The sequence below is a fragment of the Ochotona princeps genome, chromosome 24, assembly GCF_030435755.1.
Source record: "Ochotona princeps isolate mOchPri1 chromosome 24, mOchPri1.hap1, whole genome shotgun sequence".
Classification (NCBI taxonomy): domain Eukaryota; kingdom Metazoa; phylum Chordata; class Mammalia; order Lagomorpha; family Ochotonidae; genus Ochotona; species Ochotona princeps.
The window spans coordinates 21130752-21186000 of NC_080855.1; the positions used below are offsets into that span (position 1 = coordinate 21130752).

The following is a 55249-nucleotide window of genomic DNA, read 5'->3' on the forward strand; positions in this document are numbered from 1 at the left end:
GAGCAGTCAGCCATACCCTATCAGGACAGGCCCCCACAGGGTCTGCCGCGGCCTACAGGGCTGAAGGGAAGCTGCTTCTCTGCCCTGACACCGGACCCACACGCTTCGGGGGATCTCCACAGCCATGTAGCCTTCCACACCGCATTTCAGAAAAACCCAGAACAGGGGTCTGGCTCCACCCTCAAGCAGCCAGGTCCCAGCAGGAGAGACCAGGTAGGTCTGTTAGCAAAATGGGATAAAATAGACATATGTGCTATGGAGTGGAGTTCAAAATTTCTTGCACCCTGTAGATATTGAATTCCCCTTTTCCATGAACTTGAAGTTCTCTTGTACTTTAGCTTTTCCATGATTACTAGTCAGGGCTTTTCCCTCCAACCTTAAAGTAATCTTCCCGCATATGCCCAAATGCCCACAACAGCGGGGCATAAGCCACGGGCCAGAGGCTCCAGCCTGGTCTCCCGCGTTTGCAGCAGGAACCCGGTGGTGACTTGAGCCGAAGGAGGGGATTAAATACAAGCATTCTGCTTTGGGGTGATGTCAGTGAGCTTGCCTCCCCCACGCTGGGTTTTTGACTTTTCACTCTTATGCCCTTTCTGAGTCATGTTCTCTTAAACTTCAGGGCCTCTGCAGGCCCAGGAGCGGCAGTGACTCAGGAGACGTGGTCAGGGGAACTGACACCCAGAGGACAGGGCCCCGTGACCACTTAGCCCTCTGGCTCCCCTCCCGCATCTATGTCAGCCTCTTACAGGCTCCAGGTGTCTGACCCACAACTCAGAACTGAATATACAGGACGTAGGCAAAGGAGTTCAGCCTATGCAGGTGCCCAGGGCCAGCCATGGCATGTAATTCTGGGCTCTGAGACTCAGCCCAAGGAGGGAAGAAACCCGCCCTCCCCATGACGGTTCCAGTGAAAGCACTAGAGGAGGCTTCCATTACCTTACCTCCAGTGCCTTCCACCGGCGTGCTAGCCGTGGGCATCTGAGGCACACCAGGTGCTTCCCGCTTGGCATGAGCCACAAGCTTTAAGATTGTTTTTATTGGAAAGGCAGATTTATAGAAAGATCTGTCATCCACTGGTTCAGTCCCCAAATGGCTGTCGGAGCTGCTTCTGGTCTCCCACGTGGGTGCAGGGTCCCAAGGCATTGGGCCGTCCTCCACTGCTTTCCCAATCCACAGAAGGGAGCTGGATGGGAAGCGATACTACCGGGACATGAAGCAGCACCCATATGCTCCCATCTGGCTTAGCTTGAGCCCTGGCTCATTACCTGCTGCTTGCTTGCTTCAGGTGTCCCAGGAAGACCCCAGGTTCACCGTATCCCAACTATTCTTCCATTCTGAACTGCTTCTAGTCTGTTGCAAACCATGCTTACCAAGCACCAAAGCCTTGAACTTGGGCGAGCTCCTAGACAGGTTCTTCATTTGACCAAGTAGTTTCCAGTCTTCCTTTTCATCTCAACCTCAACATTTCCATTCTGCTCATGGGTTCTTCTGGCACCAGCAAGGGCATCCCTTTCAGACCAATCTTTGTGGAACTACTAGTGACTGAAACACCCATCTTCCTGCACAGAATCCTCGGGTTGCACCCACAGCTAACAGCTTCCCCTGTGGGCCAGTTCTGCTCTAGTGTCCCACCTGCTACAGTGGCCTGGCATCTGGGTCTCTTGCCCTGGCTTCACATGGCTGACACTGCCCTGGCAGCTTGAGAGCTGATGAGAGAAATGGCCCAGCAAGGCCTTCCCTGGTGTCCATGCCACAGCATCTGAGCCACTGGCATGCTCTTCCCACACCTCTAAATGGTACTTAGTTAAAATTTAGAAAACACTGATGAGCAGAAATAAGTTACATATATCTGGCAAAATAATTTTTTTCGTAGGAATGGAATCCATGCTGTTTATTTTCACTTGAAATGCCAATCTCTGTCCTGTAAACTCTTTGGATTGAACCAGTCTTATTGGACATCCAGTTGTTACTGGTATACTCCTACTGTATGTGGTAGATTCCAGATGAACACACGTGCCACCTAGGCAGCAGTAGGACTTCTGCTGCGTGTTTAGGCGAATCATTTCAAAGCTGCAGACATGCATATTATTTTTGAAGATTGACTTTATTTGAAGGGCAGTTACATAAGACACACAGAAAGCTTCCATCCACTGGTTTACTCCCCACGTGGCTGCAAAGCCAGGGCTGGGCCAGTCTGAAGCCAGGAGCTTCCCATGTGTGTTCTGGGCCCAGGAGACCACGTGTAGCCCTGTTGTCAAACAGCTCTCAGTTAAGTAAGAGAACTTGTTAGAATTAGGAAGCTTCCTATGCCACAGTTTGGCAGTATGCTGAGCGGCTTTAAAAAAAAATTCAAAAAACAAAATTGTGTCTTTCATCCACAGGCCAGGCAGAAGCCAGGAGCTTTCTCCAGGTCTCCCACATGAGTGCAGGGGCTCCAACATTTGGGCCATCCTCCACTGTCTTCTAGGTGGATCAGAAGTGGTGTAGCCGGGAACTCAAAAGTGATGCTTACATGGGATGCTGGCACAGCAGGTGGAAGTTTAAGCTGTTATACCACAGCACCAGCCATCCCAGGATGCTTAAGTATTGCAAAAAGCAGATAGGGATGGACATTTGGGCTCAGGAATTAACATGCCACAATCAAGTCCTAAGTGTGCTTCCAGTTGCTGATGCTACACCCTGGGGGCAACAAGGGGTGAATTCTGGGCTCTTGCGTCTGCCTGGCCCAACCCCAGGTATCCCAGGCTTTTGGGGAATAAACTACAGATGGAAGATTTCTGCATGCCTCAGACCAAGGCGCAGTTTAACAGTGGGAAGGCAGATGTCTGGTAACGCCTGGCCCCTCCAGGAAGGGAACAAGCTGAGGGCAGACCCAACCCCAGGGATGACTTCTGTCCTACCTCCTAGTCCCTCAGTCGCAAAATTCTTGGTCCCCTACTGGGTGACACTAGCACTGCTGGCCCTGGGTCCCCTCCCTCTTCATAGATTAGACCCTCAGCAACAGAGCAAGCAGCTGTAGGATAGGAATCTCATTCCGAGCTAGACCAGCCCTGAGGAGCAGTCATTGGTGGTGACAGAGGAATGCAATGTCATGCCAACCTTGCGCCAGGAAAGACAGCCTCTCAGCCTCCAAACTACTACATGCTAACACTCTGGAAAGAGCCTTCGGGATAAAGAAGTTAGTCCCAGGTGCTGTTACCTGCTAACACTTCTGATAGCTGATGCAAGAAAAGGTTTTTTATTTTTTTAAAGCCGAAAGTCCTTTCGTTCATCACGCTGCAGGCAGGGGCAAGGTATTGCAGGCACACTGCTGGAAAAGCCACGCGTGTTTGACAGGCATGAACACCAAGGACAAAGGAGATGAACCCTGAGAGATACTCTGAAATGTCAACACACAAGGGCGCTTCACAGACCTCATGAAAAGATACCAGAGTGGTGGCTTTACAGATTTATTTTCAAAGGGCAAAACAAACAGTTTAAATACAAGTCCGACAGAATCACTCTGTCAAAGCCAGCGAGATGCCAGAATGCCTTCTCACTTGCAGACCTCTACCACAATCTTCCAGGTCCTTCCTTGGTGAGAAAAGGCGCCTAGCAAAGACAAGAGGAGATGAGCAGTTGGCACTGACCCAAGTGACATGCTTAACATGCTAAATTCAGGGAACCTAAAGGCGCTGATGCTGCTTGCCCAGTGTTTTCAGCCAGAGCTGCCTTCCCTGACCCCAGCCCTCTTGAAGAGGTTTCTTTGTATCGGGTGTTGCACTCGGGGTGAGCTCACCCTATTAAGTCTGCAATCACAAGATCTCACATAGGGCCCTTCGCCATCCGCCCAATACCTAAGGCCACTTGCAGAGCCAGGCTGCCTGGCTGTGCGTGTGGTTGGCAGACTGGCACAGTGAGGATAAACCTGGTGCTCTGTGATGCCTGAGCACGCCCCATGTCCTTGCCCACGAGCCCCTCCCTGGTGATGGAAGAGCCGGGCCACTCCAGCTCCCCGGGCACGTCAGCAGGCAGATGGGGGGACTGGTGATGGAGGGAGCTGGCCTAGGAAGGAACTGCTCTCAGCCCCTCCGGAGGGTGCACAGTGGCAGCTGGGCTGGGCACCTGTGAAAGCAGCTACCTGGGCAGGCTTGCATTGTAAGGCAGTGAAAATTTGTGTCTTTCTAATTTCTTCTTGGGTCTTGCTTTATTGAAGAGCCATCAAAAGATGAATTATATGGAAGGGAATTCTGTAAGTCACTTACCTGCAAATTTTATTCATAAACATCCTTCTTATCGGCAATGTAATCTACAATTTCTTGTGGACACATTAACTTTTCTGCATCTATATCAGGAATCTCAAACCCTAAAGGACAAATGCACAACAGTAAACGAGTGTTGAGAAAGCAAACCCTTTAGAACCACAAGCACCTGCTCCTTCTGCTTAGTTCCCAGAGACTCGATCCCATTTAGCTTTGGTTCTAGACTACCCGTGTATCGCGTTGGGCATGGCAGCTGTCTGGTGGGATATTGTTCTCAACGTAGAAAACTCCCTCCTTTCACAGAACCCAGGCCGGTGGCTTCCGATACAGCCCAAGGCTGTGCTCCCATCACTCCAGCACAGCTGCACAGCTGCTGCTGGTCAGCGGTCGCTCCCAGCTGTCCTCACCACTGCCCCTCAGGAATCCAGGCTCTCGCCAGATGGTCACCCCTGTAAGGCTTCCTTCACTCAGCTGGGCCTCCATGCCCACCCGTGCTCTATTCACCTGGCAGGACGTCACAGCGGGCGCCTGGCTTCAGCCATGGGCCTTTATGCAGATCTCACACGCATGACAGATGCCCCTCCCAACAGAGCATGTGGTGTGGGCGTAGGACGTCTACGAAACCAAGGCTGCAGGGCTGTGAGACGTGTGTCTCACTCCCTCCACCTTGCTCATGAAGGGGGCTGAGGAGGTGTCACCATCACTACCTAGAGGGGAACTTCTGACCTTTCCTCTTGGAACCCTATCTTAAGAATCCAAGTCCTCGGCCCAGCACAATAGCCTAGTGGTTAAATCCTCACTTTGCGTGCACTGGGAACCCAAGTGGGTGCCAGTTCGTGTCCTGGCTGCTCCACTTCCCATGCAGCTATGTTTGTGGCCTGGGAAAGCATGGAGGATGGGTCAAAGCTGTGGGACCCTGCACCTGCTAAGGAGACATGGAGGAAGCTCCTGGTTTCATATCAGCTCAGCTACGGCCATTGTGGCCATTTGGAGAGTGAAGCAGCAAATGGAAGATCTTTCTGTCTTTGCTTCTCCCTGTAAATTTGCACACCTTTCTAATAAAAATAAATCAATCTTAATAATAATCCAAGTCCTGGGGCTGGCACCGTGGTGCAGCAGGCTAAGAAGGTAAGTGCTGCTCTCGCCCAGGCCCTCTGGCTGCCATTCAGCACCAGGCACCACCCTGGGTACACAGCCAGGCCCACACCAGAGGCACTGTGAACGCATGCAGTCGACCTGGGGTTTATTTTACCTAAGGGTCAGCAGACAGAGCAGGGCAGGTGGCTGCTGTTCTGCTGTTTGTTAGTATTTGATTCCACTCCCAGCATTGCTTTCCATCTAATCCACCCAAATCAAAAGCCACAATGTGCAGATCCAGGACCAAGCCTGATGTATTACCAAACTCATCTTCCATGGCCATGATAATCTCCACTTGGTCCAAACTGTCTAAGCCCAGGTCTTTCATAAAATGGGAATTTACCGAGAGCTGCAAAGGAAACCAGACAAAATTCAGTACAGACAGGTACAGTGCCACTTCATCATTATACAAAAGATTATTCTTGTATATACAGGCCATAACCAACACACATATATGTGTATATAACAATGCTAGCACATACATGGTATATGTTTGGTACTTTGGCAGTCTGGAAGTACCTAACGGCAGGGAAAGGACTTCATTTGACACATTTTGTTAAGCTCCTTAATAACTGCTCTGAAGCACACGTGCTGGAGCTGGCCCCGCACCCTGGCAGTGGCGCCCCATCCCCCCACAGCCATCTGCAGAGCATGTGTTCAGCCTTGTGGTCCCACGTCACAGCACCTGCCTTTGATTCCCGACTCTGGCTTTTGATTCCAGCGTCCTGGCAAATGCTGGGAGGCAGGTCATCAAGTCACTGGCTTTCTGCCTCCAGAGAGAGACCCGGACCTGAGCCCCAGCTCACAGCTTCAGCCCTGGCTGCTGCAGACACACAGCGGGGAGTAAGCCGGCAAGTACGAATCCCTCTCTGCCTCTCAGAACAAAAATAAAACCAAACACAGACCCCACATCAAGAACACACTATCATAGATAGCCACACAACATAAATAAGAAGAAAAATTTTTAAAACCTTATTTTTTTTCATTTGTATCTGGAAAGTAGAGAGGAAAATACCTTCTAACCATCGCTTCACTCCCTAGATGATTAAAACAGCTGCAGCTGGGCCAGTTAGAAGCCAGGCTTCTTCCGGGTCTCTCTTGTGGGTTCAGAGGCCCAAGCACTTGGACCATCCTCCTCCACTGCTTTCTCAGGCACATTAGTAGGGAGGCAAATCAGAAGTGAAGCAGCCAGGCCTGTATGGCATGCTGGCGTTGCAGGTGGAGGACTGACCTGCTATGCCACAGCACCAGCCCCAGCACTCATGTGCTTGAGTGACTGTCTTCTGCCTTCCTGCACGTGCATCGGGCAGGAAGCTGCAGGGGAGGTAGAACAGCTGGGATTTGGAAGCCAGGTGTTCCAGGCAGCACCCCAGTTGCTGTGTCATGTGTTTGTCTCAAGAGGAATTTTTAACCAGAAAGAGCTATCTTGGTGATTCACCTTCCAAATGCCTGCAACAGCTGAGGCCAGCCCAAGCCACAGCCAGAGCCCAGAACTCAATTTGAATCTCTGACGTGGGTGACAGGGATTCAAGTTCTAGTGCTACCACCTGCTACCTCCCCCATGCAACTCAGCAGGCAGCAGAGCCAGGCCTCGAACCCAGGCCCTCCGAGAGGAAATACAGAATCTCAAGTGGCATCTTCCCCACTGCATCAAACACCTACCCCCAGGGATTTCCATTTTTAAAATGGACAAGAGGACAAGGGACAGAGTTCCCACCTACTCCCTGTGACACCTACAACCAAGCTCCGCCTCATGTCGGGGGCCACATCAGCAGGACGCTGCAGTCAGCCGCTGGAGCCGGCTAGCAAACTCATGCACTCAGGTGGTTCAAGGGCAGCTTGATCAGCGGCTGAACCATGGACCTAATGCCTGCCCCCCAAAGGCTTTTTTTTTAATTACCTCTGTGGAGGAAAAAAAAAACAAATAAAACACAACTCTGAGAGGCACTGTCAAGCTACAAAAGCACAGCTGAGCAGCGTCTGTAGGCCATGAGGAGCATCTATATCCCCGAGGAAGGGTGGGAGACACGCATGGACCCACTGTGACTGCACCCTCACACTGTGCCGAGATGTGCAAGCTGCTTCCCAGCAGGGCAACCTGGACCAGGGACTGGGAGCGCCCTCTTGGACACTGTGCCTTTCATGCCACCTGCTAAAGTACTCCAAGGCAGTAGGGGAAGGAAACCGCCATCAATTCACCTTTTCAGGGTCAATCTTGTCATAGAGTTTCAAGACGTAAAGAACACGGTCCTTGATTCCTTCCAGGGTCAAAGGGGGCGCGTCGCTGTACTGGCGGCACAGCTGCGTGATGCTCCCAGGAACCTGCAGCATGGACAGCGAGGAGACATGGTCCATGAGTCTAACATGCCTCCGCAGAAGTGCACAGCCTACTCATGCCTTTGACAAAGCTTTCAGGACTTCCTACAGCCGACTTCCTCAGTCCCAGCTGGCCAGCAGGACACCCCGAGGCGCTGGCCAGGGTGGTCTCAGAAGCCCTCCCTGTTGAGCGGCACCACCCTGGGGCCTGCACAAAGCACTGCCCCCACTCTTGGGCTGGCCCCAGGCACAGCAGTCCCCATGGAGTGAGCTCAAGGTTCACAGTCTGGCTTCAGCAGTAAGCAGTGTGACCCAGGCCATGCAAATGAAGTTGGTCTTCAACTCGAAGGGGGGAGACAGAGGGCCCAACAGCCCTCACCCTGCAATGGCTCTTTCTGCAGTGCTGGGTGGCCTCATGTCCCCAGCTGGAAGCCTTTTCATTAGCCTTTTTCTTCCCAACCGCGAAGGAGGAATACTGTGAATGTCTACTAACGTTTGCCTACTGAACAATCACCACCTAGCTATTGGAGTTTGGACCAGATTTTATTTGCCAGATGTGTGATGAGCCCCAACACACAGGGTGAACATACTGTTTTTGTGTTGTGTTTCCAGTGTGAACCGTCCTTCCCCATGAAGTGAGAGGATGCCCTTTGGGCTGCTGACTCACACCTGCTAGTACCCCACAGAAGGCTCCTTTCGGCACTGGGGTCCATGTGGGCCTGAGGGAAGTCAAGGCGAAGCTCCCCAAGGCCATCTGGTCAGAGCACCTACTGCCTAGCTCCACCCTGACAGCTCGGACAGCACCCCTGGCCTGCTCACTCCAGCTCCCAGATCCTGATCCTTCTGCACCCCTGGGGCTCTCCAGCCAACCTTTACTCCTGCCATGTTCTATCATGCAGTATGTGCTCAGCCACCCTGCTGGCTGCCCTGCTGGGTACAAAGGCATCAGTCTTTCCTTCCAAGACCTTAACGTTTACTTCCTGAGTGGCAGAGAACCCCCGGGGTGCCCGACATCCTGGACACAAGCCTGCCTTCCACAGAGCCCTGACAGGCTCTGCAGAGTACATCCAGCCCCAACCCACTGGGAGGCAGCTTCCCCTGCCCGGTCCGGTACAGCTCTCACCTCTGCCGGCCTCGGGCCACCATCTAATCACTCACATGGCTGTCTCAGCAGCCTGCATGCGGGCCACCTAACTGAAAAGACCAAACACCTCATCTCCGTGGCAAGCACCCTGCCACCAGCTGTCATCCAGTCCCTGATGAGATGCCAGCCTCAGGAGTTAGCCACGAAAGGGACATGGAGAAGAATGAACCAACAAATAAATAGATGAATGAATAAATAAGGGGGTGAAGGAGCTTGGTGGGTGAGGAGAGCAAGCTGGAGTGGAGGGTAACAGTTTACACTGTTGGAGATTAAAAAGCAAGGTGGTACACACATGGATGTCTGTCCCTGAGGCTAAGAGGTGGGGCCTGGGACTGTTACTGGGGAACGCACAAGGACCAACCACAGCCCTGACTGCATCTGTCACCCCCTCAGTCCGGTCCTAGCTGAATGAGCATCTCTCATCCAGTCTTTGGGACCAGACATGTTTCCGGTTTGGGTTCCTCAGTGTTTGAAACATCTGCAGAGAAATGACCAGTTGGGCATTTCTCATCTGAACATTCGCCAAAACTCAAACCTCAAAGAGCTTCAGACTCGAGTTCAGATTTCTGCATCAGAGATGCCCAACTTGCAGGTGGCACGGCTCAGCCTAGTCCTGCTAGGTTCTGCCGTCACATACTGTGCCCAGCGGAACTGCTGGAGCTCTGCCCTCTGGTGGCCAGGAGTTCTGTAACGGTGGCTGGTCTGGATCCAGTGCAAGGCCCCCAGGGGAAGCCACTCCCCTGGATTCTGCTCTTACCTTTTCTGGCATCTTGTATTTAAAACCCAAGAAAACTGCCTTAGTGAATTTTTTCAAGTGAAAGGGCAAAGTTAGGATGAAAGCCGCTGTTAGCTGCTCTGGGATTAGCATACTGGAAGCCTTAAAGAGGGAAAATGTTGACAGCAGGAAATGGATGGAATGAGCAATTGGTCCATACAGATGAACTATGGCTGGAGACTTGGGCTGTCGTTAACAGAACCAAGAGAGCAGACAGCACTCCATGGAGTGGTGTGTGCAGTAAATGAAGTCTGGGACACAGTGAGATTTGATAGAGAGTCAAGGGGTTGGCGCTTTGGCATGGGATGCTAAGCCTCTGCCTATTGTGCCATGTGGGCACTGGTTCAAATCCGACTGCCCATCTAGCTCCCTGCTAGTGTTGCAAAGAAAGCAGCTGGGTTCCTGCAGCCCTATGAGACCCGTTAAGAGCTGGGGGCTCCTGGCTGTGCCCAGCACTGCCTGAGCATCTCTGAAGGAACCATGACTCCCTTCGTAAACACACACGACAGGCCTTCTGCATCCGCCACACCAGCCGAAGTGGGGGACCATCTGCATGCACCCCAGTGCTCCACACACGGCCCAGGGCCCCCTGCAGCAGGACATTGGGGGAGCCCACTGAAAACGAACTCTTGGGGCCTGCCCTTTCAGACCTGTGGAACTCAAATTGACGTTTTAACCCAAGTGTCTGGCAGGCACGATCCATGGGTGGGAGAGCAGCGACATTTATTCACTGGGCACTCCAGCCTCACCTTGCCATCGTCTCAGGGCCCACCCAGGAACGGGATTCGCTGCTCTCTGAACCTTTCCCATCAAGGTGGCCCTGAGCCACCAACCACCAGATCAGCAACGCTCTACATGAATCCCAACACTGCCTGCACCCAGGAGTGACCGGAGAGCTTTAACAAGCAGCCCCTAGCGTGCCACCTCTGCATCCCAGCCCTGGGCATCCCTGTATCTTACTCAAACCACTACTGTATTAAGTCAGTGAGCGCGAAGAGGCTTTTCGTTGTTGTTTTTCTAACTTGACCTTGGGAGTTAAGGCAACAAGAGCACCATTTCCGAAGAGCTGGAACGAATAGCGGGAACCCCAGAGAGGGTGGGAGTCGGTGCCTCGGGAGCTGCACACTCGCACGAGCTTCATCGGACAAGCAAGCTGCCGTTCCTCCTCTCCCAGTCCTCCTGGAACAGGTCAAAGGTGCCGCGGGGAGAAATGAAGGCAGAATATTCGAGAAGGCCGCAGCCCATCGTGGCTTCTTGCTCTCTCTCACCCCGGCCTGTCGCTCATCCGCTCACCCCACAAGGGAGAGACGGGGACCCCGGGTGAGCGGGTGCGGACCGAAGCCTTAGGGGACCGGCCCTCCCCGCCACGTCGGGGAGTCGGCCTCCTCCTGGTCGTGGCCAGCGGCTCACGCGGCCAGCCGAGTGTCCTCCGAGTCACCCCCGGCCTGCCCCGGAGCCGCCTGGCCCTCTTCCCGTCGCGCTCCTGCCAAGCCCCTCCACCCTCACCGCGCGTCACCTGCACGAGCACCGCGGCCGGCTGCGGGGCCCCGAGCCTCGTCCGCGACGCAGCAGAACACAAGGCAGTGCCGAGAGGCCGGGCAGAGGCCAGCGTGGGGACGCGGGGCAGCGGGGCGAAGGCCACGGCCAGGCGGCGGACACAGGAGGAAAGGACACGAGCCGCCATGGTTACGCCGACCCAGCATGCACTGCGCGGCGCCCCGGCCCCGCGTCCTCTCGCGGCCGGCGCCCAGAGCGGCGCTGCCGGGCGCTGGCGGGCGCTGGCGGCCCCTGGCGGCCCCTGGCGGCACTGCGCCCAGGCCCTCCCTCACTGCTTGGTCAGAACAGATGGACACTGCTGGAATGGACCGCTTCTTTGACAATTCTGGGGGCCCGGGGCGGTAGCTTAGTCACAAAAACCCTCACTTTACATGCTCCGGGATCCCAAATGGAAGCCTGTGGCTTGGGACAGCAGTCCAGGACGACCCAAAGCCTTGGGACTCTGCACCTGTGTGGGAGACCCGGAAGAGGCTTCTGGCTCCTGGCTTCGGCTCAGCGCAGCTCCAGCCATTGCGGCCGCTGGGGGAGTGAATCCGCGTTTGGAAGATGTTTCTGTCTCTCCTCTCTGTGAGTCTAACTTTCCAATAAAAATAAATGTTAAAAAAAGAAGTTTCTGAAATAAAGGGGTTGATGCCGTGACTCTGTAAAGATTTATTTGTATTTTGCTTTTTTTAAAAACTGTTTCTTTTTACTTTCATTAAATGCAAATAAATTGTAGTGCCTTCAATTTAAAATAGAATATCAGTATGACCCAGTGTTGTGATTCTATTTCTAGTTTTGCATTCACTAAAAACCTGAGTATATGTCTATACAGCTGTGGAGGGTACAGCAGTGAGCAGTCCAGCTAGGCAGTCCAGTCTGGGTTCTGTTGGCAGAGTTCTGTCCCGGTGAGGGAATCCTTTGTGTGCGTGGCCCTCAGGGAGGAGCCTCCCACCACACTGCCCAGGGCCTTTGCTGCCCTCTCACCAGCAGCACCCAGTCCAGGGTTGCTAAGACGCCTCAGGAGTCCCCTGGCAGCCTCACGAGCTCCGAGGGCACTCCCAGCACCGGAAAGACACCTGCCATACTGAGATGTCTCTACCTCGCACTTTCTGTGAAGGTGCCTTTCTGCTTCAACCAGCTTGTTCTGCAAGACCAGCGTGTCATCATAGAAAGGTCTTCTGTCTGCTGGTTCACTCCCTAAGTGGCTGCAATGGCCAGAGCTGAGGTGATCTACAGTCAGAAGCCAGGAGCCTCTTCTGGTTCTCCCACGTGGGTGCAGGGTCCCAAGGCTTGAGCCATCCTCTACTGCGATCCCAGGCCACAAGCAGGGAGCTAGAAGGGAAGTGGAAAAGCCAGGGTATGAACCAGTGCCGATACGATATCCCGGCGCATGCAAGGTGAGGACTTTGGCCATTAGGCTATCGTACCGAGCCTATCCTGACTGCTTTTTTTAAATAAAAGACTTAATTTTTTTTGAAGATGTATTTATTTTTATTGGAAAGTAAGATCTGCAGAAAGGAGGAGACACAAAGATCTTCCATCTGATGATTCACTACCCAAGTAGCCACAACGGCTGGAGCTGAGCCGATCTGAAGCCAGGAGCCAGGTCATCCTCAACTGCTTTCCCAGGCCAGAAGCAGGGAGTTGGATAGGAAGCAGGGCTGCCGGAACTAGAACCAGCACCCATATGGGATCCTGGTGTGTGCCAGGCTGCTAGGCTACCATGCCGGACCCTGTAAGACTTATTTTTACTGCAAAGGCAAATTTACAGAGAGAAAGAGAGATGAAGAGATAAAGATCTTCCATCTGCTAATTCATTTCCCAAATGGCCACAACAGTTGGAGCTGAGCTGACCCAAAGCCAGGAGCCAGGAACCTCTTCCAGGTCTCTCACTTGGGTGCAGAATCCCAGAGTTTTGGACCATCCTCCATTGCTTCCCCAGGCCTAAAAGGGTCAGAAGTGAAACAGCCAGGATACAAACTATCACCTACATGAGATGCTGGCACTAACAGGTAAGAGGATGAACCAGTTGAACTATTGTGCTGGTAACTCACATGAATAAATCTTAAAAAAAAAAAAGAAAAGAAAATGGATCAAAGGGTAATAATTAAGGTACCCAAACCACTAACAGATATCATAAAAAGCATGTGAAAAAAAAATACATTCTACATATACTAGGCAAATAAAAACTTGTAGCTTGGAAAAAATTTACAAAGAAACCATACTACTACACCAATACCCTAGAAACCTGTCTCAAGCCACTTAGGTTAAGGCAAACAGGAAATCTGGGCCACTGACTCAATGTGGCGACAGTGACCCTGTAAGCAGTGGTAGCAGGAAGACATCTGAGGACAAAGAAGAACAAAGGATCTCCATGTTAGGATAATTTAATAGGATTCACATTACTTTTGCTATATTTGCAAAAATAAAGTATTAAAAGCAGCATTGAGTCAGCAGTCAGATCTTTCTCTTTGTCTCTCCTCCTCTCTGTATATCTGACTTTCCAATTAAAAAAAAAAAGTATATTGTAAAAAAAAAAAAGCAGTATATTATAGGGGTTTGAGTTGTGGCACAGTGAGTGAACCCACTGCCTGCCATGCCAGCTTCCTGTATCAGCACCAGTTTGAGCCTGGCTGCTCTATGTCTGACCCAGTTCCTGAGAAAGCAGTGGGAGCTCTTGGGTCCTTATTACCCATGTGGAGGATGGGGAGCAGTTCCAGAGTCTTGGCTTTGGTCTGGCCCAGGCCTGGCTCTTACAGCCATTTGGGGAGGGAACCAGCAGATGCACAAACTCTTTCTCTGCCTCTCCCTCTCTCTATCTCTGCTTTTCGATAATAAGAAAACTATATTGTATATTAGTATACGTTTATTGAATTTACTCTTGTGTACAAACATTGACAAAGTATTCCATCTAAATAATAGTACTTTTTTCCTAAAAAGTGACCTGAATTGAATGAAAAAAATACATTAAGCAAAATGTGTCAAAATAAATATTTATTCACACTTAAAACTTTCTGTACAACTTTAAAAGTAAATGTACAAATGTGGAGAGTTGAAACAATTAATCTCAAAGTGCAAATGCAGAGAATTACAAAAATCAACCCAAAACCCCTTTCCACAGTGAAAGCACAAATGAACAGTTAAGGTCAGTAGTGCTACCATCAGAATAAAAATTAATTCTGATGATCAAAAGTTATTTGGTATTCTCAAGATATTCTCTTACAGTTACAACTGAAAAAAAATATACTAACATGTCAAACGTAACCAATAACTGTGTTTTCATCTCACCCTGCCCCACGTGCAGCGGTACACAAATATATGTCCATCCTTTTGTCCAGCTAGCAAATGAGAATCTGTGCTTGACCATTTCACAAAAGACCAATTCTGGTCAGAGACAGGAGGCAGAAGGGCAGTGCAGTGGCCGAGAAGCAGGTCCCAGATGGCAATGGTTCCGGAAGTCAGGACTGCCGCTGCAAAGTGGTCCTTCACGTCACCTTCCAGGAACCTGACACAAAACCGAGAGGACAATTCAGATCACACACGGAAAGCTATTTGCAAAACAACTAGTTAGTAATATGTACACACATCCACACATTTTATTTAAAAGACAGAGGAAAGGAGATACGCATTGAGGCTTCCCACCTGCTAGACCACTCTAAACACCTGCCACAGTTAGAACTGGGTCAAGCTAAAGTCAGGAGCCTGGAGCTCTAACCAATCGAGGCTGCCGTCGTCATGAAGCGGGATAAACCGCTGCCTGTGATGCTAGCATCACAAGTGAGCTCTGGTCTGGTTTGTGACCTGGCTGCTCGACTTCCACTCCAGCTCCCTGCAAACGGGATGGGAAAAGCAGCTGGGGATGGCCCAAGTGCTTGGGTTCCTACCATCCGTTTGGGAACCCAGATGAAGCTCCTGGCTTTAGCCTGGCCCTACCCTGGCCATGTGGGGAATATATCAGCACATGGAAGGTCTCTGTCTCTCTCTCTGTAACTCTTTCAAATAATGAATAAATCTTTTGAAAATAAAAAGAAAGCTATTCAGTTATAGTGCTTTATAACAGAAGTTGCAATGGAGATCCAGATACAGGGAATCTAGAACTTGACTATAATCCACTAAACTTCATCCTTCTTGCCAGTCTTTGTACAATCTGCTCTATCTCATGCTTTCCACTCGTCTAAGTGACCTTCAGGTCCTGGGTTTGCACAACGTCACTCTCACTGAGTGGGGGCCATGCACACTTGCCTGCCAGCCTGCCCTTGAGGGAGACAGTACAGCATTACTCCCACATTCAACGACGTCTTAGGGTTAATCGCAATCAGCTGGAACACAGGCTTTTCTAGTGACTGACCGTCTTTGGCGCAAGGATGATTCAGAACAAGGAACAGGAGCCCCTAATTTAGGAGAAAAACATTAATAACCAATCAGACTATCAACAGCATGCTGGGAAAAAGAAAAAGGTAAGCAGAGACAAAAATCAAAGAAAGGACCACCAGGTTTATATGCATCCGAGATTTAGTCATTGTTTCTGGGTCTCTGGCCACTGCCACTCCCGCCCCATCCAAGCAGGAACTTTTGAGATCATCACTCCCCCACCACCATTCCTAGGCATGGAAGCCAGCTGCCCATCCATTCTCTTCACCTCACACCTTACTACAGCTCAGGCATTCCATCTAGGGAGATGCTGGCACAGGGAAAGAAGACTGATAAAAACATGCATGGAGTCCTTCAAATAGAAATTCACAATCCTGTGAATGGCAACCATAGTCTTAGCCCAGTCCACAAAAGTCTACTTAGAATTGACACAGTCACTCTCCATTAAGAGTAAGAAGACAAAAAAGATTTAATCACGGTGATTTTTATGCAAAAAAGTTGAAGATCTCTCCCAGCTTCAAAAAGACAAGTTCTAATGTGTGTGTGTGTGTGTGTCTATGTGTTAAGGGGAGCCGAGAAAGTTCTCATTTGTAATAATACGGGGAAAATCAAACTACAGGGCCATTCTAGAATTAGCAGGATTCACTTCTATCTTTTACATTTTATAGTGACTGAGGTCTTAAATGAAAATGAACAATATGCCTTGATGACAAAGATGGTGGTTGGGACGCTCATCTCTTTCATCCCAGGACCTAGGTTCAAGCCCCAGCTCTGCGACTGTTTTCAGAGTCTGCTAACGTAGGCCCGAGGAGACAGCAGCTGATAGCTCACGTGGCTAGATTCCTGCTGCTGTAGACTTGGACTGAGTTCCTAGCTCCCAGCTTTGGCCTGACCCAAGTGTGGCTTTTAGGGAATATATGAGTTGATCAGAATTTTATCCCTCAAACAAATAAGATAAGCAACAATATTTTAAGAAGAAAATTAACTCGGGGCCAGTGCTGTGACAAAGCGAGTTCAACTGCTACTTTCAGCACTGGCATTCCATATGGGCACCAGTTTGTGTCCTGTCCATTCTACTTTCCATGGCAGCTCCCTGCCAGTGTTACAAAGAAAGCAGCAGAAGTCCCAAGTCCTTGCACCCTGCACTCATGTGGGAGACCTAGATGAAGCTCCTGGCTCCTGGTTTCAGCACGGCTCAGCCCTAGCTGACGCCATCTTTCTGGGAACAAATCAGCATGGAAGATCTTTCTGTCTCTCGTTCTCACTCTGTATCTCTGCTCTCCATGTAAGTAAACAAATTTCTTTTAAAATACCTAAATATTTTCATATTTAGAAAAATCCACAGTTTTAATTTTTTTTTAAAAAAGAGTTATTTTATTTTTAATGGAAAAGTCAAATATACAGAGAGGAGGAGAGGCAGAGAGGAAGATATTCCATCCGATAATTCACTCCCCAAGCAGCCGCAACAGCAGGAGCTCAGCTCAGCAGATCCAAAGCCAGGAGTCAGGAGCCTCTTCCAGGTCTCCCTCGCCAGGGCAGGGTCCCAAGGCTTTGGGCCGTCCTTGACTGCTTTCCCAGGCCACAAGCAGGAAGCTGGATGGGAAGCGGGGCTGCCAGGATTAGAACCAGTACCCGTTTTGAATCCTGGCATGTGCAAGGTGAGGACATTAGCCACAAGGCTACTGTGCCAGGCTCAAAAAAAGCCAGATTTTGAAAGGTTAAATGTCACACATATGACCATGCGCAGAGGATAGGTCCTACCCGAAAATTAACTTGTGCACAGTCTATAAGTTAAAAATGTTTTTGGGCCCGGCGGCGTGACCTAGTGGCTAAAGTCCTCGCCTTGAACGCGCCAGGATCTGATATGGGCGCCGGTTCTGGTCCCAGCAGCCCCGCTTCCCATCCAGCTCCCTGCTTGTGACCTGGGAAAGCAGTCAAGGATGGCCCAAAGCCTTGGGACCCTGCACCTGCATGGGAAACTCTGAAGAAGCTCCTGGCTCCTGGCTTCAGACTGACTTAGCTCTGGCCATTGTGGCCACATGGGGAATGAACCAGTGGATGAAAGATCTTTCTCTCTGTCTCTCCTTCTCTCTATAGATCTGCCTTTCCAATAAAAATAAATAAATCTTAAAAAACAAAACCAAACTATGGTCTCACCTTGGGTTGTTACTTACCATGTCCGAATAAGCTTTGTGACAGATTGAACCATGGTAAGATTCATCAATGTGCACTTTTTTCAGGAGTTGACCAGTTTTTAAATTCCTTAGAAAACAACAACATGAACAAAAGCACATCAGATTTTCTCAGCAAGCTGGTTTTCAGAGAATATTTTCTTTTTAAAGATCTACATTTTTTTTTAAAGATTTAGTTATTTTATTACAAAGTCAGATATACAGAGAGGAGGAGAGACAGAGAGGAAGATCTTCCATCCGATGATTCACTCCCCAAGTGAGCTGCAATGGGCCGGTGCGCGCCAATCCGATGCCGGGAACCAGGAACCTCTTCCGGGTCTCCCACACAGGTGCAGTGTCCCAATGCATTGGGCCGTCCTCAACTGCTTTCCTGGGTCACAAGCAGGGAGCTGGATGGGAGGTGGGGCTGCTGGGATTAGAACTGGTGCCCATATGGGATCCTGGTACGTGTAAGGAGAAGACCTTAGCCGCTAGGCTACCATGCCAGGCCCCACAATATTTTCTTATTCATCATGGCATCTTATAGGAGATGAAGGAATAAACTAAGAAGACACTATCTTAGTTTTGTTTCCTCACAAATTTAGCTAAAAGAATTGTGGGTAAACTTTCCCAGGAGTTTGATACTTTAGATTGAATCTGTTGTGCTAAGGATGAATCTCTCCAACTTGCATGACGAAAGCTTTCCACAATCAAATGTACCTCATGCTGTAATCAGAACAATGACCCAGTGCTAGAATTTGATCTTCTGACATTTCTTGTTAGGCCTAAATTTTACACAAAAGACAAATATCAGGAAATCACACTTGGTGGATGAGAAACCTCACCTAAAATCCTCATAATTGTGATCTAGTTATACTAGATGTAGATCAAAATGATAGAGAATGGAGGACTGCGTGGAGGCCAAAGTGGAAAAAGAGGCAAGATGCTCGTTTGTGGAATGAACCAGAACACGGAAGATCTCCTTCTTTCCTTCGCTCTGTAACTCTGACTTTCAAATAAATAATCTTTAAAACAAAACAAAACAAAACCCTAGAATCCTGTTTATATATTCTCTTCTCTAATTTTCAAGACTTACAAAGCTGGAGGTATGTCTGCGAACTACAGAGGAGATGGAGTACCCGGAGGGAAAACTTACCAAATCACAATACTGCTCATACCCGTTGTACCAAGCAGGGTTTCCTCCATCCCTTGGACTTCGGCGAAAGTTGTTACAGCCTCTTCAGGGGGCATCAAAAAGTGTTTCTCATTGATTCTGCATTCAAAGCAACATTCAAAATTAGTTTGTACTAAAGCAACTTGTAAGCATTTCTCCATATTATTGAACAATACACAATAAACTAACCAAACCTGAGATATAGTTGAACTAGTAATCCTGTATAGTCTAGACCTTATCCACTAAGTACACACTACTTCATATCACCTACCAGGATGCTGCAAGCACCTTAAATTCCTCATGAAACTCACAGCTTTCCTTTTTAAACCTGCTCTTTTTGCATCTCAATAAATCAACTGCATACCACTACCCAGGCAAGCAGCCCTGAAATCTGGGCATTCTCCTGTCTCATTTCTGCCAATCCAGCCAGTCACCAAGTCCTGGTGATTTTAGTATCTTACCAATCTTCCTGCTTCTTCTCACCTACATGACCACTTTCCAAATTTAAGCAAACCAGTATTCAACTCTTGCCTTCATTATTGCAACAGGCCCTGAATAAGTAAGATCCTTGCCTTCATTACTAAGAGAAATGACAGCCATAAAATAGAAAGGGTATATAATAAACAGAATGTGTTTATTTCCGTTTTCTACTTTTAAAAAGATTTATTTATTTATTTGAAAGACAGCATTATATATTGAAAGAGACAGAGAAAGAGATCTTTTCAGTGCTGGCTCATTTTCCAAAGTCCCCAACAGTCAGGACTGGGACAAGTAGAAGCCAGGAGCCTGGAACTTCATCTGGGTCTCCCATGTGGAGATGAGGGGCCCAAGCACTGAGCCATCAGCAAGGACTCTCAAACCAGCACTCATATGGGTTGCCAGTGTCACAGGCAGCAGCTTATGCACTGCGCCACATTTACTTTTATTTGAAAGGCAGAGTTAAGACAGAGAGGGAGCTGTGATAGAGCTCAGCTGTCAACAGGGATAATTTGAGATAGCCACAGGATACCTAGGAAGTAGGCACGCAGCTCAAGAGGTCAAGAAAGAGGTCAGAGCTAGAAAGGTATGTTTGCAGCTAGTCAGCGTCTTAACGGTCACCGAAGCCTTGGACAGCCAGTGTGGGCAACGGGGAGTGGGGCTAGGTACTGAAGAGCCAGAGATGTGGAAGAACATGGAAGAACCAGCAGACTGCATGTGTGCTGTGTCTGGATTCCAGCTGCCTCGCCCGCTTCTCTTATAACCCAGTGTTGAGGCATACCTGCCATGCTGGCTCTGCAGCACAGAACAATGAGATCCCAGTAACCCAGTTTCTCTGAAATCTGTGAGAAAATCATTCCCTAATAATTAAAAAAAGCAAAATAAAATAATCCAACACTTTTCTCACCCTCCATCTTCTGCAAATGTCATGACTTCCACTTGCTGGTCGTCAAGGGTGCCACTGCTACTGACTAGTCTCCTCTTGGTCAGGCCGACCACAGCTTCTATGTTTCCAGATTTCAGTAGTACTTGCTTGTCACTTTTATCATCACATGGACAAAGTAATGCCCTACATGAAATATAAGGGAAAATGAGGTGAAGCCAGGAGTAAGCCTTTAATACTAAAAGAACAGTTTCAAATTTAAAACGGAAACTTCAAAACATTTCATTCTGATTTTCTCTTTCAAACAAATTTATTGGGCCTGGCACGGTAGCCTAGTGGCTAAAATCTTTGCCTTGAACGCATCGAGATACCATATGGGCGCCGGTTCTAATCCTGGCAGCCCTACTTCCCATCCAGCTCCCTGTTTGTGGCCTGGGAAAGCAGTCGAGGACGGCCCAAAGCCTTGGGACCCCGCACCCACGTGTGGAAGTCCTGGCTCCTGGCTTTGAATTGGCTCAGCTCTGGCCATTGCAGCCACTTGGGAGAGTGAACCAGAAGGTGGAAGATCTTTCTCTCTGTGTCACTACTTTGCTCTGAAAATCTGATTTTCCATGAAAATAAATCAATCTTTAAAAACACACAAAAAAAAACCCTTTTAATTTCTATACTCCTTAAAAGCAAATCAAACCAAATAAAGCAAATTTCTCTTTATACCTAAGTTTAGATTCTTTCAAGACTTAAAATCTGGACACTACTCTCCAACAACAGTATAACCTGCACTCAAAACAAGCTCACCAGAGACGATGAAGAAAAGCCTGAACCACTCCTCAGTATTACATACCTGAGTTCTCTGATTTCCAAATTTCCTAAAGCTACACACACTAGGTTACAGACATCAGGCACAGGAACTATTTGTAAAACTGGAATCTAAATAAAACAAAGTAGCCAAAAATTACAGTTGGTTTTCACTTTTAACTGAAATTTCCAAAATGTATTACATTCATTTATATTTCTGTATTCTCACTGTATCGGGGTAGCTTCCAATATTAGAACACATTTCAGAAGGTTCAGAAAAAAAAGCCTTCAAGCTGTAAATCCCCAAAAGCTGTCCACGTAACAGTGTTTACTCAGCACTTCCTTAAGGCAGCCACACTTCTAACAACTGGGTAGTTAGTACGTATTCTATCTGGCAGGTGAAGGGAAGACTATGCGGCCATTGAGAAACTGCACACTGATTCACTGAGCACATAGTCATTTAGCACCTTGTACAAAGCACAGCACTCGAGGCCATGGCTAGGCAGAGAACAAGACGGAAGCACAAATAAGTAGGAAAAACATGTAGAGCCAAGGGGAAAATGTTTGTATGGTGACAAATGACAGATTTTTAACATTAAAGCATACTAGGACTGCACACTTGTAAGATATTTATGAAAGTGGACAAAGACCAGAGTGATATAAACACAGAAAAGTAGAAAAAAACCCAGCAAGTTTAGAAGTCAATTGGACATGAAATTTCAAGCTACTCCAAGAGATTCAGCACAAAAATCTATTCCTGGTTATGCATGTGCTCATGCAAATAAAATACAACACAGTGCTAACAGGAGAGTGGAGATGCTGGGCTTAGAAATACACACAGTACACCTTTTCTGTATGTCTGAAAGAATAAATTGTAAGATAATAATAAAGTAAGCTAAATAAACATGGCTTGGTACAATAGCTCAGTGACTAAAATCTCTTGCATGCACCACGATACTATATCGGCACCAGTGAGCATCCCGGCAGCCCCACTTCCCATCCAGCTCCCTGCCTATGGCCTGTGAAAGCAGCAGAGGACGGCCCAAAGCCTTGGGACCCTGCCCTGGCGAGGAAGACCCAGAAGAACCTCCTGGCTCCTGGCTTCGAATCAGCTCAGCTCTAGCCGTTGTGGCCATTTGGGGAATGAACCAGAGGATAGACAATATTCCTCTCTGATCTCTGTAAATCTGCTTTTACAATAAAAATAAAATTAGATATATAAGAAAAATAATAATAAAATGTTGGCCTGGAGTAGTGAGGTGTGGAAGAGCCTCACCTCTCTCTTCTGCCCTACCTGTTCACAGATCCCGGTTAAGGTGTCCATCTCTGTTGACACAAAAATGAATGTAAAAATCTTCTTACTTCTTTTAAAAGATTTATTTTCGCCTGAGAGGCAGTGTTATAGAGGGAAAGATGGAGAAGCAAGAGCTAAAGGTGTTCTACTTGCTGGTTCATTCTCTAAATGATCACCAAGTGTAGGGCTGGGCCCTGCTGGCCCTGAAGCCAGGAGCTCCATCCGGGCCTGCCACGTAGGTGGCAGGGGCCCAGGCACGCTGAGTCACCCTCCGCTGCTTTCCCAGGTGCATTTAGTAGGCAGCTGGAGCAAAAGCGGAGCAGCCAGGATATGAATCAGCGCCCACGTGGCATGCCAGTATCACATGCAGCAGCTTAAGCAGCTACAATACCTGCTCACCCGTTTATTTTAGCTCTAAGATTGCAACTTACCTCTGTGAAGTGCCAGGTATAATTTTTTTTCCACCGCTTAGCATCCAGAGGTTTCCACAGAGCCACGACATATTCACACGCAGTGATGATGCATGATTCTTTGACGCCAGCTCTTTCCCACCACATGGCACTCACATCCACAGAGCAGGAACCAGAAGCACTCTGACTCAGAATGACATCAACAGCTACTTTAAAAGGAGACTGGAAGAAGTCTCCTTTTACACACACACACACACACACATATAACAGATGTATATGCAAAGAATATATATATAGGGCCCAGCACGGTAGCCTAGCAGCTAAAGTCTTTACCTAGCACGTGGCAGGATCCCATATGGGTGCCGGTTCGAATCCCGAGAACTCCACTTCCCATCCAGCTCCCTGCTTGTGGCCTGGGAAAGCAGTCGAGAACAGCCCAAAGCCTTGGGACCCTGAACCCATGTGGGAGACCCGGAAGAGACTCCTGGCTCCTGGCTTCAGATTGGCTCAGCTCTGGCCATTGCAGCTATTTAGGGAGTAAACCAGTGGATGTAAGATCTTCCCGTCTCTCCTCCTCTCTGTGTATCTGACTTTCCAATAAAAATAAAACAAATCTTTAAAAAAAAAAGAATATATCCGTATCTATATATCTATTTATATACATAGATGGATAGATAGATAGATAAAGTAACCAATACAAAGATTGGATAAAATACAGGGGAAGCGCAATTGAAGGTTTAAAATGGTTGAAAACAGTTTTATGGGTCTTATGTAACTCTGTATATAGTTTTTTTTATATATATATAAGACCCATAAAACTATTTCAACCATTTTAAACCTCCTTTTGTACTTCCCTTGTATTTATCCAATCTTTGTATTGGTTACTTTAGACATACATTCTTTTTTGGGTAGGAAGGCATAAATGATTCCAGTTTGACTCTTTCTCCAAAGTGCTTGGTCTAAATTTAGGTAGAGTTACTTAGTTTCAGTTATTCTTGGCAATAGCTTCACATAAACTTCAAATTCAAATCTTTTTTTCTGCATTTGTTTACCAGTGTGTTTGATCACATTAGGAGGGAGAAGCTAATGATCAATTTTTTTTATTTAACTTTTCTGTGGCAGTGTTTGGTCTAGAAATGAAGACATCTGCATCCCAAATAGGAACGTCTGGGTTGCAGTCCTGGTTCTGTTCCCAATTCCCACTTCCTGCTGATGTGCCTCCTGGGGTCAACAGGGATGGACCAAGCAGCTGAGTCCCTTGCTGCCCGTGTGGGGGACTGGACTGAGTTCCCAGCTTCGGTCTTGGCCTGCCTGAGCCCTGGCTATCGGCAGACATCTAGAGGGTACACAAGTGGAGGGAAGTTCATGTTTGCTTTCTCTCTTTCTGCCTTTCTAATAATTAAACAATAATGGTTTTGAAACCAAAACAATGCTTTTTCAGTTCATTAAGTTTTTCACATCTAAGATATAATATAAACTATAAGGCAAATATTCTTCTGACCTTTAACTTTGAAACCAATTGTAGGTCATGGGAGTTTAGAGTGTCATCACAAGCACAAGGATCTGCCATTTCCGTCTGTGGAGACAAAAGTCACACTGTTAATGTATACTTGACTAGATGCTATCTGCGTATATCACTCATTCCTATTTTTAACTCTTCCAGTAAGAGCAGCAAAGCTCCAAACGCAACTGCTTCAGTGTGGACAAATCTCCTGCATTTGTGAAAAATTTCTTAAATTAACTCTAAGTTCCCTAGAATGAGCTTAACGTTTACAGTGCAAAGCATCAAAGAAACTTGTTCAAACACACGACATGAGCAAGGGGCCAATGTAGCAGGAATCACGCTATCCCATAGTCACCCAGACACTACATCCCGTTAGGAATCACAATCAGATTGTACCTGCTCCACCAAATGTGTATGACTCTCCAGGCATGGGTCTCCACAGAGTGGATCTTCTCTGACAGTGAGTGACTCCATTGGCGGAGGTGTGGCCAAGGGGCCAGCGTCGCAGCCCCAGGTGGGTTGTCCTTGCCTGCCTGACACACAGGGTGAACTGTCGCACTGCTTACTATCACCTTCAAGACTGACTGGGCCTTTCAACTGAGAAAACTGGGGAGGAGAGCAGGTCTGTCCAACACCCTCTGTAGACATTTTCTCACAGTACGGCTGGGAGCCAAAAGCCGGAGTAGTCCCTAACATGGGCAAAACAGGTGAACACACATGTGCAGCAGAACTGTCAGGAGCATCTGGCTCAGCGGTATCTGAAGGAGTGAAAAGCAGAATGGAGGAAGAAAGGCCCTTCCTGCTGTTTTGGTTTTGAAGCCTTGGCTTGCTAGGGTGTGCTTTTCCAAACAGACCATGTTCCTCTTGCACGTCCTCCATTTCTGTATCTATTGCTTTAGGAGTCAGTTCCTTCATTAAACAGTTATCTTCTTTGAAAAGCCTCTCTCTACACAGTTTCGATTCAAAAGGCTCACGTGTTGCTTCTGAGCAGAGCTTCAGGTTTTCCAGTTGAAGGCACCCAAAGTCTTCAGCAGGTAGCTCACACCCTGTGACATGGGGACAAGAGAATAGTTCCGTTAGACTTGGCATTTCATCTGTGGGAAGCGGATCACCGAAAGCATCATCACCCAAAGCTAAACAAGCGTTACTAACGGTAGGATGAGAGTCCTCACTCGCACAATGGCTTTCCTTCCCTAAAACAGAAAAATAAGCAATGGTGGAAAACCAACAAGAAACATTAACAGGCAACAAAGAGTTTCTAAACTCCAACATCACAAAAAAGTTCCACAGCTTTGAAATCAGGCTGAGGGTTCAACAAACAGCACAGTCGTTAACAAACAGTGTTCCCTCTGTAGTATCCGAAACAGGGCAGTGTTGGCAGCATTCAGTGAGGGAAGGCAAGAAGATCAGAGTTGAGTTCAGGCTCAAACTTACTGGTTGCATAACCCCGGGCAAGTCAACTCATCTCCTTTCCCTCCTTTCTCATTGTCCCTCCTGAAGGAAACAGACTTTAAACCTCTGAAGTCCATCCTAGTTCTAATTGCAACAGGTGAGCATTGGACAATCTACAGTACATTGGTTCTTGTCACATTGTTCTTGTGAGTTACTCTTTCAAGCAAAGAGGGACAGGAATGCACAAATCTGTATGTTCTAAAACGCCACTGAACTGTTCCCAAAGTCAGATATATAGCAAGGAGAAGAGGCAGAGAGGAAGATCTTCCATCCAAGCTGCCACAATGGCTGGAGCTGAGCCAATCCAAAGCCAGGAGCCAGGAGCCTCTTCAAAGTCTCCCACATGGGTGCAGGGTCCCAAGGCTTTGGGGCCATCATCGACCACCTTCCCAGGCCACAAGCAGGGAGCTGGATGAAGACTTTAGCTGCTAGGCTACCATGCCGGGCCCAAGTTTTGTATTTTTATTAGGTATGATTTCATTTTACTAGATACGATTATAGTAAGGAGTAATGAATACAGTCTGAATTACAACATATTCTTCAAAATGTTGTGTTTCATGGATTTAAAAGAGATACTACATTATATATATTGCTGTTCAGGCCTTAGTTTTATATGGTCACATCTAAGTTTTCCAAGGAATTCTTTTGCTTACATTGTGTTCTACTTATATCAGGGTTCTACCTAAGATAAAGACTGTACTGCATCTGGGCCCGGCACAGTGGCCTAGTGGCTAAAGTCCTCGCCTTGAATGTGCCGGGATCTCATATGAGTACCGGTTCTAATCTCAGTGGTCCTGCTTCCCATCCAGCTCCCTGCTTGTAGTCTGGGAAAGCAGTCGAGAACAGCCCAAAACCTTGGGACCTTACACCCGCATGGGAGATCAGGAAGAGCTCCTGGCCTCTGGCTTCAGATTGGCATAGCTCTGGCCGTTGCAGTCACTTGTAGAGTGAATCACTGAACAGAAGATCTTCTTTTCTGTCTCTCCTCTCTATAGATTTCTGACTTTGCAATAAATACATAAATAAGTCTTTAAAAATAAATAAATGAACCTTTAAAAAAAGACTGTACTGCATCTGAATAAATAGTAACTTTAGTCGTAATGCCCGATACACTTTCCTTTTAAGATCAACTTCTCAGCCACATTCCTGAATTCTGGGATTGCACTGCTAGATTTGAATCCTGGCTCTGTCCTTTTAATTAAGCTAAATAAAGTCACTTTAATCTCCCTATGCCATAGTTTCTTCATCATGAAGGATTGCTGTGGAGATTCAACGAGCTAATACACAGCATTTACAACATGCCAAGCACACAGTAATTGTTGCTTAAATTTACTTTTAACTCTCTCACCATGATTAATTGCTTTGTTGTTCTGATTCTTGTGAAGGATGACTTCCTCCTTGGACTTGTTAACATCTGATGTGTTGGAACTTGGCAAAGGTAATTCATGATCCAATGGCGTGGTACAGACCAGTTTTCTCTTTCTCCTGTGCCGTCTATTAGGTGGTTGAGTAACTGTCTTCCTAGCAATCTTACTGTCTTCAACACGTCCCGTGGGAGAGCTAGCCTCAGTTAACGACACAAGCTTCCGAGCAGAACTTTCTGAACATGTTCCTGTGCAGGCATCTGACATCCTGATTTCACTTGGGTCAGTTTCTTTATAGGAATGCTTTAAATTATCCGTTGCTTCCTTATGTTTGCTTTTAAACTCTTTCCTTCTGGTCCCTAAATGATTTTGAATTACAGCCTCCAGGGGTACTTTTCTCTGGCAAGCAGACATGCTTCGTGTTGTTCTAACATAGTACTCTGCAGGAAATGGCAGGCCTTCAACCATTGTGCATGAATTGATGGGATTCTCTGTGGAAACAGAAGCTGTTTTCAAGCTGGGACTCTCAGACTGATTCGCAGCGTCATTTTCCTGAAGACTTGCATTGTTACCATCCAGACTGTGACCGGGAGAGCTGACAGATTTCTGTGTGCAGTTCTGTTCTACCTTTTGTTTTCTATTTGCTTGTAAGTTGTTGTCAGTGACTTCATTCTTAGAACATGAATTAACTGCCTGGCAGTTAGGGCTTCTGGGCAGCTGGCTACTTGGACTTACAGCTTTACCTACTAGTGGGTTATCTGTAAAGTCAGTTTCTTTTTTGCCTCGCACCTTCGAGCGAACAGGTGAAACAGGGCTACTGTTTTCGAAGCCTGGAGGAAAATGTTCACAGTTATCTGTAGGAAGCAGGTGTTCAAGGTGCTGATTACAGCAAATATTTCCTCTTAAGAATAGATCAGCATCTCTTTTCAGCTTGGCAGCTGGTGGAATGAACGCGCCAATGTGAGATCCTGTAACTTGCACTGGAGAATCAAGGAGTTCAGGCTTTGGACTTGAAAGTTGAGTTCTAATTTCAGTTATTGGTGACCCAGGATTCTTGCTATGGTTGTTTTCCAGTTCCTTTAATCTCTTTTCAGACACTACAGGTGGATCAGTGTCAAAATACTCTCTCTTCTGAGAGAATATTTTCTTCTGTTGCTGCTTTCTTTGCCCTAGCAGCTTATTCTGCTGTTTCTCACCATCAGGGTCACTGACCATGCAAGGAAAATATGTTGGGGTATCACCAGCTTCTTGTGGATATGATGCTTTCTCTGGGCCATCTCCAGGGTTGAAGGACTCAGGCTCAACATCAGGTGCGACAGATGCCTTTTCTCCAGGTTCTTGGCCGAGATGCGTATTGATTTGTAACTTGTTACTAGGTGACACTCTATTTTTAGGTTCTGAGGAGAAGAAAAAGCATGTAATTATATTTTTGCTTTAAAACGATACAAGCAATACTCTCTTATTTTAAATATTATATATATGTAAACACTATCAAACATTTATTCAAGAATGGCATTTCATTTAGGCAGATCAAGGCCCAAGTTTTTTTTTGTTTTGTTTTTGCTTAAAGATTTATTTATTTATTGGAAAGTCAGATATAAAGAGAGGAAAGACACAGAGAGAGGAAGATCTTCCGTCTGCTGATTCACTCCCGAAGTGGCCGCAACAGCCAGAGTTGAAGCCAGGAGCCAGGAGCTCTTCCAGGTCTCTTACGCAGGTGCAGGGGCCCAAGGCTTTGGGCCACCCCCAACTGCTTTCCCAGGTCTCAGGCAGGGAGCTGGATAGGAAGTCGAGCAGACAGGATTAGAAACAGCGCCCGTATGAGATCCTGGCACTTTTAAGGTGAGGACTTCAGGCACTAGGCTACTGCACCGGGCTTAAGGCCCAAGTTTTTAAATTTCTAAACAAGCTAGAGACTTTTAAGTAGGTGTAAACAAACAGAATTGTGTTGAAAAGGTGATCTAACAATTATTTATTTGCGCCCCACACAATGGTTCAGTGGCTAAATCCTTGCCTTGCAAGCACTGGGATCCCATATGGGCACCGTTTTATGTCCTAGATGCTCCACTTCCCATCCAACTTCCTGCTGTGGCCGGGGAAACCAGTAGAGGATGGCCAAAACCTTGGGACCCTGCACCCAAATGGGAGACCAGGAAGAAGCTCCTGGCTCCTAGCTTTGGATCAGCTCAGCTCCAACCGTTGCAGCTAGTTGGGGCGTGAACCAGCAGATGGAAGAACTTCTGTTTCTCCTTTTCTTTGCAGATTTGCCTTTCCAATAAAAATAAATAAGTCTTAACAGAAAAAAAGTTTTTATTTATTTGACAGGTAGAGACAGATCTTCTATCCAATGCTTACTTTCCAAATGCCTGCAACAGCCAGGGCTAGGCCAAACTGAAGTACGAACCAAGAGCTCAAGTTGAGTCTCCCACGTGTGTGTCAGAGACCCAATTACTTGAGCCATTCTCTGCTGCCTTGTAAGAGCACAATATGCAGGAATCTTGCATCGGAGCAGAGCCGGAACTCCAACCCAGGCCCTTTGTTATGGGACTTGGGCAGCACAGGTGGTGTCTTAAATACTGTGTCTAACATCAGTCTCTAAGACATGTTTTCTGTGAGTGTGTGATGATCCACCGACTGTACACTTCTCAAAGACACCTAAGTGTTTTAAAATTATTGCCAATATTTAAGCATTCAATATAAGTTCTAAACGACAAGAGGGAAAATGATATACAATATACAACCCAACTAAAACATGGTTTCTTGAGTCAATGTTATGGCATATGAATTTTAATATTAGTTAAGAGTCTACTCTAGCTCTTTTCTTCTGGCTGTAGGCAAAACAGCAGCCAAAAAGTACCCTGGATATGCATAATAAAATGCAAGTGATGAGGTGTATTCACCTGAGCAGTTTACTTGTGGCAAGATTTCCTGTTCTTCTGCTCTCTTGTTAGAATTCTTAGCCTTGCCAGCTCGTTGGGAACGCTAGAGAAAACAAAAGCAGCTCCAAGAAATAAAATTTCTTTAACATTTTGATTCTTACCCAGAAAATCTTTTCATTCAGTATTTACTGTACTACCTTCTTATGACAGTTCACTTACCTGAAGCCGGGCTAGAGTCTTGCTGTATTCCTTTTTCAATAACGCTAATTTTTCCTTTAGCTGGAAGATGAAAAACAAGAGTAAGTAGGTGGAGAGGAGGACTCCAAGGAAAGGGATACAGTGCTTTTCCCATGGGACTGCACAGTGCTTGGAGCGGCTCTTCAGCAAGGCGCTGGGCAGGGAGTGGCACCGCCTCCCGGCCCACAGACCTACTCTCAGTTCTCACCAAGCACCAATCTGCTCACTCTCAGTACCTTCCCATGATCCGTCTCTATTTCCTCCCCTTGTTAATTCCTATTGAATCCTCCAACCTTGCCTTAAACTTATTTCCCTGGGATTCTGGGTCCTTCCCCAAATCTAGATTAGACACCAGATCCCAGCATTTACTGGACCACACTGTGAGGTATCTTCTCCCTGGCCCCGAGACCTTGAAAGGCAGTTGAAGCTACCCTCCTCAAGTCATTCAGAAAAGATTATCTGGTCAGGCAATGCCCTGGGTTTCTCCAGCACCTGCAAGGATCCCTGATACTATTTTAGGTGTTAGATTCAGGGCAGTCAACACATTTTACCCCTCAGTGAAGAAGAGGGAACACAAACGCCACAAATGAACAGATAAGATCCTTTTACAAGATACTAAATTCCTAGATAAGGAGGGTGATGTGAGAACACACAGATTACTCTAACTGGAGTGGTTAGGGAGGCATCTCTGCGGACTAGTCAGCCTGCCCTGGGAGGAGAAAGAGCCAGCTGTGCACGATCAGAGGGAAACGTGGCACGAGCAGAGGAAACCACAGAAGATCCATGGCAAAAAGAACTAAAAGGGTATTTAGGACTATAATGCCAGGGAAGTTGGAGCTTCAACTGCTGAATTCCCAGCTGGGTACAAAGTCGGCATTCACCAAAGACTCATTTAATAAATGCATTCAGTCACAACACTATTCTCTGAATGTAGATTTCTGTCATCTCTCTGGATTCTGTGTTTCAAAGGATTTTTCTCTGCAGCAAAGTCACCCTGTTTGTTTCTTTTCACAGGAAGCTTTTAGGGCCACACATCTTTCAGCCAATAAAACATCAGCATGATCGCTTTCCTCACTAACTCCTGCCTGTCAAATATACTAGATAAACTGCCAACTCTGTTTAGTTTTTCCTCAGTTTCTAGAGCACTTATCGAACACCTGTCTCTACAAAATAATAATAATAATAATAATCATTAACTGACACATTTATAAAGTTGCCCTTGTTTGGGTTTTACGGACTTCTTTAAGTTACTTCTACATATTGAAGTCAAGTAGTCCAGGAACAGCTAAAGAAAACGAGGGGGCACTGAGGAACCACACAATACTAGACAGAACTTAAGGCAGATCAGTTGGTCATAAAGCGACAGTGAAACATGTGAGGGGAAAAACAACAACAAAACAAAACAAAACAAAACAACGGAAGCTTGCAGACCACTAAGATCTTAACATCTGGGAACATGCGCCTCTGAAAAAAAATTTTTTTTAATAGGTACTTATTACTTTTGAATAGTCAGGGATATTCTACACAGAGACACACAAAAAGATGTGTGGAAGCGCCAGTTGTTAAGTGATCCGGAAATACGAGCGGGCGAGACTGAGTGGGTGGGGAGGCTGAGGAGGGAAGGTTCACACCCCAGGGAGGCGTGTGGCTCAGCGGTTAAGCCGCAGCCAGAGCCTCGGGTCTCCCACCCGCTCCCGATCGTGTCCCAGCTTCCCACGACCAGGTGTCTGTGCCTCAGCCACCCACGTGGGAGACCCGGAGGAAGTGGCCGTTGACGCCATCGGATCGAACCGGCGGACAGCAACATCTCCTTCCCGTTTTAACTTTGCCTTTCAAATAACCGGTGATGAAAATGGGGGATTCCGGCTTTTTTCCACCAAGTTCCACATGTCTATGTGGCAAGGAAACGCGCGAGCAGACCTGAAGGGAGGCGGACAGGTTGGAGAGAATACGGCTCCCCTCCTCCAATGGCAAACCAAACGAAAAGCCCTACATCTTTGGGAAAGCGGGGTTCCGTGACCCGCGTCAGCCCTTCCCGCGCACCCCTGGCACCTTTTCCTTCTCTTCACAGCTGAGGGGCTTGGCGGGAGGCTCTTCCATCGGGCCGGAAGCCGAACGTAAAGAGCTGCCGGCGCCGACGGGCCTGTGGATAAGGAGATCCAACAGGGTGCAAGAAGCTAACAGACAAAATGGGGGTCCGCGATCTCCCTCAGCGCGAGGAGCGGTTTTGAGGGTTCGCGCGAACCGCGCACCAGTCAGCCCCGCCAGTGAGCGCCAGCGCCGACGTGCGCACGCGCAGCCGGAGACGGCTGAGCTATCGCGTCGAGGGCCGCCTGGGGGAGCGCCGAGCTGTCGATGAGGACACCGGAGGAGAGCTCACACAGGCGGAAGAGGAGGAGCAGCCGGAAGTATCCTGAACCCTGGTTGTTCCGTCGCGGTTTGACAGTGGTTCGGAGCTGTGAGAAGGAGTCGGCGGTCATGGAGTTGGGCGAGCTGCTCTACAACAAGTCCGAGTACATTGAGACGGTGCGCGTGTCCCGGCGTCTGCCCTCCCGTTTTTAAACCCGTGTCTCTTGGGAGCCCGGCCCTCCGCCCCATCCTCTCCCTGCCCCACCCAGCCAGCCACCCATCCAAGAACCCTTTGGCAGGTGATCTGGGATGAGTTAGGGATCCTTCGTGCTTTTCCCGGCTTTGCTATTTAGCCCCTTGAATGGCCAGGCTGTTTGTGTTTATTTCCGATTATTTTATTATTATTTCTAGTTTTACTCTAATATGCTCGAAACTGCTAGGTTCCTAGTCATCGCTTACTGGTAGGTGTCCGGAACGCTGGAAACGGGCTGTCTGTGCACTCAGTGCTGCTGTTTCGCTGTGAGGCTTCACAACTCTGATATTGGTTTATTCGTCACTTTGCTGTGTGTGGAACCCACAATCTAGTCAGACGCCTTAAGTCGTGGTGGACCCACGATGTCTGAATTCACGATCTGTTCCTTGAATGCCTGGTTTGTCCTAATCCATCCTTGCTTTTTTTTTTTTTTTTTTTTTTGCCCCTCCGGGGCCCATCCCATTGTGGACGACCCCTCAGTTCACGTTCCCTTTTCTGCATGAAGGAGCTTTCTGGTGGAAGCTGGGATCCACTCCTGGAGCTCACCCTGGGTTTCCCTTGTTTTGTTTTCAGGCCTCTGGGAACAAAGTCAGCCGGCAGTCAGTGCTGTGTGGAAGCCAGAACATTGTTCTCAACGGCAAGGTAAAGGGTGACCCCGACTCCCCAACTCCCCGGGGCAGGCAGAGCTTCCTGTGCTCCCCATAGGAGCGCCTTGCTCAGTCTTTACAAATCCAAATTCCAAATTTATCTGATGGCAAAAATGATCAAATAAAAGTCTCTTTTATGGTGGGAAAAAATACATAATAGTACCTAACACCCGAATGATAACATTAGGCCTTAACTTTATTGGACTGCTTTCAGAATGGTGTTTCTAAAATGAAAATTGTTTGTGTTCCTTCTCTGTCAGTGATGACTTTTGTCTTCTGGGGGACAGGGAGGAAGTCTAGGCAGCTGTGCTTAGATACATAATTCTTTATGGTCTGGGGTCCCTTACTTATTTCCCCTCCTGCAACTTCAGCCACATACAGTTAAATTTTTTTTCATGCCCACTTTGGCAGCACATATACTAAAATTGGGACGATACAGAGAGAATTAGCTTGGCCCCTGCTCAAGGGTGACATGAAAATTCATGAAATATTCAGTATTTTTAAAAAAACACTTCATTTATTGAACAGACGTTTTGAGAATGGTCTTTCTTTTTTTAATGTTTATGCATTCATTTATTAAAGATTTATTTATTTTTATTGGAAAGTCAGATATACAGAGAGGAGGAGAGACAGAAAAATCTTCCATCCGCTGATTCATTCCCCAAGTGGCCGCAACCAACTGGAGCTGCACCGATCCCAAGCCAGGAGCCCGGAGCCTATTTTGGGTCTCCCACGCAGGTGCAGGGTCCTTGGGCTGTCCTGACTGCTTTCCCAGGCAGCAAGCAGGGAGCTGGTTGGAAGTGGGGCTGCCAGGATTAGAACTGGTGCCTATATGGGATCCTGGCACATGCAAGGCGAGGACTTTAGCCACTAGGCTACCACGCCATGCTGAGAATGGTTACTCTTTACCACGTGTGAGACAATCCCCCCAGACCTCTGGATTGCATTAGTCCCCCTCCTGCATGGAACTTTCTGAGGAAGCCAAATCTTAGACCTATGGGGTAGTACTTAGTCTGAGTCCAAAAGTTGGGTGGCAGATCAGAGTTCTAGTGGACCTGCCTCTGGGAGCCTAAGGTTGGAGACAGCTGGCAGTGTTAGGAGGCAGGAGGCTGGTAGAGGTGGCCAGGATACACACTGAGCAAGCACACGGCCAAAGTTTGGAGGACAGGTTGAACTGTGTGAATTCGAAGAATGCTTAGTCTGCTGCCGGCCTTTTTAGGTGTTCCCACAGTGAGTCCTATTTATGGGGTGGGTAAAAGGAAGAGCCTGTGATATACTGAAACAAAACCTGACTATGATCAGTGTTGCAACACACCCCTTTGGGGGCTGGTGTTGTGGCACAGTGGGTTAAGCAGCTGCCTGCAATGCTGGCGTCCTATATGGAGTGCCGACTCATGTCCCAGCCGTTCCGTTTCCAACCCAGTTCCTCCTAATGGCCTGGGAAAGCAACAGAAGGTGGCCCGAGTGTTTGGGCCCCTGCCACCTGTGTGCAAGACCCAAGGAGAGTTCCAGGCTTCCTGGCTTCTGCCTGGCCCAGTCCTTGCCATTGTGGCCGTGTGGTTAGTGAAACAATGGATGGCAAATCTATCTCATTCCTGCTCCCTCTGTTTCTGTAACTCTGCCTTTCAAGTAAATTTAAAAAAAAAAAAAGCGATTTGGAGATTGATCTATTGTTTTTAGAAAAACAGATATAGAAAGAAAGACGAAGATTTTTCCGTCCGCTGGTTCACTTCCCAAATGGCCACAGTGGCAGGAGCTGAGCCGATCTGATGCCAGGAGCTTCCTCCAGGTCTCCCATGCAGATGTCGGGTTCCAAAACTTTGGGTCATCTTCCACTGCTTTCCCAGACCATAAGCACTGATCTGAATGGGAAGTGGAACAGCCAGGACATTATCCAGCACTCATACAGGATACCTGCACTTGCAGGCAGAGGATTAGCCAATTGAGCCACCAGGCCAGCCCCAAATAAATTTTTTTAAAGATATCCTGAGGTTGGCACACTGACAAAGTAGGCTAATCTTCCCCCTGTGGCACCGGCATACCATTTGGGCACCAGTTCTAGTTCCAGATGATTCACTCCCGATCTTCCAATACCCTGAGAAAACAGCAGAGGATGGCCCAAGTCCTTGGGCCCCTGCAGCCACGTGGGTGACCCAGAATTAGCACCTGGCTCTAGGCTTCAGCACAGTCCTTCTCAGGCTGCTGTGTCCATTTGTAAAGTGAACCACTGGATGGAAGACACCTCTCACTCCCTCAAACTGTGCCCTTCAAGTAAAAGAAATAAATCTTCAGGGGGAAAAATCTCTGTTTTAATAGGACCCTTGTTGCAGTGGATCATAGTATAACTCTCAGGGTCTTTTTCCTCTACCCTTTTTGATATACTTTACATTATCATGGTGATTTTTTAAAAATATGCTATATTTTTACAGACCATTGTGATGAATGACTGTATTATCCGAGGAGATCTGGCAAACGTAAGAGTTGGACGCCATTGTGTTGTGAAAAGCCGTAGTGTCATAAGGCCACCATTCAAGAAATTCAGCAAAGGGTATGCAACTTAATGACCTTGGTCTTGGGCAAGACGTAGTTCCTGGTGGTGGGACCCCTGTGTTGACTTGTAGTGTGGTGGTTGCCATAATGAACACAGCTTTGGCATGCTTGTCCTAGTCTGACTGATGGTTGCTTGGCAAAAACAATCCACTTACAATGGCAAAAATCAAGTGGTCTGGTTAGACAGCAACAGGCACGTCTGGCGGAACTTGAGATTTGTAAAAGGAGCTGCCTCACAAGGGGCTAGAACCTGCAACTAGAAACTAGCCAGAGTTACAGTAGTTACTCTGTAGTAACCCCTCTCTATATTGTAGTTACCCCTCTCTATATTGTTTTTCTCTACTGTTCTCTGTGCATTTCTGCTTTCCTCTCCTCTCTCACTGGCTGCATTGTCCCATTTGCTCAATGGGAACCACCTTACTGTCTCAGCCCCATATTTATGTCACTTCTCCATTCAAGCTTCCAACAGATAACTACCAGAGAGCTTGTGACCAGATTCTGGGAAGAGGGAATCTGACCAACTCAGCTTACATTAGATGCTCACTCCTGGTTACCTTGCCAAAGGTCAAGGTCAAGTCAGCCCTATTGATCCCTTGTTGGAATACAGACTGTCCGAGAAAAGCTGTGGGCAGAGCAGGAAAACTGACCGAGGCCCACTGTGGTGGTGGCCCCTCCTTGCAGGATTGTTCCGTGCATCTATCCTATGTCCTATGGGCCAACCTGCATTTCATGTGATAAATTAGAGCACATTTTATTAATGAGCTTTCTTCTGCCAGCCACTGGGTTTAGAAGCTGGACATATTAAGATAGATAAAAGAGAGGTCTCCAAATCTCAAGGTTCTCCAAATCTATTGGGAGAAACAGTTACAGGAACAGTGAACCACTATGTAATGTGATATATAATGCGATACTGTAGTGGAATATCTGCTATATAATAGGATATGTTGTTATATAACAGAGTTAGGGAGGAGAAGGAAGGAAACAGCCCAAATTAAGTGTAACCCCAAGGAGCCTATCCTGGAATCATCTCACATTGCCTGTGATGGTGTGAAAACAGGCTTTCCATTACCAACAGGGATGGGATCACACAGAAGCATCCTCAGTTATTCATTCATTCATCCAGAAGACTTCTGGGGAAAGCCTCCCAACATGGTGATACCCTTTGGCGGGTTCATGCAGCGCCTGATCTTCTACTAGGATTATCGTCTCCACCTTCTACTACAGGCATTACTGGCTTATATGAAGTCCAAACACCAAGAATGAACAAAGTTTCTTGATGAATGATAGGATAGGTAAAGCTTGTGTGTGAAATGCATGAGTATAAGAGTAAAAAACAAAACATGAGAAATCTTTGGTCTAAAATTGAAGAACTGGGCCCGGCGGCGTGGCCTAGCGGCTGAAGTCCTCACCGTGAAAGCCCCGGGATCCCATATGGGCGCCGGTTCTAATCCCGGCAGCTCCACTTCCCATCCAGCTCCCTGCTTGTGGCCTGGGAAAGCAGTCGAGGACGGCCCAAAGCCTTGGGACTCTGCATTCGCGTGGGAGACCTAGAAGAAGGCCTCAAGCAGGGAGCTGGATGGGAAGTGGAGCTGCTGAGATCAGAACCGGCGCCCATATGGGATCCCAGCGCGTTCAAGACGAGCACTTTAGCTGCTAGGCTACCATGCCAGGCCCACATTCGTTCATTTTTATTTCATGTCTGCTCTTCTGGCTTTGAAAGTCTCTTTTACTTTGTTGTTTCTATACACTTTTTGGTCTGCTATCTCTGGTATTGAACTGTTAGTCTCATTATCTCATCCAACTTACAGAATTTCGCTACCTAAGGATTCCTTATTAAGACAAAATTAACTGAAATTACACTTCTGTTAAACTTTGACCCCACGTACTTCACCTTGACTTTTTGTTATTTCTTTTTCTTCTGTAGTGTTGCGTTCTTTCCTTTACATATTGGGGACCACGTCTTTATTGAGGAAGATTGTGTGGTCAACGCGGCTCAGATTGGTTCTTACGTTCACGTCGGCAAGAACTGTGTCATTGTGAGTACTGGCTCTGTCTGGCCGAGCACCCTCCCTTGCCTTCTGGCTCCAGTCCCTCAAAGCCGTAACCCAGCAGGGTAGCTGTTTTTCAGCTTTCCGAGGATAGATGTTTCTTGCTATATCTGGAGTTTTTCTGGGCTCTAATAATAATTGCCAGGTGTTTGCTTTTGTTTTTGAGAAGGAAATCAGCAGCACTCCCACCTGCTGGTTCACTCCCCAAATGCCTGCAATGGCCTGGGCTGGCAAATCAACCCAGGTTGCCCACATGAGTGGCAGCAATCTAATTATTGAACCCATCACCACGGCCTCCAAGGCTGCACATTGACAGGAAGTTGGAGTTGGGAGCCAGAACCAGGAATTGGAGCCATACATTCTAATGTGGGATATGGGTGTTTTAACCAGCATCTGAACTGCCCCAGTGACTAACTGTTATAGAACTTCTTCCATCTGGTGTAAACCCTTTCCTTTCACCCTTCTTGAATCATCTGAGCCTATTAGATACTTTAGGGTATACATAATCCCTATTTGCAGATGAGAAGACTGGGGACCTTAAGTGTTAAGCTGGAGATGGTGAAGCCGGGATTTCAATCCAAGCAATGTAATCTGCTGTGTTGCCTTACCTCATTGAAAGCATATCTGATGGAAGTGAGGGGATCTGAATAATGAATTGAAATTGGCCCAGCAGACTGGGAGAAAGTTGGCATTTCAGAGTGAACATGGTATGTGTAAGAGTCAAAAACACTAAAGGGCATACGTAGCATTAAGGGAACTGTAGGGAGTTAGAATATAAGTAGGCCCTTCGCTCATCAGTTCCTGGCCCACAGGAGTGTAAGCCCCACTCTTTGTATCCAACTAGAGCTTTACAAGGTTGAACTACTTGCTGTTTCATAGAGCTCAATTAATGTTAATTTGGGAGTGACCAGGAGAGATAGTCAGTTGCCACATTTTTTTAAATGGCCGTAAGTAGCTATTCTCTTGGCAGATAGGTTTCTCTTCTTTTAATTATTTGTTATTTTAGGATACAGTTCCATAGGCTCTGGGATTTTCTGTCCCCCTCTCCAAGTCCCCCCTGCCCATTGATTTCCACTCTAATATTATAGTGGGTGATCCTTCATGGACAGTCGTAAGTCCATCATTCTGCTATTGAAGTGTTTCCCGACACTGAAGGAATTCTATTGTCAGGATATTTTCAACTGTTTCACTGGGAGTCCATCTTTGGTCTCGATGCAGAGATGCAGACTGCACTGTGTCTCCGCATCTGGACATGTCGGTCTCTGCTACACTTCTATTATATGTCCCCTCAAATACAGAGCCAGAAAACACAGAGAAGATAGGTTTCTTAGAGGAGCAAAGAGCTGTAGTTGTAAGTTGCTTCTGGGCTGGACACAACAACTCAATGGCTAAATCCTTACTTTGCAAGTGCTGGAATTCCATATGGGTGCCAGTTTGTGTCCTGGCTGCTTCACTTCCCATTTAGTTCCCTGTTTATAGCCTGGGAAAGCAGTAGAGGATGGCCCAAAACTTTGGGAGCCTGTACCTGCATGGGAGACTGGAAGAAGCTCCTGGCTCCTGGCTTTGGATTAGCTTAGCTCTGGCCATTGTAGCTATTTCAGGAATGAACCAGTGGATGGGAGAATTTTGTCTCGGTGTCTATCCTTTTCTCCATAGATCTGATCTGCCTTTCCAATAAAAATAAGTCAATCTCTAAAAACAAAACAAAAAAAAGACAAACTGTCACCTACTCAATAGTCTAAAGCAAAAAAAAAAAATTAAGTTTTATTTATTTTTATTGGACAGGCTGATCCAAAGCCAGGGGCCAGGAACCTCCTCTGGGTTTCCCACGTAGATACAGCCTCCCGAGGCTTTGGGCCATCCTCTAGTGCTTTCCCAGGCCACAAGCAGGGAGCTGGAAGGGAAGTGGGGCAGCTAAGATACAAATCAGCGCCTATGTGGGATCCCGGAGGATGTAAGATGAGGATTTAGCTACTGAGCCATAGTGCTGGGCCTCTGAAGCAAAATTTAAACTGTCTACGTAAGGGCCTGCTTTTTTAAAAAATTAGTTTATTTTTATTGGAAAGTCAGATTTACAGAGAGAAGGAGACACAGAGAGGTCTTCCCTCCGTTGGTTCACTCCGCAAATGGCCACAACGGCTGGAACTGAGCCAATCTAAAGCCAGGAGCATCCTCCAGGCCTCCCACGTGGGTGCAGGGTCCCGAGGCTTTGGGCTGTCCTCTACTGTTTTCCGAGGCCACAAGCATGGAGCTGGATGGGAAGTGGAGCAGCTGAGATACAAACTAGGACCCATATAGGATCCTGGTGCTTGCCAGTCAAGGACTTTAACCACTAGGCTAGTGTGGCAGGAAGAGCCTGCTTTCTCTTAACTTAGACTCAGATTGGTCTCCCAGACTTTATTTTTTACCGTCATAGTGCTGCAGACCATGGCAAGATTGGTAAGTGTTACTAATATGAATAAAGCATTACTAGTGTGGATAAGGTTGACCCAAAGTTTCACATTGATTACCACTAGCCAGTGGGAGAACAGATGAACTAATAATTTCATATCCAAATTCCAGTTGGAACTGACAAGAAAGAGCAAACAGTAGACAAACCTTAAACTTACAGGTGCAAAGCACAATGTGGGCTAGAATAAACTAGCCGGACTGCAGTAGGTCCTGACTTGATGCCCAGTGGCTCCAGAGGGTCCTTTGAGGTCGTGAGAATCAGTTGGCATCACTTCTCTGCTGTTGTGTGAAGGCTGAGTCTCACATAGGTTCTTCATCATGCATATAAGCTGGCCTTCTGGAGACCCCAGTCAAAACTGCTGCTTTTTCCATTCATCTCAACAGAAGCCCTCGAGCTGAGACCCGTCAGACATTGGCTCACCTGCCAACTCCCTTTCAGCAGTAGCTGTGGCCATGATTGGGGTCCAGAGTGTGAGCTCCAAGGTGAAGCATGGGAGGTGGGAATAAGGATGATTCATGAGGAAAACACGAGTTCTGTCACCAGCACACAGGGATTGCGGATGTTGGAAAAGATGACAAGAACAGGCGTTCCCTAAATGGAATAGAAGGTTAAACAACACTCTTGCAGGACTGAAGTTCATGTGACTATAATGCCTAAGAGCAGCTGTGCTACCCCTTGCGTGCAGCGCTTCTCTCAAGGAGACACCCTGCTCCCCCATCTCTCATTGTCCTCGTCCTCGTGTACCACCTGATGCAGGGCATTGCAGCCAAGTCTCTTATCTTGTCTCTGGCTGCTGTACAATATTGAGTGACAAAGTTACAAAACGGCCTCCACACAGCAAACCAGACCAGCTTCGCTGTCATCCTGGGAGCTGTTTTCTGTTAACAGGATTTTAATTTCAGGGGCGCCGGTGTGTGCTGAAGGACTGCTGTAAAATCCTTGACAACACAGTGTTGCCACCCGAGACTGTGGTGCCTCCGTTCACCGTCTTCTCAGGCTGCCCAGGTAACCCTGGCCGTTGGTTACTTTAACCTCCTTAGAGCTAAGTTTAGTTTCCATTACCAGAGTCTTACAAGTTTTGTCTCTGACAGTAGGTGGATGTAACTTATTTCAAAACTCTGCTGTTAAAAAACCCTAGGAATTCAGTCTAAAATACAGTACCTTTCAAAATGCATTACTGGGTTTACAAGAAAGTAAGGAAGTTATCAAAGGTAAAAAACAAAGACACTAACCCCAAGCAGTTAAGTTAGCACAGAAGGTGCTTGTCATCACAGTAGTGTGGCTTGAGGTGTGATGCTCAGGTGGATGAAAGATATAGCAAATGCCCTTAAGGGGCATTTTTACTATGGGCTTGCCCTCAGGTTGATGGGGGCTTTGAGAGGCCACAGATAAAGCCCTTTGTGTGTTCAGAGTTCTAAATAACAGACACGAGGAAGCAAAAATAATCCAGGGCCATCCCAGAGCACTTGGAAGAAGGTAGCCTGGAGTTCCCTCATCCCTATCTCAAGACAGTCTCTTCTCCATCATCTTCTACATCATGTAGTGTAGACAGAGACACGTCACACATCCACAGATGGGGAATGCTCAGCAGAGAGATTTGACAGTCTATGATACTGACCACTGGGGGGTTAGTTTATCCAGTTAAAATAATCTTGTCACTCATTGTTACATCAAAGATGTACAAAATTATCACTCTTGGCCGGGGCAGTGGCCATTCACTGCATCCTGCATCTCTGCTTTTGTGAAGGAGGAAGAGCCTTGTCTGAAACCCTGCCTGTATCCAGGTCCGACAAAGGCTGGACCAGAGCAGTTCTTTGATGTGATTGTCGGACATGCATCCAGTCTCCAGTGAGAAGGATTTTGCCAGAGAAACATCTTTTTTCTTTCTTTCTTTCTTTCTTTTTCTTTAATTATTTATTTATTTGAAAAGCAAAGTCACAGAAAGAGATCTACTGTCCCTCTGGTTCACTTCACAAATGCTCCCTACAGCTAGGCCTAGGCCAGGCTAAAGCCAGTAGCCATGAACTCCATCCATGTCTCCCACAAGGGTGGCAGGAGGCCAGGCTCCCCCTACCATCATCTGTTGCCTTTCAAGTGTTATCAGCAGGAAACTGGATTAGAAGCACAGCAGACAAGACTCAAACTGGGATCCCACTTTGATGTGGGATGTGCGTCTCCAAAGTCATGACTTAACCTCTTGCACTGCAAAGCCCTCTCCCAGAGAAATATCTCAACCTCATCCAGTTTACTCAAGTTTTTTAGTACCAATTTATATGCTCATTCAACATAGGTAACAGCAGAGAGGGAAGCAGTGTTTGGTATTTCAAACTCAAATGAGAATTTTATTTAGAGGTCCTGGTAGAAGAGTCAAGCTCCAGTGGGGTCACTGTGTAATGAGAAAATGAAAAAAAAAATTAAGAAAGTGAGAGGGTAGGTTTCTCAGGGTGTCAAAGGTGATCAGTGGGGAGATCTTGACCAGCACTTAGGCCCATTATTTAGAGTCCCATGATTTTTGTTTTTTGGGTTTTTTTGGTTTTTGGTTAGTTGGTTGGTTGTTTTTAATCACTACCCTGCCTTTTGGCTAAGCTCTAGCGTAGAGTCCTGTGCTTTTTTGCATGCTGGCAAGATACTTCCTGTGAATGTATTATGTGGTTTTGCAGGTAAGTACTATTTAGATATTCCTATTGGCGATTTCCATCTTTCAGTTCTGAGGCCTAGGGTCCTAGGACAACTAGCGCATCCTGGGAGGGCTGCACAGCACACACCTGAATCATAGGATAGAGTGAAAAGGCAGTTATCCAGAAAGGATGTCGATCAGGGGCGGGCAGATCATGTAAGTGACTGAGGAGTAGCTGCTAAGCCACACCTACCACCATGAGCATGTCCGACGGTCTGTGAGCTACTGGAAAGTGGACTTTTTCTGTGATATATTTGAACTTCTGAACGTTGTCTACTAATTTTTTAAAATGATGCCATGCTGCGTATAGCAAACATGTTTTGAAATCTATCATAAGATACTAATTTGCACAGGGTTGTGAATTATACATTTAAAAAATTGTTTTCCTATCCTTTCAGTTATTCTATGTATATACATGCAAACACTTAAATATACAGTGCAAATGTGTGTTTATTCATGTTTATGAATGTGTAGATAAGAGCATATATGTATGCTATATATCTGTACGATTACTCTCTATTGTTCTGAAACTTGCTTTCTTTAATAATATAACTCAGTCATCTTTTTTTGTTAGTATATAGAGCTCCACCTTACCCCTTTTAATGGTTACAGATTTTTTTATCAGGCAAATGCACCGTACTGTATCTAACCAGTATTGTGGTAGAAGTTGTACATGGTTTTTCACTACTAAAAAAACAGTGCTTTGACACTGTTATACATATGTTGTACAATTGAACAAGATTTTCTGTGGGATGAATTATTAGAAGTTGGATTGTCAGGTCTTAGGATATGAACCTTAAATTTTGCTAGATACTTCCAGAGTGTCCTTCAAAACATTTACATCGGTGAACACATTATACTTGCAGTGTCTGAAAAGTCTCTCCTAGAAACTCTTGACTGAGTTTTACATGTTTTGCCTGTGTATGGGACTCTGTTGTACTCTGTTCCAGCATTTAGCTGTGTCTTGCACAGGGCATTGGGCTCAGTTTCACAGGATGAATAGAAGAGCAGTTTCTTAGCTCAGGGTTGCTGACTGTGGCCGCTCAGTAGCAGCCAACCTTTGTTTATTTATTTATTTTTTTTCTAAATGTTTGATTTATTTGTATCTACTTGAAAGGCAGAGAGAAGGAAAGAGTGTGTGTGTGTGTGTATGTCTTGCATTCTTTTTTTAAAAAACATATATTTTTATTGCATTTCATTTTTTTAAATTAATTACATTGCATTATGTGATACATTTTTTATGCACTGGGATTCCCCCTGCCCCTCCCCACACCCTCCCCCCACGGCGGATTGCTCCACCTTGTTGCATTTCCATAGTTCAAATTCAGTTGACATTCTTTCATTGGAGGTATTTACCAAGCATAAAGTCCAGCATCTTATTGTCCTGGTAAGTTCAATGGTTTCTTGGTGAGACCATCTCTGGTCTGAAGGTAGAGCCGGCAGAGTATCATCCCAATCAATTAAAAGCCCCAACATAATATTTCCAACCATTTACAACATTATGGCTTGACATGGTATTGATTAACCAATATGTTAATAGGAAAATGCAGGTTCTCAACCACAACCTGTGACTTCTTCATAGACATTTCAATTTTGGTTTATATTCAACTGTTTTCTATACTCCTTAAAATAGCAGCCAACCTTTGTCTGGAATGAATCCAAAGCTGTCAGGGAGGCTTCAGATCCTCAGAGCATGCAATAATGTACTAACTTTTCTTTTTTTAACCAGGAATATTTCTGTTCATTTGGAGAACTGTGTTTGTTTACTCCCTGCAGAAATGTCATCTTGTGTAGAAGATACGATCAATAGAATGTTCTGTTACTGCTGGTAGAAAACCTAGTATGTAGTTACTCAAGCTAAAGGAAATGTCTGTTGGGAGGCTAGGCAGAAATTGCAGCTGCAGGCTCCTCGGGGACCCCCTTGGTTGACCAGGTCTTTCTTTCCCCAGGACTCTTCTCAGGGGAGCTCCCTGAGTGTACCCAGGAGCTGATGATTGATGTCACCAAGAGCTACTACCAGAAGTTTTTGCCCCTGACACAAGTCTAGTGTCTCTGCCCCACGCCTTGAATTCTCTTGAACTCTAAGATGAACTTGGAGACCGAGTCAGCTGGTTGGCATCTGCACAGAGCTGACATCTTCCACCCTCCTTTCTGTTGCTGTTGTTGTTCAGTTAGGATTTTCCAATCCACCAGAGCTCCGAGCTCTTAAGAATTTAATAACAGAACATCTGGAGGAGTTGTCTCCAAAGGTTGTGTTTCCACCTTATCTGTCAGCAGTCACTACATACCTTTATCTGCGGAACACAGAATCGCCTGTTCTCTGAGCTCCACGGCCTCGATCCTGTGGACGGGTCTGCTGTGGGTCTGCAGAGCCTCCTCCCCGCGTGGAGATTGTGTCACAGGCATGCTTCTCACAACACTTCACCCTCAGCTGTCCTGCTGCTGACACGTGGCCTGCAGCCAATATTACTCATAACCCTGGGGAAAATTGTGCCTCTTCAGAGCCCAGATTCCTGTTGGCTATTACAATTTGAAGAGAGGAATGACTAGCATTTCTCCCAAAATGACCGCAGTTGTCTTAGAGTGGTTTACAGAAGATATTCTAATATTCTGTCCTGGGTCTTTGGCTTCCGCTGAAAGAGTCAACAGTCCAAGGTTTGCATTTTGTCAGGTTCCAGATTTGAGTCAGGCAGTCCCTTCAGTCTGCCTGTATCTGGTATAAACCCCAAAGTTGCCTCCAGAATACCTGTACGTACGTAACCCTCATCTCACGAGAGGCTGTCAAAATCATCTTGCAGAAATAAAGAGGAGGAACAATTAAAGTTGCTGGTGCCATTCATACCATTTCCTTCTAGAAGCCAGCAGAACATTTCCAGTTCTGTTGGGGGGGGGGAAGGAAGAAGGCAGATAAGGTTGGCCTCACATAATGCTGTCATCCGCTCTAAGTGAATAGGGCAGAACAGTTCAGTCTAGAGACTTGATTTCCAGTTGTAGGGTTTGCAAAAACAGCTGTGTAATCATCTCCACTAGTTGACTGTAATGCTGCTGCTTTGGGGTTGTCTTTTTTAATGGGGAGAGGGATTCACAGAGCAGGTCATTTGAAGGTGATCGCACTCCACCTGCACCACAGCTGCTCCTGTCTGTCAAGCACTTGATGCCATGTCTGGGGCAGTGCTCTGGGCGTCAACTTCACTCGCCAGCTTATTTCTCCTTTGCACACCCTGACATGCATGGGAGTCCTGTGTCACATATGGGACACAGGATACTCGGTCCAATCCATATGGCAAAGCAGCAGCCCACCATGTCTGTGTGGCTCTGCAGCCTGGCCTCTTCTCTGTGCCCTGAAAAGATGAGATGACCTTGCCCTTGGCACACACCTGCTGTGCATCTTGTCTCATACCAGAAACCTGTATTGGTTGCAAGTGCCGGGTCGTATCCACCAGGTCCTTTCTCATTTTGTATCTCTAAGAAGAGAGAATCTGGGAATTGGCCAAGTTTAGTTTCTCTCATCCTAACCTCTTGCTCACCTTGGAATTCTTCCAGGATATATATATAAAAACAGATCCCAAGCAGCTCATGTTTGAATACACAAGTAGGAAGCTTGCCACTTTATGTATCTGACTATTCATTTTATATAGAAAACTGGAAGTAGAAGAAAGGTGGTCTTTTTTTTTCTGAGCATTTAAAAAAACCTAATTTTTAAAGTAATAAGCAATTGGCATAATTTCAGAAAGCCCATCGAATTAGTAAGGAAGGGAAATAAAGTGAAGTAGATGATCCCAGTGGCTAATCTCACCTCTACTCTGTGAGGCAACTTCTCGGTTCACTTTGTTCCCAGTTACAAATGGTGGCTGTTCATGCATGCAGATGGAGATGCAAATCCAACCTCTCTTATTCGTACATGTGGGAGCAATACATGTGGTGTTCTACACTTTGCTCCTTCATGTGTCACAGAGTTTGTTCCAAATTAGCACTTATGCACAATCCAGAAGTACCACGTGCCAGGTACTCCCCACTGCTTTTTACATGTTTTAATTTTAATCCTGGATTAACTGTGTGGTGTCTTCAGTTATTGTCCCCAAGGAACAAGGCCAAAGTTGAACTGCCAAAGTTTCTTGAAGCTCAGGTGACCGTGAGTGTAGGTAGACATGTCGTCTCTAGAGGCCAGACTGTCAAGGCATGTCCTGGATTCCCTCCATGTTATAGCTGTCACTGGCCTGAACTGTGCCAGCTGGCCAGCCTTCCCTGTACAGGAAGCTAAGAAATGACATCTTTTGCTTCTCAGGCAGGCAGTGCACTCCATTGTCTTGGAGCTACCTTTGTGATCTGACAGGTGACATGGAGCAAGTTTCCTGGGAAAATTGTACTGTATCATTCTATGCTGTCTTTTTGAAAACAAAAGGTTATTTATTTTGGAAAGGCAGAGTTACACAGTGAGGAAAGACAGAAAGATCTTCCATCCTCTGGTTCACTCCCCAGATGACTGCCATGGTTGCAGCTGAGCCAATCTGAAGCCAGAGCCAGGAGTTTCCTCTGGCTCTCCCACATGCATGCAGGGGCTCAAGGACTTGAGCCATTCTCTGCTACTTTTCCAGGGCATTATCAGGGAGATTGAGGGGATGTGAAACAGCTAGGACTGGAACTGGTGTCCATTGGGATGCCAGCACTGCAGGCAGAGGCTTGGTGTATTATGCCATAACACAGGTCCCCTAAGTGGTGTCTTATAATTTTGTGCCATATGATCTGCATCCATCCAATTGAGAAATATGAAAGCTGGATTTGACACAAATCCATTAGAAATATTTTGTTGCAACTGGCAGAAATCCAGCTTAAGGCAATTAAGGCACAAAGAGGGTTTTGTTTTCTGGTACAATCCATGGAAAAGACTAGATTAAACAGCAACGTATTTTTTTTTTTTAGGAGTCATGGCTAATTACTTAATCCTTCTGTGCCCTGGTATACCTAAGCTATGCAGTGGGAACAACAGTGGCACCTCAGAAAGTTGACAGGTTAAACAACAACTATAGGTAAACCTAAAGGACAGTTCCTGGCACTTCAAATTCTTGTGGGCTAATGATATCCAAAAGTATAATCACCCTCAGGGATTTATGCATATTTTTTTATTATATTTTTGACAATCTTTACATAGTCAATTAGGGTAAAAAGGTTCAAGGGCTATAGGAAAGTGGGTAAGACTATTATTTCCATATCGTTTCCTTCATGTTTAAAGGGGGATATTAAGGGAGAAGGCCCACCCAGTTTCCCACCCACCCCAGGTCCCGGATGTAGGGCATGCTCCAAGGTTCTTGCTCAAGTGGTTTTGATAGTTCACCAGTTATGAATCGCTGCCAGTCTTGCCACTCCAAGCATGATGAGGTCTTTGAAGAATCCACTGATTGACATAGTCCATCAGAGAGTTTCTGCCCCGTATTTCGCTGCAAACATATAGCTGAGATGGTTGATTGACCTGTTCTGTCTTCTGTCTTTTCTTGGTTAGGGTTCTGAGTCCAGGATTTCAATTGGGGGAGATCTCCAAAGAAACTTTGTCTGAGGTGTTCTCAGACCAGATTCTTGTATGTACTAGCAAGTACAGGGCCCGGCATAGTCCATCGCCCCGATCAGCTGGTGGTTGCAAATACTGGGTTGGTTCTGTTTTCAGCCCCGACTTCCACTGGAACCAATGGGTTTTGCAGCCCAGCCTGGTTCTGCCCAGCACATACTCGGCCCTCGCATAAACCAGTGGGAGCTGCAGCCTAGCTGGAGCAACCCACAATAACCCCCACCAGGCCTGCCCCCTACCCTGGTTTGCCAGTATGTGTAGCAGACTAGTCCAGTCTGTCCCACACCCCATTCAGCTCTCATACATGTCAATGAGTATTAAAGCTTAGTTCCATCTAACCAGCTCCACTATGCAGCCCACACAGATGCTGTTGGGTGTCTGTCTGTCTAGCCACCCCAGCCCCTGTCCTAGTTTTTGTGCCCTCCCATGGGAGTGGTAACTCAAGAGGGAGGAGCCCACTATTTCCTTCCCAGGCCTCTCCCACTCCCAGATTATGTACTTTCCAGTAGTTCTGTGGTTTGACTTGACAGAATTAGACCCCAGTGCCAGCTTCTGCCAGCTGATGCTGTGGCTAAGCCCAAACAACCCTCACCCACTCTAATTTTTTTTTTAATCTATTTTATTGTATTGTTGTTGACAATCTTTCCATAGTTAATTACAGTTAAAGGAAAAAGAAGAAAAAAAAGAAAAAAAAAGGTTCAGGGGGATAGGAAAGTGGGTAATGCTATTATGTCAATATTGTTTCCATCATGTATCTGAGGATATTGAGGGAGAAGCCCCACCTGGTTTCCCGCCCACCCCAAGTCCCGGATGTGGGGCGTGCTCTGAGATATGTGCTCAAGTGGTGTTAATAGTTCTCCAGTTACGAATCGCTGCCAGTTTCGCTCGATGAGGTCGTCCACTGATTGATATGGTCCATCATAAAGTCTCCATTTGCCCCATATTTCGCTGCCAACATACAGCTGAGATGAATGATTGTCCTGTTCTGTCTTTCGTCTTTTCTTGGTTAGAGTTCTGAGTCCAGCAGTTCGGTTGGGGAGATCTCCAAAGATACTTTGAGGTATTCCCAGATTAGTTTCTTGTATGTTCTAGCAAGCACAGGGCCCAGCACAGTCTATCACCCCGATCAGCTGGTGGTTGCAATTGCTGTGTTGGTTCTGTTTTCGGTCCCGAGTTGCACTGGAACCAATGGGTGTTACAGTCCAGTCTGGTTCGGCCCTTACATCAACCAGTGGGAGCTGCAGCCTAGTCGGGGCGACCCACAATAACCCCCACCAGGCCCACCCCCTACCCTGGTTTGCCAGTATGTGCAGCAGAAGACCAGTCTGTCCCCCCTCCCATTTGGCTCTGGTACTTGTCAATGGGTATTAAAGCTTAGTTCCATCTAACCAACTCAACCATCCAGCCCTCACAGATGTTGTTGAGTGCCTCTCTATCTAGCCATCCCAGCCCCCGTCCTAGTTTTCATGCCCTCCCACGGGAATAGTGACCCAAGAAGGGGGAACCCACTTTTTCCCTCCCAGGTCTCTCTGTCCCAGTTTATGCACTCTTTAGGTGGTCCTGTGATTTGACTTGACAGAATTAGTCCCCAGTGCCAGCTTCTGCCAGCTGATGCTGTGGCCCTGATCTAGTCCACATGCAGCGCACAGGTGTTGTAGCCTTGCTTAGTCTGGTCTGTCTCTATCCCAGCCCACGCTCTCCAGTGGGAGTAGCTGACCGGCGAGGGGACCAGCCCCTTAATCCCCCCGCCAGCTCTGCCCCTTCCTTCCTGGATCTCACGTGTGCTGGATGGGTGCTGCATTCATATCCAGTACAGGCAACCACGCCCTGGCATTCCATAATGTGTACTGGCTTTGTCGCAACCAAACCCGGCTCATCCCACACTCTGTTCTGGTGATCGGATTTGCCAGTGGATGACATGAACTGATTCAGCCTGGTCTGCTCCTGACCCATGCCGAATGTATGCCAGTGGGAAACTTTCCATGGCCTATTCTGGGCTGTTTCCTATCATGCTTCTTGCGCTTACCTGCAGGGACTGTGTCCTGCCAGAGGAGTTGCCCAGGCTCCTCCATCAGAACCTCTCTCAATGCCAGATTTTGCACATACCAATGGGTCCATGAGCCAGCCCTATTCAGTTCAGTTCCTGTCCTAGCAGGAACAGTGGCTTTTCCTGACTGGCCTTCAACCCAAACTGGTCCTTGCTGTTGGATGTTTCAGCCCAGCCATGGCTCGTCCATACCCACATACAGCTCACACATGGCTCAATTAGGGGTGGAGACCTAGCCTAGTCCATCCCACATCTACCCTGGTCCTCCATGACACCAGAGGGTGTTGGAGTCTGGCCCGCTCGGTGCATCCAATCCCAGTCCACACTTGTGCCAAGGGAGACTACAACTGTTTACTGATCAGAATGCAGCCCCCATTCCAGCCCATGTGCTCCTTGGTGGGAACCTCAACCCAGCTAGGGTGTCTCCTTAGCTCCCCAACCAGGCCTGTTCCCAGCCGTAGATCACGCACATACCAGTGGTTGCTCTGACTCAGCTTGGCTCAGCCCCTCACCTTCCCGACCTCTGCTTTAGACACTATGGCTTAGTGTTCCTGGATCACACAGACCAGTAGGTGCAAGAGCCTAGCTCAGCATGACCTGTGCTCCATCCTGGTCTCTAGTTTTGCTTGAGGACTAAGGTTTGCTCAGTCCTGCCCGGTCCACCCTGTTCCATTACCAATTGACACATTAGCCAGCTGTTGGAGCTACTATGCTCAGCTTGTCCGACCCCCAGGTCTGGACCACATGTTCACCAGCGGAAGCTGTGACTCCCCATTAGAGTTTCCCAAATTCTTTCACTTAATCCCCTCCCAGACCCAGTTCTCATACATGCCGTTGGGTTTAGGCCAGGTTCCGGCAAAATCTGGCCTTCCATTTGGCCTTGTATGAGCTGGTGAATGTGGCAGCCCGGCCCACCCCACACCCTATTCAGGATGCACGTTTGGGTCCTGCTGCCTTGACCAGTCCAGACTGTTGTGGGCTCCTGTACCTGTGAGTGATGGCAGGCCCCTCGGTCATACCTAGCTTAGTCCATCACCACCCCAACTCTTGAGTTAACCAGTGGGGCTAGAATTTCCACAGGTTTTGGCCCACATATCCCCCACAGAATCTACCCCCTGGATATGATTCTCAAGTGCTAGTTAATGTAATGGCCCTGCATAATGTGACCCTTCTCCTGATCCATCATCATGTCAGGTAACAGGATATGATTCTGCTGGACAAGCCCCGAGCCATAGCTTTTGCATCGACTGGTGTTCGGCATTGTTCAGTGATTACGAGTTCTTCAAAGGAAGAGTTACTGTCATTGGGAATCTTTAGGATTGATTCACATCCCAGAAGCACAGTGGGTTCAACCTAGAGATACCTAAGCAGCGATTCAAAGAACCAAAACCCCAGAGGTCCCGGCCAGGTGGCCAGCAGGCAGAGCCTGGCACCAAATGGCGCACTGGCTTGGGGACAGCTCACCACATACATGTGGTGACTGGCGTCTGGGATCCAGGCATGAGACGCCCTGTCCTGAGACCCACCAGCAGCCGGGAGGCTGCTGGAAGTTTAAACCCCCAGGCCAAAGGTTGCACCCCTCCCCAATCCCATTCACCACCCAGTGAGGGCAGCGGGTGGGTCCCGGCCCTGCCCAGTCATGGAAACCTCCCCCCTCATTGTACTCACCCCGAAGGGAGCAGCCCCTGGAGCCCAGGCAGGCCCAGGGACAGCTCACCATGTGCACATGGTGGCTGGTGTCTGGGATCCAGGCATGAGATGCCCTGTCCTGAGACCCACTATGTATCTTTTGACTTTTGACTTCTGTGTTTCACCTTCTCATCAGTATTGCCTGGGCTGCTGCAGTTTCACTGGCACACAGCTGGCTGAGACCAGTTTCCTTCTTGCTCAACTAACGGGACACAGTTAGGCAGGTAGGCTGGACAGCGGCAAGTGGGCCAAGGCAAGTAAGTGACTAGAAGTCCGTCATGTCATCAGGTACCCCACTTCTTATAGGTGGTCACACTTAGTGACAAGGGAAACTTTAAATCTAGATTCCAGCTTTGGAACCAAAACTCTGAGGAAGAAAGTTCTCCTAACAGACAGGAGAGGGGGAGCAGGGAGGACCTTAGTAGCTGCCTGTGTTGGCTTCCTTCCATCCTCCTGTAACTGGGAAATGAGAGCTGACAGCCGCAGACCTGTATCCTCCTATCTTACCCTAGAAGAAACATTTTTTTTCCCTTTCCAGTTTTAATTTAGAAAGTCTAAGAAAAAATTCTTAGTGGTTTGCTGTGGGTTATTCCATGTCCTGCCAGTTGAATCAACATGTCTGGCAGTGTTCATCCTGTCATAAAGCTAATCTGGGTCATGATCTTGCCTCTGTGCCCCATGGTGGGGACTCAGCAGTCTATTACTGCAACAGGGACTGGAAAGATAAAACTATAGCTACCACAAACAGTGAATGAGTCTTTAATTATGTGCTGATGCCGTTTCCAAGTCTGTATCCTAGCAAAGGCCAGCTGGACTCCGTCTCCTTGGTGGCTCTCACCCCAGGGCCAGTCTGGCATCAGAGGACTGCTCTTACACCTCCCAAGGAGAAACCTCTTGGTCCTCAGAATATTCTCAGAAGAGTGGGAGGATGGGGAAGACCTCAACTGAAACTCTGTCCAGTTGGCTGATGATGGGACTGGGGAGTTGCAGGAGGATTAGCTCATGTCACTACAGAGGCCACGCGGAGATGGTCTTCACACTGGATCCCAGGACATTGTGTTGTCAGGGCTGTGCCTTTGGCTCTCATCTCTGCTCTCCCTTTCCTTGGAGCTGGCCTTGTTCTCAAGTTTCATGGTGCGGCCTTGTAACTCCAGTTATTGGTGGGCAAGTGAAGTGCCCTGGCTAGAGTTCTAATCTGTCCTCACCAGTGTTACCTAGTCTTAACCTATCCCTGGGGCCAGGAAAGCAGAGGACACTGAATGACTAGGTCTGGGCATGTACTCACACGGTACATGTGATGCCCAAAGGGTGTGAAGCGGAGTGAAACTGTCAGAAGAGGGGATGAAAAAACTTCAGGCAGGAAAAAATGACCAGGTCCAGTGCAGGGCTCTTCTCTTCCCACTTCTCTCTCTCTCTCTCTCTCTCTCTCTCTTTCTCTCTCTCCCTCTCTCTCTCTCTTTCTCTTATTCTGCCTCCCACACTGCCCCCTGCTACCCTCACCTTCTGGTTCAGTCTCTTTTCTCTGGGTCCCAACTGAGAGAACTCCTAATGGGGCCTCTAAGCCGAGTTTAGGGGGCAAAGATAGCGTGTCACTTAACTAAACCGGGGTGTTCAACAAAGGGCCATATGGAAGATGGTCTTCTTCCTGTTCTTTTTTTTTCTTTTAGATTTATTCATTTTTATTTGAAAGGCATATTTACAGAGAGAAGGAGATAAAGAATGAGAGATTTTCCATCTGCTGGTTCAGCCCCCGGATGGCCACAATGGCTGTTGCTAAGCTAAGCCAATCCAAAGCTGGGAGCCAAGAGCTCCCTCTGGGTGTTCCTTGTGAGTGCAGGGATCCAAGGACCATCCTCTGCTGCTTTCTCAGGCCATAAGAAGAGAGCAGAATGGGTACTGGAGCAGCCAGGATACAAACAGATGCCTATGGGCCCGGCATGGTAGCCTAGCGGCTAAAATCCTTATTTTTGCACAGCCAGAATCCCATATGGGTGCCTGTTCTAATCCCGGTGGCCCAGCTTCCCATCCAGCTCCCTGCTTGTGGCCTGGGAAAGCAGTTGAGGACAGCGCAAAGCCTTAGGGTTCTGGACCCGCATGGGAGACCTGGAAGAAACCCTGGACTCCTGGCTGCGGATTGGCTCAGCTCCAGCTATTGTGGCCACTTGGGGAATGAATCATTGGAGGGAAGATGCAGCTAGTGTTGCCATAGGGATCTTAACAGCTTACGAAAGAAGAAAGGTAAGGAAAAAGTGTAGTGCTGTCTGCTGTAGGCCTGAGAAGTTCATTTTGAGAGTCACTGTGGTGGTAAGGAATGTGCGTCAGACCCCGGCTCTGCCACCTGCTAGCTTCGTGTGCATTCATTCAAGCAGAGCATGAGTACTGGTTCCATGACACGAAGCATTCAATAAAGAGTCAGTGTAACTCCTTTTAGGAAGTGAGGCACCTTGAGCAAAAGCCTCTTATAGTGCAAATCACAGCATTCTGATATATTGCATTGCACTATAGAGGAGAGACAGAGAGGAAGATCTTCTGTCTGTTGATTCACTCCCCAAGTGGCCGCAATGGCTGGAGCTGAGCCAATCCAAAGCCAGGAGCCAGGAGCCAGGAGCCTCTTCTGGGTCTCCCACGCGGGTGCAGGGTCCCAAAGCTTTGGGCCGTCCTCAACTGCTTTTCCAGGCCACAAGCAGGGAGCTGGATGGGAAGTAGGGCTGCCAGGATTAGAACTGGCGCCCATATGGGATCCTGGGAGTGCAAGGTGAGGACTTTAACCACTATGCTATCGCGCCGGGCCCTGCAATCTATTTTTACTCAGAG

General features: G+C 47.3%; 3 protein-coding genes and 1 non-coding gene across 7 annotated transcripts; 2 read left to right on the forward strand and 2 right to left on the reverse strand.

Annotated features, from left to right (window-relative positions):
- Positions 1-3433: 3433 nt before the first annotated feature.
- Positions 3434-11332, reverse strand: NDUFAB1 (NADH:ubiquinone oxidoreductase subunit AB1). The gene is made up of 5 exons (XM_004586819.4): positions 11130-11332; positions 7578-7700; positions 5640-5727; positions 4245-4345; positions 3434-3591 (listed from the first exon to the last, which is right to left on the reverse strand). The coding sequence occupies exons 1-4, from the start codon at positions 11295-11297 to the stop codon at positions 4254-4256; spliced, it is 471 nt and encodes a 156-aa protein (XP_004586876.2). The 5' UTR covers positions 11298-11332; the 3' UTR covers positions 3434-3591; positions 4245-4253.
- Positions 11333-14135: 2803 nt separating this feature from the next.
- On the reverse strand, positions 14136-32468 carry PALB2 (partner and localizer of BRCA2). Of its 4 annotated transcripts, none has more exons than XM_058680651.1 (13): positions 32216-32468; positions 30146-30205; positions 29948-30029; positions 27032-28444; positions 24628-25277; positions 24229-24303; positions 22749-22910; positions 21070-21155; positions 20253-20414; positions 18851-18967; positions 17698-17785; positions 15389-15543; positions 14136-14657 (listed from the first exon to the last, which is right to left on the reverse strand). In XM_058680651.1, the coding sequence occupies exons 1-13, from the start codon at positions 32261-32263 to the stop codon at positions 14432-14434; spliced, it is 3324 nt and encodes a 1107-aa protein (XP_058536634.1). In that variant the 5' UTR covers positions 32264-32468; the 3' UTR covers positions 14136-14431. The 4 variants fall into 4 exon arrangements, with proteins under 4 accessions (XP_058536634.1, XP_058536636.1, XP_058536637.1 ...); XM_058680653.1 differs by having other exon boundaries at positions 27017-28444; positions 32216-32432; XM_058680652.1 differs by lacking the exon at positions 14136-14657 and adding an exon at positions 15792-15897 and having other exon boundaries at positions 15413-15543; positions 27017-28444; positions 32216-32467.
- Positions 32469-32525: 57 nt separating this feature from the next.
- On the forward strand, positions 32526-45484 carry DCTN5 (dynactin subunit 5). The gene is made up of 6 exons (XM_004586820.3): positions 32526-32689; positions 33339-33407; positions 35842-35960; positions 37887-37998; positions 41365-41467; positions 45089-45484. The coding sequence occupies exons 1-6, from the start codon at positions 32642-32644 to the stop codon at positions 45184-45186; spliced, it is 549 nt and encodes a 182-aa protein (XP_004586877.1). The 5' UTR covers positions 32526-32641; the 3' UTR covers positions 45187-45484.
- LOC118757816 (U6 spliceosomal RNA) lies at positions 33808-33914 on the forward strand. Its single transcript, XR_004995381.2, has one exon. It is a non-coding gene; the product is annotated as a U6 spliceosomal RNA (small nuclear RNA).
- Positions 45485-55249: the final 9765 nt, after the last annotated feature.

Coding starts and splice junctions, on each gene's coding strand:
- NDUFAB1 (XM_004586819.4), bottom strand. CDS start 11,297: ATGGCGGCTCGTGTCCTTTCCTCCTGTGTCCGCCGCCTGGCCGTGGCC. Junction 7,701..11,129: donor CGGCCGCGGTGCTCGTGCAG/GTGACGCGCGGT, acceptor TCCATGCTGCAG/GTTCCTGGGAGCATCACGCA. Junction 5,728..7,577: donor ACAAGATTGACCCTGAAAAG/GTGAATTGATGG, acceptor TTTCCTTTGCAG/CTCTCGGTAAATTCCCATTT.
- PALB2 (XM_058680653.1), bottom strand. CDS start 32,263: ATGGAAGAGCCTCCCGCCAAGCCCCTCAGCTGTGAAGAGAAGGAAAAG. Junction 30,030..30,145: donor AGACTCTAGCCCGGCTTCAG/GTAAGTGAACTG, acceptor TGTTTTCTCTAG/CGTTCCCAACGAGCTGGCAA. Junction 24,304..24,627: donor ATACACATTTGGTGGAGCAG/GTACAATCTGAT, acceptor TTGTCTCCACAG/ACGGAAATGGCAGATCCTTG.
- DCTN5 (XM_004586820.3), top strand. CDS start 32,642: ATGGAGTTGGGCGAGCTGCTCTACAACAAGTCCGAGTACATTGAGACG. Junction 32,690..33,338: donor AGTCCGAGTACATTGAGACG/GTGCGCGTGTCC, acceptor TTTTGTTTTCAG/GCCTCTGGGAACAAAGTCAG. Junction 35,961..37,886: donor TTCAAGAAATTCAGCAAAGG/GTATGCAACTTA, acceptor TTTCTTCTGTAG/TGTTGCGTTCTTTCCTTTAC.